The sequence below is a fragment of the Sesamum indicum genome, linkage group LG6 (assembly GCF_000512975.1).
Source record: "Sesamum indicum cultivar Zhongzhi No. 13 linkage group LG6, S_indicum_v1.0, whole genome shotgun sequence".
NCBI classification, from domain to species: Eukaryota; Viridiplantae; Streptophyta; class Magnoliopsida; order Lamiales; family Pedaliaceae; genus Sesamum; species Sesamum indicum.
In genome coordinates, this window is record NC_026150.1 from 11684960 (window position 1) to 11757048 (window position 72089).

Below are 72089 nucleotides of genomic sequence, written 5' to 3' on the forward strand. Positions count from 1 at the left end.
ATTTAAAAAAGTCCCCATCTAAGAATCCTTGAGAGAAGACACTAGCCTTAACTTCTTAGATGGTAGAGAGCACCCCAAGGCGGTTGTGTTAGATTTATGAAAATAGTCTTCAGGGACTTTGCGCCATTCTGGCGGATTGAGCAGAAATTGAGCTCCGCTATCAGCCAAAGTGGCATTGGGTTTCCTAGGCCTCTCAAAGACCAGGTTTTCCCTATGCTCTCACTCTCTTGAACCATAACTCGGGGAAAAGTCATGAAACTTCCCTAGGTTTCTTCACTCTGTTGGCCCGCCACCCCAGGGCTTATTACTGGATTATCAAATGCGCCTTACCTTGGTCCATTTATGTATGAACATATCATAAACATATTTGAAGTAAATAATAATTAAATTTAGTTGATAATATATGATTGTTAAAGTTTATATTTTATTTAAATTTATATAACTATTTAAATTTGAAAAGTGAATTTTAGTATGTTATGTTTTGTATTGTGATTTTCCAATTTAAAATTTTAACTTCTAAAAATTTTACATACTTCTTAGGTATTTCGATATTTAATTAATATATTCCATAAAATAGTATAATTTATTAAAATATATTTAAACTAAATAATAATTTAAATCAATCAAATAATTTATTAAAATATATTTAAGATGAATAATTACATTAATCAATAATATAATAATTTATAAAAACCATATTTAAATGCAAAGAAAGGGACAAAATGAATATTTACACACTTAAAGTAACTAAAAAAAAAAAGCCATTTCGCACAATATGCTTGTGCAGAACAGTCTCAATTACTTTCTAATGAATAAAACTGAAATTTTTGCTGCATTTTAAATAACGCACAAGTTTTTTGCATATTTTCTTTCTTTCTAATAATTTTTTTTTCCTTTTTCTTTCTTTTTTTTCACCCACTAATTTCCATATTTTCTCCATTATCTACAAGTAGTAAGACCTATTTTTTCAAAGTTATTTATTTTTACTTAATATTTTATTTTCTCTTTCTCCTACTTCAAATATTCTCTTACAAAATTATTTATTTTTTATCATAATTAGTTTCATAGTATCATTTTTTCTACAATAAAAAAAAATAAATAATATTTAATTATTTTAATTTTTTTGTGCACATGTATCGAATCTACACTACATATTAGGGGAGATGACATTTTTGGTGTCTCTCTTATTTTTCGTCTATTATATTTTTTTTTCTTTAACTAACTTCCATATTTGTCCCACTAAATACAAGTAGTAAAACCTATTTTTTTCAAATTAGTTAATTTCTTTGTTAATATTATTTTCTCTTTCTCTTACTTTAAATATTATCTTTTAAAATTATCTATTTTTATCATAATTATTCTCATATTTTCATTTTTCTATAATAAATTTTTTAATTAAATGATACTTAAGTATTGCAAATTTTTTTGTGCACATACATCAAATGTGCCACATCTGACTAGTATATATTAAGTAACAACACCTCTTCGATGTCTCCCTTATTTTTAGTATTTTTTTTTTTTACTTACTAACTTTCACATATCCTCCGCTATTTATAAACAGTAAAAACCATTCTTTTAAATAGTTATTTATTTTTCTTAAATATTCTCTTTCTGAATTATATATTTCATAATTTAATTCTTATATTAGAATATTTTTCTACAACAAAAAATAATATTTAATATTTTTGGTGCACATGCATTAACTATACTATATCGTATTAACTTCAATATGATATTTTGGTGGGAGGACGGTGCTCTCATCTAGTCTACGATCACTGCAGAGTCTCGGCAGAAATGAAACAGAAAGAAACACGCAGCACATGTGTTTTAGTCTTGTAGTGAATTCTCTATATGAACATGCATCGCCTTGGGGGACAAGTGGGGCAAAGGCAATTGTGTGTAGTCAACCCTCGTTCCGGTTTCTCTGCGTGTATGGAGATTGTCAATGCAATTATAAACAACATGACATATATTCATTAGGGGAATAGTAATTTACTTCCTCTTAAAAAAAATATAGCAATTTATTTCTCTATATTTTTTAAAATGAAATAATTTACCTCTTTATATAGGGAGGTAAATTGCTTCGTTTCAAAAATCATGGGGGGATGAATTGTTTTATTTTAAAAAATATAGGGAGGTAAATCAGTTATTTATTTTTTCATAAAGGGGTAATTTGCTCATTTGCGCTATCACGAAGGGATTGCTTGTATTTTTTCCTGTTAATTAGGGATTATTACATTTGCACCCCTTGTCTGTTGTTCTTTTATACGAATTATTCTTGCCTTTTCAGAAATTACAGAAACCAGCTTTGGAAGTCTTTAAAACTCAAATCTAATACAAGTGTGATAATTTTTTAATTTGAATTTATAAGATGGTAACTTTTATATTTTTTTGTTAATATATTAATTAAATAATTTAGTATTTTAATTATTAAGAGATGTAATTTTATATACAAATTTAATAAAAAAAGTTAATAAAGTAATTTAAATTTAATTTAAAAATCAGTATAAATAATAAAAAAATATATATAAGTCATATTATTCATTTCCATAAACATTACTTTGATACTCCCTCTACCTTTTGATAATTACAGAACACACCCCGGACATTTCTGTCATTAAAAAATTAAATTAAAATTTAATCGAGTCAACAAGGGTATTTCTGGATTTTCAAGGGCTGTCGGGGATGGTTTTCTGTAATTTTTAAAATGACGGAAATGATTCATGTAAAAAAACAATAGATGAGAGGTATAAACGTAATTATCCGGATTAATTAATAAGCCCACCGACCTGAATTCAGCCCCAACGAGTAGACGCTCTCGTATTCTTGTTACCTTAAAAATTTCGAAATAGTTCATCATCCGCAGGAGTTTTAAAATAGAAGTTGTTGAAATCACATGTATCAGTAGAGACTGGACATGTGATAACCCTTCTTTAATTGTCTTAGAACGTGAAGACTGCAGGTGCAGGTGGTTGCATGCAATTTCTAGGAAATGAGGCATGGACGTGTCACGTGAACGTGTGTGTTACGTGTGGATTATGAAGACGAATGTAGGAAAGGACAACAAGATTTTAACCGGTTTATGTCACTCATTAAATTACATCAATAACGTCATCCACGATTAATTAAGACCATGATTTTCCATGCATTGATTTTAAGGTTAATTACACTTAAAACCCCTCTTAAAATGCTAATTTTTTATATTTTCTTCCAAAAAAATTCTAAAATTACATTTACACACCTTCTCCGAAAATTTTAGATTTATACCTAACCTCCTTTTGTTAGCATTTAGAAGGAAAATGCTAACGTTAGCAAAATATATATATGTTTTTAATTTTATCACTCATTTAATATTCTCATGTATATTTTTATGATTATAAAGGAATAAATGTAATATATATGGGTGAAGTTAACATCATTACATTTTTTCATTTATAAGTATAAAATTATTACATAAAAATATTAAATGAGGGGGTAAAATTGAAAATTTATGCATTTTTTTTTACTAACGCCGGTATTTTTTATTCAAATCCTAATAAAAGATTGTTTGTTATAAACAGAGAATTTTCAGATGAAATGTTTAAGTGTAATTTATAAACTTTTTTGGGGGGAAAGTGCAATTTCACTTGTTTAGAGAGGATTTAAGTGTAATTAACCCTTGATTTTAATGCAAAGTGACGCTCAAGGAAATCATTAAGAACATGGTTACGAGAAGAAATTACTGCGTACACCACCCTTCGTTACTCCACCCAAAGAAAATTTGGGCAAACTGGTCAATGAGGACAATTTTCTTGATCAACATAGGAAACTACGTTCTTATTTCATCAATTATTGTTGCCACGGACATAGAGAACACAAAACGCAAAAACATCATAGGAGATTCATCACCATTCCACAATGAACAATAGATCTTTTTCTGAAAATCATCGACCTCCATACGTCTCCTAACTACGTCTGAAACAACATTTTTTTACAACAAAAAAGGGCCCCATGGCTGTGTCAGCTATGATCAATTCATAGTCGTTCTATGCACAAGGCTATTATGAAATCTCAAGACAAAAGACCACTTAATGCACTATTATAATCAAGGAGATTCAGATCATACCAATCATGATTTGATAGGCTTCCATATGACATTTTGTATGGGTCATTTGTAAGTTTCGAATAGGCTCCAAGGATGCTAAACGTCATGGGCTTGTGGGTTCAAGTCTCTTAAGGGCCAAAATGAGATCTCCCATAAATTTCAGGCCTATGTTTAATTGATCACCGTCAATTTATTCTAAACCCAAATTAATCAATTAAATCTTGATTCATTTAATTTTAATTAATTTTATTAATTAAATCGAAGCTTAAAACTAATTGATCCCATCAATCAGATCCCTCCGGCTTCATATCAAATTGGGCATAATCAAATATTCCCATTATTTACTTTTCCTCATCCAATTTTATTTTACTCCATTCAAATAAATTGGTTCCGGGATTTAATTTAAATACTTAAATTAATGTTCTTCTTTCGAAATTAATTTTCTCAATTCAATGGAGGAATTTTGTGTGGTCCTTTAGGTACATTTTTAGTTAAACTTGAATTTGTATTACATGTACATTTAATTAGCATCGTGCACAACAAAATAATAATAATAATGATAATAATAATTTACTGGGACGAGCTTCTTTGGGATGGGTGACAAAAATTGCGACAGATTTTGGAACGGGTATGGACTTATTTTTATTGAGGGTGTTTCCACAAAATTTGGGACGAGCGGAACAAAATCCATCCCGAACGTGGGAAGAAAATGATGTCATATTGTGTAACCCATTTAAAAAACACACAACTCATCCCAAAACTAATTTGCAATAATTGGAGAAAAAAGAAAACCACGCCGTATTGCCCATTCCAAAAACTATAGTGAAAACATAAAATCCATTGCAAAATTAATTTATTATTATTGCATTGTTTTCAAAAAATAATTGTAATTAAATAAGATTTGTTCTAGAAATGTAAATGGGTTTAGAAAGTAATAAAAATCGTATTGAATTACATACAAAAAAGTATTGTCATGTTCGTATGCTTACAATATCTCACAATTGTATTTTCATAGTTGTAACTAATGTAATCGTATTACTAGAATTTTTTTATGGATGTAGCGAATCTTACAATCGAACCATCTATTTTTAAATTACACCGTTTGACATTGATGCGTTCAAAAAATGTAAGGGTACAATTGATATGGATATGCTCAAAACTTGGACCGGAGCGAATGCAAATTCTGAAGGAGGGGCCTACAAAGAAAGCATTAACACCCAAACGCCCAAGTTAGTATTGAATTTGAGATAGAATAAAGTAAAAAAAGTAAATAAATATAATAAATTGAGATATGGTAAATAAAGTAAATAAAAAGTGCAGGAACACATGATAATCTGCTTGTATGGTGCTTTTAAAGAATATTTAAAGAGTGAGAGAAATCATTTAGCGAGTAAGAGAAGTATAATGAACGTGAGGGGACGTCTAGAGAATGAGAAAGGTGTACGGAAGAGTAAACCTATATTTATAGGTGGGTGCCTCCTTCTGATAAGGCTATGCACATTTCCTCCATTTGCGGAAAAATGGATGAAAGCCATGTGGATAGGCCATAAGTTATTCTTAACTTCTGTTAATATTGTTGTTGAATGTTTATCTCTGAGTTGGGAGGGCTCTTCATCAGCAAGGACTCCTAACTGCTAGGGAGTCCAAGCTGCAAAAGAATCCAGAACTTTGAAGGGACCTCCCTCGTCTGCAAGGAGTCCTAGCCGCCAGGGGGTGTCCACCTTGGTAGGGAGTTCTTCCTTACTTAGTCTTGGGAAACCCCTCACCTGTGAGGAATCCTAACCACCAGAGGAGGTCCTCCTTGGGCTTATGTGATCCAATGTGGATGCTGACTCGAGGTTAATGAGATGTCACGTGAAGGGCCATGTGGATGGGCCTTTTGGGGCGAATATTTTGTTGGGCTCCAAGCCACAATCTTCATATCCATATTGACTGCCATGGTTCCTCAAATTCGAGGACTAATTTGTATTATCGGAATCGGGAATTCAAGTCATACCGATTAAGCCCTTAAGGCTTTCGTACGACGATCCCCGCAAATTAGTTCAGTTAGTCGAATATCTTGCTAACTAAGGCACTAAAATTGATAGATGACCTACATCTCCTGCCTGCAAAACATAAATGCAATACTTAGTGCAAGTCTCTATAGCATCTTCGATGCCCTGTCTCAAGGTACTCAACTTTGAACGTTTTAAACCGACCCTAAAAAGTTGGTTTCATGGCTACCACCCTATGTGCAACCTCCAACTCCACGGGTTTAACTCGTTTGTGGGCTTTTGTTGTGATATTGAAACGTCGTTTAATATAAGTAGTATGCACAACAAAACACAAATGTCTTTTTGATGAAGCTTACTATATTCATCTAAACAATATTATGTTGATAAAGATTTATGAATAGAGAACATCCAATTCAGTTCGGTTCTGGTCACTTATTCCTACATTTCTATGGCCTCTACCATTGGATAGTAATTTGTTATACCACGGTTGGTGGGATGACCACAGAACCAAATTAGTATCCAACAATTCAAAGACTTCCTAATACTCAAGTGCGAATAATTGTCTTAATCCTGTTGTGAAGAATGAGAGATGTGTAGGAGTTTTGTATTATGAAGTCTAGGTAAGTTAAACTCTTTATCTTTAAGATAATTATTACCCTGCTCAAGAACAACAATGGTAATTTGTCTCTGAAGATACAACGACTTACAATCTCAAAGTAGCATCACTACAAACTTTGAGAAACGATGAACCAAATAATATTTTGTAACTCTTTTAACGAAAGACAATATATTTTTATTGCTAATACTTTGAAATGATCTAAAATGCTTTTCAAGTTGAATAATGAATTAATGTGGGAGGACCTATTTATAAAAGTTGAAAATGTATTACTGAATGGACATATCTAATAAAAAGATGCCTTTGAAAAGTTATAAAAAAGATGACCATCAACCATCATTCACGTGTCACGAGCTTGATATGCATCTTTCATCATAATCAATCACTTATTACAATTCAATCTGATCGGCATAAGTTTATTAAATAAATTTATTTTTTAATCTGTCATTCACTAGTTTTCAACACTAGTCATACCGATTATGCCTCATAGGCTTCCATACGACGACTCCTCGTAAGCTAGTTTAGTCGGCTTGACAACCTTTGTCAGCCACCCACTAAAGTTGCATAGATGACCCACGTGTGTAGCCGATGAAATGCGTCATTCATCTAATGAATGTAACACTTAATGAAAGTTTCAATAGAACTCTCGATGCCGAGTCTCGATGCTCTCGACTTGAAACATTTCAGATTCAACCTTCAAAAGTTAGTTTCACGTTGTCATCCAATGCACAACCTAACACTTCCGTTGCTAAAGGTTAACTCGATCCATGATTATTTGTCCATGTGATTAATTAATCTGTATGCACATAAGTAGTTATTTATTTATTTGAGATTGTTTATTTGGTCATTACCATTGTTTTCCAACCGCCACCTTGTGCAACAAATCAGGTATGACAATCATGGACCTAACACACATTAGAAGGATCTTCCCATGTCAAAAAAGAAAAAATAAAGAAAAGAAAAACCCTAACACACAATCCTATTGCTTCTCACATCAAATTCAAATTTCAACAATTGCCATCAAGAAAAAAATAAGTCAAGAGTTGCAAAAAATAAGTTACCAGGTCTCAAAAGAACCTGAGCCATTAGCTTAGATTGGGTTGAAGAACTTGAGCTACTACCTCAACATCTCCACTTATTTGCATACTTTGTTTTGAAACTATGTTGTACTAATGTTGGTGTAGTATTTCATTGAAGGTTTGGCTGAAATTTGAGACATAGCATTCTCAATTTGTTAAATTTAGAACAAAACTGAAACAAAACCCCCCAAATTCTGTAATAAGAAAACACAGCTCATGTGACAAAAATCCGTGAGAATTTAGCAATACTTTTGGCCTGCAATGAAGTTTGATAGTATTTGAATTAATTTTGTCAGTTATGCCCGATTAAATATATGGTACAAAAAGAAAATATTTTTTTTTTAAAAAAAAATTCAGGCAACCTCCTTGTAATATTGCAAATGAGCAAATTATCCTATCTATAAAAAAATAGCAATTAACTCCCTATATTTTTAAAAAATACAATAATTTATCTCCCGATATTTTTTAAAACGAAGAATTTACCTTCTTAGACAGAGAGGTAAATTGCTTTATTTTAAAAAATATAAGAGCATAAATTGTTATTATTTTTCATAGGGGTAATTTACTTATTTGCAATATGACAAAGAGGTAAATTGTTAAACCCCTTTTTTATCAAGATAAAAGTGGATAAATTACATATTATATTAATATCTTAATAAATTAAATAACTGAATAATACAAAATTTAAAATAATAAATTTAATATAATTAACAAATATGAAATAATAAATTATAATAAAATTACGTAAAATCAAATAAATGTATATTTATCTCATGGGAATTGAACCCACGACAAAAAATAAATAGATCATAAATGTATATTTATCTCATGGGATTTGAACCCACGATAAAAAGTAAATAGATCATTGTTTCGGCACCGGAAAAGATAATTTTGTCAAATAAAAATTCATTTTATTATGTAATCGACTATCATATAGTGTTTGAATTCAGTTTTAAAGTGTTTAGTGATGTTTTGAAACAACCTGTTGCCTCCACTCTGTCTATTTTGCCTTACGTCTTAATCCACATATCCAGCTTTACATTCTGTCCATCAGTTTCGGCTGCTCCGCCTATCTCTTCTGAGGTACTATCTCTCTCGCTTCCACTCTTTTGGCTACTCATCCGCTTTATTCTTTTAAAATTTTAAGCTTATACAGTCGTCTTGATTTACATAACGCCATTTAAAGATTTGTTTCTCAACAGGGTTTCCCTCCTTTATCTCTTGTTCTTTCTTTTGCCTATGTTATCTTGATTTATCTGCAGCTTCTTGATTTGATTCCGAAGTTTATCCAAATTAGGGCATATTCCTGTGAGCTTTACAATTTGGTTATTTATTATGATTCATTTTTGGTTGTTGTGCGTTCTAACTCGAATTAATCCGTTTTGCCTCCTTCAGTGAGATTATAATCAAACCAAGTCGGGTTATATAAATACTGTGATTATAGCACCAGGAAGAGGGAGACAGAAAGAAATCATGGACCTCCAAACTCCATGTAATGCCTGCATTTTGGTTAGCCAAAGACTAGCTCTGCCCAGGCAGTCATTGTCCAAAAGCAAGATCAACATTCCTTTTAATCGCCGTAAAGCAAAGTCAGAGCTCCGAACTGCTGTTGCAGTAAACGGTGGAGTCCAGTCCCCCTCGGTTCCCACCCACAAAATCACTGTTCATGACCGTCAACGTGGTGTCATCCATGAATTTTTTGTCCCTGAGGTAATAGACTCTCATACATTTCTTGTTTTATGGATTAGTCTTTTGCTTAGCTGTTTGTTTTAAAGCTAATCAAGTAATAACAAATGTAGGACCAATATATACTGCACACCGCCGAGGATCAGAACATAACTCTACCCTTTGCTTGCAGGCACGGTACTGTTCTTTCCTCTACTAATTTTGGCAAAGTGTGTTCCAAAGTATGCATGTTTGTGGTGTGTTACGAAATCTAGTGTCTACAAAAATGTTCCGAAAGTTGAACCAAGAAACTTCTTGGAATTTCTTAACAGTTCAGAGAAAGGTGGTTAATTAGAATTTTTAAATATGTGTTTAAAGTGATAATAAAATTTGTTGGAGCAAGCCATTGTTCTTACACTTATTTAGTCTGGCATAATCTCAGTTTCAGAGAAATGAGACATTGGTGATGTCATCTCCTATTGGCGTTAGAACCACGATAATTGAATCTTATTGCTGTTTATGTAATATTAAGATCACATATATGCTGTCTACGTTTTTGTTTGGTTCCCAATTAAGATGCTTTCAATACCTCGTAAATTGGTGTTGGCTAGTTTTTATCATAGCTTTTGGTATACAATGTTGTAAAATTGTTCCTTAAATTGGTCTCTTTGTTGACAATTTTATAATGATGATTCATTTCCCAACTGGTTTTCAGTTTGCAATGCCTAAAAGTTTCTACCTTATATGGAATGTTCAAGGGATATTTCACTTTAACTTGTCAGAATTTTGATCCTGGAAAATTTCTACAGGTGAGTGTATGCAAGTAGATAAATTGAAGAAATTATTAGTATCTAAAAGTCTATTTGATTACAAAAGTCAAAATATTTTATTTCCTGGGATATCTTCCAGTGGTTTCATTGAGTAGTGATCAATATTGAGAACAAACATCCCCTATCCAGAAGTAGAAGAAGACAGATATCACTTGACATTGAAACTAAAGCAGAAATTAATTATAAAAGAAAAATAGAATAAAAAACACAAATTGTATTAACGCCACTTGAGTTAGTAAGTTGTACAAGCAATTTTACACCCGATCAAAATCACTAATATTGGATATTATTGTAAATTTATAGACAAAACAATTCTAGTTCTTTATAGTGATGTTCAAACTAAACATATTATTGAAAAGCGGAAAGCAACTGGAACCATACATTTTCCCGAAATGTAGCATTTTGCGAATATCTTGTTTAATTTTTTATTTTGTGTGTTGTGTGTGTGTTTAGGGGAAAGGCTATCATGAATGCAATAGGTCACTATACTCAATTTGAATGGTTAATCCAAAAGCTTGTCAATGTTGGTACATTAGCTTAGAACGGAAAGAACTCCCGACAATTTTTGAGCCAAAAATGGAGCACCACGTTTGCTCTGGTTAACTCTCTTCTCTTGCAGGCTGTTGCACCAGCTGTGCCGTCCGTGTAAAGTCTGGGCAACTCAGACAGCCTGAAGCATTAGGGATATCTGCTGAACTGAAATCTAAGGTATGTTCCGTGTTTTCTTAAGTGACAAATGCCACAATTATGTTAATCAAATCGCAACCATTATTTTAGCAAATAACTACTTTGTAGGTCATAACGAAGTAACTGCTATGTAATATTATCCAATAACTTGATGCGTATTTACAAAGTGGGTTTTATGAAAGACAATTGGGAAATTTTGGAAGAAGATCAATGTTTGTAATTATTCGCTTCTCTTGGTTTAAAGATCATCAGAGCATACACTTTGGGTAGTCTAAAATCAGTGACAAGTTATGTCAGTCTTTGTTACATTCTCGTGGACCTGGGGCGTGGCAGTTTGTGTTAGCGCACTCTTTAGGTGTATAGTTCACTGTTGTAGTAGAGCGTACAGAGTGAGCACACTACTCTAGTAGTTGTAACCTGCAGAAGAAATCACTGACTTGCATGTTATTCCAATAATGGCGATTATATCGTCCGATTATATCATCTCGATTCCTTAGGCAACTGCGAAAGTTTGGGCATATACAAGTCCCAGGCTACTTGCCCAGATGTAACTCGGTAATGAAGCCTAAACAGTTATTTGCTGGCATATAGGATCCTGCTTGCTGAACTATGCATAGTTTGGGACTGACTTCTAGGTTTATCTAACTTTCTGATTATACCTTTGATTTTGGTTAAAAGTCCAAATATGTGTTATTGTATTTGCAAAGTAAATGACAAATCTTGCCTAAGAATTGATAGTTGTAGCATCATCATTTTAAATTACCCCTTACATGCTTTCTACTATGTAGGCACATGGCTTAGAAGGAGTGTATTGTTTCGGGGTTCATCAGATAAGTGCTAGATAAAAAGTAAAAGCACATTTTTCCCCATTCAAATAGATAAAGAGAAACGAAATTTAAACCAAACACTCCATCAATTTCCCCTATTAATTGAAGTTTTTGTATTGGCATTTTTATGAGCCATTTGGTTTCTGTAGATTAATTCATCTCACCTCACCTTAGTGTAACCGAGTATTCTAGTTGCCCTCAGTTCAGTCCAGTACCAAGGTTATTTGTTCCCAAGCTTCTGCCAACATGCACTTTCATATGAGCCGCCCACACCGCGTGAAAAATTGTTTCAGAATCAAAATGGTCATTCAGAGTAGTCCCAGAAATTGTACAAAGAGTATTACTTCGAAGTAAACCACAAAACTGTGATAGGGCACAAACAGAAATTGCAAAGTCCATAATATTTTTTGAGAAAGCTCTAACCCGTTAATGGATCTAATGATGAACTCAAAATTATTAGTTGATTCAGGTATTGCAGTCATCTAAAGAGTCAACTCAAAAAGAATGTAAGACAAACTTTTTAGCCAAAAAAGAAAGAATTATGTGTCGAGCTTTTATGTCCTTATGGTGGCGTGTCTTATACTGCTGGTGACTACATTGATTTGGGAGTGAACTTCATATCTTATCAGGATTGGATGCTGTAAAGTAAATGTAGTCCGGAAAACATCCAAGTTGGTGAAATGGAACAACATTGTCACTCTTATTGGAAATATCTGAGCCATATGTTAAACAGAGATAAGGAAGCTCTTCATCGTTATTTAAAAAATTACAATTACCACCTGATTCCCTCGGTGCCTATTTTCGTTGATTGTTATTAGTTTGATAATTGAATTTTCTTCATAGTTACAGCTCAGGAAAATAAATCCTCAGTGAGGTGGTAAGACAGATCCATGGATAAAGATAAATGTGTTTTCAATACTATGTTGTCTATAATTGCTTATGCCATAAAAAATTTGAGGTCGAAGTCCTTATAAAAGAGAATGATGCTAGAGCACCAGTAATCACTCTAAACAGATTATGGGGAGTCGTGAGGCAGGCGATTGCAATAGTTCACTAGAAGAGGGTGTTTAGCTAAGCTTATTCGGAATATCTCATAAGCTTTACATTTCATAAAATATTTTAAGAGTTTAAAGATGTTGAATTTTATTTTAAAAAGAAACACTTAAAGTATTTGGATAAATAAGAAATTAGAGCTTATAAAATGTTCGAGTGTTTGGCATAATATGCTCTGCATAATGATAAAAAAGCCATAAAACTATTAGAGTTTAATTTTGCTTTGGGGAAAAACATCAGGTAAAAATGAAATACTAACAAAATAATGGGTGTGCTTTTGTTTATTGGATGTTAAGATTAAAGTGCTTATAATATGTTTTTAGAAAAAGTTGGATGGAGTTAACATTTTTCTAAAGAGCTTTTAAAATCCAAAACATGTTATTTTTAGAATCTCATAAGCTTTCGAAAAAGAAAATCCAAATGATTTTCAAGAGCTTATAAGTTGTCGAACATGTTATGAGATGTTTTGGGAGCTTATAAGCTTAGCCACACACCCGCAAACATATGCTGGACAATGTAACGTCTATAATCTCATTATAGTTTTCTTTTATGCAGTTATTTGTTGGTTTCTTCACAAACAAGCTTCATTTACTATGATTTGTATAATCAAACAAAATTTGCTGGAGGGAGAGTTCCATTAGGTTGCACAATCATACATTTGACTTGCCATGGTAGATTAAGAAGTGCTGCACATAAACACTTTCTGTTAGTGTGGTAGCATCACTTGGACAGTTGAGTTTCTTGTATGTGCAGAATAATTTATAGGAGGAAATTGCCGTCCCATGGGTTTCTTCAACTTGTACTGCTGTAGATTTGTTATGTACTGGGTTTTTCTGTCGGAGACTGAGTGACCATGCACAAAAAGTTCCTTCTTGACCTTTAAACCACATACCATTCTCAGTAACCAACATGGTTAGTTACCCATTTCTAGTCAAATGCCAAAACTGCTTGGTTTGATGATATCATGATAATTCAAGTAATAATGAGTTACAATATTTGCGCGATTCAATTGAGGTTAATTGTTGTTGGAGAAACAAGAAATAAGACCCCAAAGAAAATTTTCAGTAGAGCTGTAAATATAAACATTGAACTCTGGAGCTCAAATTGATGATAACCTTTTTATTTTATGCCTGGTCAGGGAGAGAATTTTAACTCTGAATCCACATCTTTAAGAAAGGAGGATCGTATTTTAAATGAATTTCCATCATGATATTTCTGGTTTCTGAAGTAATAAGTCCACTACTATGATGACTTCGTGCTACTTTATACCTACTGGAATTATTTGACAAATGCTGTCAAGAGAAAATTATAAAAACTAGCAAGCAGGCATTGGATTAGCACTGAAAATAACCATAGGGCAGCAACTTTGTTGTTAGGAAGATTGGTATATGGCAATCCGCTCTTGGCATGTAACTGTAGCTTTTAAGTTAATCACATGGAACTGTACACATTGGAGTGATTAATTAGTTTGGGTTCTGTTGTCTTATTAGTCGGTTCTAATTTTGTTGTGAGTACCTCCCCTTCAGATTCTAGCTGTTCTTTCAGTACAATGTCCTGAATCAAGTTATAGTTGGGTTCTAATGCTTAACCTATAGCCATAATTACCACAGCCAACCCCCTCGGCCATCCTCTTGCAATATGTTCTGTCTGTCTGAGTTCAATTTATGTGATGTGATTCTCGTCCAAAAAAGGAGAATTAACTTTATCGTAAATGTGCTTCAAAAGTGACTCCTAACATAGTTTTCATCAATGGAACCAAAAGCTGAGAGAAGAGAAGGAATATGTGAAACTTGATGAGTAGACTAGTATACTTCTAGAAATAAACTCTGGTACATCTTGATCACATTTGGATATTCTATACTTTATTAACTGAATTTTTTGTGCTTTTAGGAACTGTCGTAACACTTGCTCTTATGTTACTCATCCGTTCTCCACTGCTTTTGTATTTACTAACTATCACATTGCAAATTTTATTCGCTGTGAGATGTAGGGGTATGCACTTCTTTGTGTGGGCTTCCCATCATCTGACCTGGAAGTTGAAACTCAAGATGAGGATGAGGTACATAACACACGCATAACGCATTTTGAATTATTATATATACATTCACATGATATTGACATAATTACTTTCCAATTCAGAAGGTGTTTGGGTAAAATCTGGCATCTTTTGAACTCTAAACACAATTTGAATTTATAAGATCTTTCAATAAGCTCAGCATAAGAATCTCTTTCAAACATTTTTACTTCTCTTTAAACATTTACAGGTCTACTGGCTTCAGTTTGGAAGATATTTTGCTCGAGGACCTATTGTAAGCCCTATTTCTTAATTACTTCAGTTAACCAGTATAATACAACTCTCTTGTTAGAACTGGAAATGGAAATTAGAAAAGGTGGAAGCTAAGTAAGAGAGAGTCAACTAATTGTTGTTTCTGATGGTGATGCTTCTTTTCTTGCTGCAGGAAAGAGATGACTATGCACTGGAATTGGCTATGGGAGACGAGTAAAGCATGTTATGTTGCGTACATAATGAGTGAGAGAATGTACCTGTAAAATTATCTATCCATCTCTCTGTGTCATGTGCTTTCAATAAAGTACACGTTTTTTCTTTAGTTTTGTGTGCCCTCCAGAAATTGCTATATTCTCATATCCATTTTAGGGTTAAATGCCATTTACCTCGTGTAATATATGAAATGAGTAAACAAAATTCATGTGGAAAAAAAATAATAAATTACCACTCTGTATTTTGAAAAATAAAGTAAATTATCACCCTATCAATGAATTAGATGGGGGGATAATTTGCTTCATTTTTCAAAACATGAGGTAATTTTTACTCACATCATATATCACAAAGGGTAAATTGCATTTTCCCCCTATTTTACGGCATAATTCTCTTGGCAAAGAATTAACAATTTACTGAAGTATAAGACCAACTTGATTGGCTTGACATGAATAAGGGCAGGCACCAAAAAGAGAAAACAGCAGTGTGCAGACCTCTGTTAAAGAATCAATATGCTCTTGCACTCTAGTAACTGTTGGTTCGGTTGAATGAACTAATTTTATCATCTTTTTTTATCCTGTATTTGAGAGTCAATTCAAAAATTGAAAATTGTTATTGGCAAATGGACTCTTCTGTCCAATGAAGGCTAGCAGAAGGATATGTGATGGACGTAGTAGTAATGATAAAATATTCGAGGGCATAATAGTCAAGTTCCAATAATAAAAAAATCTACCTTGAGCACATAAACCCTATCCTACATAAATGCCTCAGTCCCGAATAAGTACCTCAAATATTAATTTTTAAAGATAAGTTACTATTCATTTGGAAATATTGCTTTTTCACTCCAAAAATTAGAAAATATTCTCTGTAATATTCAGACACAACAAGCATATCAGCAACTATTTTTTAGTTTCCTTGTGTTAAGAGTTACTATTGCATTATTGGTGCCATCTTTGGAGAATTATTTCGTCGGTATTAAGGATGCATATTAGGTCTTGAGCTCGCGAAGTCGTAGCAGTGGACATGGCCACAGATGAGGCACAAGAACCAGTTATCCTCCAAGCATCATGACAACCTTCCTTCCCCTCTTTCCAAGGGATAGAAAGATGGCTACTGCCTTTCTCACCTTCTATCTTGGTTGAAGAACTTCCAGTAGGCACGAAAGTGTCGTACCTATCAAAATATGATGATACGGGAGACCCACAAGATTACTTTGATAAGTTTTATGTTAAGCTAGATTGGTTTAACCTATGCGGTGCTGCCTACTGCAAGATCTTTTGTACCACGCTGTCGAAGTGTGCCTTGACATGGTCCAACCAAATGCCTATTAGAACTATCTCCAGCCTCAAGCACTTGACTCAACATTTCCAACATCATTTCTCCATAAAAAAATACCTGTCAAGCACTTGACTTAAAATTTCCTACATCATTTCTCCATAAAAAAGAAATACTCGAAAATCACTCGATACCTTTTTACAAGACAATCCGTTGAGAGATTATGTCAAACGATTTGTTCAGGCTGTGCATGAGGTGTCACATGTGAACCATGAGTTGTTAGCAAGCATCTTTTTGAATAGGTGACCAACAAGCCAATGGTTTGCCTCTTTTATCTATTGGTAGAGGACAATCTTATTCAATATAGTGTTAATACAATGAGCCCAGTAAGTTTTCATGTGACAAACTTTTGTTGTTCTTACTACCACATATTTGATATGTCACGACAAAGCCCACAGACCAAGTTACAACCAATGAAGTTGGATTGCGCATTAGATGACTGCCATGAAACCAATCTAAATCCTCTCCGCCGTAAAAATGTGTGTGCGTCTGTGTGTGTGTGTATGAATATGAGTGTGTATACGTGTTAATTTGTGTAAAGTATGTGTGTGTGTTTGTTTTTATTTTAAAATGCAAAGGAGGTGAGGCCGTGGGTAGCATGATGCTGCTCACCCCTCTTTTTCTTTTATTATATTATATATATATATTTTATTTTATTTAATTGTTTTAATAATTATAATTATATCCTACCTAATTTCTTAATTAATATAATTTGCTCTCAAATATTATAACGAACTCCATTTTAATCCGTTCAAGTTATATTCTATTTCATTTTCAAACTATAATTTATTTATAAGTAAATTTAAATTCTTTAATAAATACCAATTAGTCTCATAATTATGTAAAAAATCCTAAGGACGCTACAATTCATCAGGGTATCACCGCTTTAGGCATATCATTAGATTTTCGTTCGTCCACCTCAAGCTCAAGCCAATTATATATGATCTTCAATTCCTTCCCTGCATTCAAATTATCCTACGTCTTTCTTTTTATGTCATTGTCAAACACATTTTTCTCAATGTGCATCACATCAAGGTTGTGTCGAATCAGATGTGCCGCCTAGTATGAAAGATCCTAGAAGATGTTTTTTCTTCGTCCACTTGTAGTCGCTACCATAGCTCGAAGAGAGTGTCAATAATTGTTCAACTGCAGGACCGAAGTTTGCAACCTAATCGTGGACCTGCTCTCCTGCCAGCATCGGACGTGCAACCTTATATTCTACTCAATTTTTTGTGAAGGTTTTCTTGTTCCTTTAATAGGATGGTCCTCAGGGAGAAACTGTTTGTAGCAGTCAAAGCAACACGCCTTCTTACCGTGTTGCATATGGAATACCCGTGTTCATCCATACAAATTGGACACCTATAATACCGACGGTACTCCATTCGGACGCCATCCCATAAGCGAGTAGGTCGTTAACAGTCCAAATCAACGCCACCCAGATAATGAATGCCTGGTTCATGGCATTATCGTGCGTTCAAACACCCACATGCCATAATTGCAACTCCTTGATCAACGGCTCCAAGTATACATCGATTAGATGCTTCGGATTAGAAGCCAGGGAAAACCATCATAAGAAATATATACTCAAAACTCATGCACATAACCAGGGGGAGATTATACGATGTAAGCATAACAGGCTAATATTAATAAGTATGACCGTAGTTCGTGTGGTGCAAACCCGTCTATGCAAAGGTCCAGCTGAACATTACGTATTTTTTCTGCAAAATCGAGATACATCCAGTCAAAATATCTCCAAAACTCTGCATCGGACAGATGACACATGGAGCCTTCCTCCATCTGATGTGTGGCATGCCACATCATGTGCTTAGCAATTACTCTTGAAGCATACAACCTTTATAGAACGGGAGTAATCGGCAACTCCTAAGGACGACATAATGGAACTTCTTGCAGGGAGGGTCTTGCTCCCTAGTCGGCTCTTATCTAGCGTCTTCACAAAACTTGCAGTCTCCCAAATCGACGTCATCCTTCCAGTACAACATGCAGTTATTTTTAGCATCAATCTTTTCAATGGGTAAACCCAAATCCCTTATCAAGTTCTTTGTACTGTGGTAATATCTTAGCAGGGTGTGACCGCTGGGCAATATATTATTAGTCCACTGGGATATTTGACCATATGTTCTCTCAGAAATATTACGCTCGGCCTTGATAGTTACCAAACCAGCAACCAACTCCAATTGAGATTGGATATAATCGCTCCACAATGGCTGGTCAGCAACGTCCACCACATTGTAAAAACGGTCTGATAACCCTGACACATAATCATAGGGTCCCCCATTGTACCACGAACTAGGACCGACATCAGTAGGACAAGACTTCATACCATCATCAGACATACCCTTGTGGTAAGAAGAAAAATAACTAGGCCCAGCTGCATCAGAAACCATCTTCTGCACCCAATCCATCTGTTGTTCATCACCCAAGTGGGAATTACCTTCCTCTTGAGCAACTGGGGTTTCCTCCTTCTGCACTGAAGGGGTAGCCACAACAACAAAGTACTCCTACATCCTCTCATTCGCCATACGAAATTCAATCATAATATTCTGGTATAAACCCTGGCATACATAAGTGACAACTGACATTGTCGGGTGTTTTGAACCTTTTGTTTTTGCACTTCCAACACTTGGCCCATTCTATGAAAGTCTTAACCTCATCCTCAAACTCCAGCGTAAGACCTGCCCACCCCAGGAGGTTTTTATCAACCTCTATCTCCTTAGTTGTCGTAACATGATAATCCGTACATAATGACATCTATATATATAATTATATTTCGACCTATAATTTATAAATATTATTTTACACTTCTAATACATAACATATAAGATCAAAAAATAATAAAACTAAAATAATTAAACTACAATTTAATGAACAAAAAGGATTGAAGTTGTTACCTAGTCAACTAACTCAAGAGATGAACAGTAGTCGGTCCAAATTAAGCAATTTTACCCGATGAAGTGTATATGCATGAAAATAAGAGAGAGATTGAGAGTATCTGTTGTTAATAATTAATTTTAGAATAAATTAAATGAAATAAAAACAACATGCAACACACATATACATAAACTAAAGTGTACCAGCTTTTGGAACAGCCTTTCGAGCGAAAAATACCTGTTGAAATATGGCCATTTAAAAAATAAAGCCGTTATACGAGTCTGCGTTTGGAACGGCCGTTGTAACACATTTGAAACAAATAGCGGTTCATATTGGTACAACTTTGGTGTTTTTTCTATAGATTTTGTTAATATTCTTTTATTCGGTTCTTGAAATGACCTTCCTTTTTTTTTCCTTTGATTGTTACAAAGTTTCATGGCCGTCACAAAAACCATATAAAATTTGTAATGGCCAAAAATTATTAACGGTCTTTGTAAACGGTCATCAACATTTGAACATTTGGATTGGTTATATATACATGTTTTGGAACGATTGATTTAACAAGAAAGGTAGGTCGTCCCTAATTTCAGAAGCAATTTCAAAAGTTGTTACTACTTGTGATGGCCATTAATTTGTGACGGCTTTACAGATACACATATGTAGTATCGGCTTCTGTAACGATTTTAAACGTTACAAACAAATGAAAGTCTTATGGGCTCCAAAATGACGTCATCAAAACATATCCTTTACAAACTTGTTATAATAGGCCATCTAACTGTTCCAAAAAACTCGTTATAAATTTCGTATTGTTTTTTGTAGTGCATGTGTGATTCGGTCTATTGGAGCATGTATAGAAAAGCTATCAAGACCAAGCTAATTAGTATGAGAGGCTGAGGAAGAACTAAGTTGGTGATGCACTTGTGTTCTATTATTTATAGCCAGACGACTGTGTTGGAAAATGTCCGACCAGTCATGAACATAGAGGCATACTTGAGTGAGTTAAGCATGCTCTATTTATTGATGGATCTAGAGATGCTTGATTAAATGTGGCCATTGTTGAGTTGTATGGTTATGTTAGTTCGGTGATCACTTAATGTAACTCTCATCATTGCTCCTTATTGCTTGGGTGCCCGTTTCATTTCTTGTATGAAGGGATGACCATAGATTGAGAAATTGAAATGATGAGTATCATTGGGATTTAGTCAATATGTGCGAGTGGGAGATGTTGAATATTGGGTCGAGTTTGTGGACCCATGACCCACTATACATCCATATTTAATAGAGAGTTTGAGGTCTCCCAACTTAGTATTGGGATAATGACTCCTTTAGCATAAATACTATGTAATAGAGTTTGAGTCTTTCAAATATATGTTGAGATAAAAATTCCTCTAAGAGACCCTATTTGGGATAGAGATTATGGTCTTCCAAATATATGTTGGGATATGAACTCTTATTAGGGATAGTATTGGGTACACCTATAAATAGGGTACATGGTTATGATCAAAATATATAGAAACACAACTATATATAATGATTTGATCACAACACTCTCCCAAAAAATAGTCTCTCCAGTGTCTCTCTCCATATATCTCTCTACATTTTTTCTTGGAGCATCACCATAAAATTTATGGATTTGAGCTGTGTAAATGAGTGGGTTACTCTAGTAGTATTTCACCGGGAAGACCCAACATAAGGGAATGTTGAAGATGCTCGTAGGATGATCTTCAAGACAATGAGAAAGTTGACGTCTTCATGATCTAATCAAGGGCATGGGCATGTGGACGAGTCAGACCCTGCTACTTGGATCGGCATACTTCCACTGCTACAGGTTCAATCAATCCACAATTATATGCTAATGTGATTATATATTTAGTTTGCACATAAATGTAAGATTTATTTATTAGATAATTTTATGAATTATCCATTGTTGTTTTTCAACACTTATAATTTCATGTCATCCTATCTCACATGAATGAGGAAAACAGAAAAGATTGAATGAGTTTTTTTGAAATAAGAATTTTATTTTAAGCATGTGATTGGATGTTCAATAAAAATATAATAATTATTCTTGATGAAATGTAAAAAAGGTTTTAAGTAAGAAAGAGAATATAATAATTATATATGAAAGTTTTTTTTTAGGACAATGAAGTATGTTTCTAATATCTATACTATTACGAAGGAAAATATTTAACAATAGTTGTAACAAAAAACATATCTTCCTCTTGTATGAGAGTCGTGCTCCTTTTGAATGGGAGTCCCTGAAATTTAGGATTTTCAAAATTCAAACTCTTAGAGAGCGGAACCATAGCTCGGGTGCTGATACTATACGAATCAAAAACCCTTCTCATCGACGGCGGCCCCCATTCTGGATCTGATCTTGCCTGCACTTTGCTCCCACTCTTCTTTTTAAGACCACAGTTTTGCATCGTTTCATTTGCCTTTCTCTGTTAGGGTTTTGGTATTTTCTATTTTTTCTTTCTTATCTTTTTTTATTTCGCTGTTACTATATTTTTGTTTTCCTTTACAGATACGTACCCAATTTTTTTATGGTTCATATCCTAGTCTTTGTCTATCAGGCTTCCTCGTTAGGGCTACGGAGTTTGACCTCAATTGCTTATAAATAACTCTTAGATTGACGGAGTAAGAGGGTGAGGTAGTGATCATTCATGATGTTGAGTGGCCGAGGCATGTAGAGTCTCTGGGATGGTTTATCTATGGAAGGGTGCTCATAGTAAAGAAGCAAATTTCAAAGCCTTGAAATCTTATCTCAGCTTTGAATCCAAGTACGGGGATGTAGGCGAGCTGTATCAGTGATTGTTGCTTCCTTGTACACTTCAACCATAGGGTGGATAGGAATAGAACTTTGGAGGGTTCCATGGGCGTTTAACAAAAACTTAATCGTGGTGGTAGCTTGCAATGAGGATATTAACCCTGATCAGTCAACCTCTGATGATCCAAGTTCATGACTTACCCCTTTGCATGATGACGACGTTGATAGCATCGTATCTTGAAAATAGATTGACGTCATTTCAAGGAGCTAGAGCTGAATAAAAATGGTGGCTCTTGGGGAGTTTATTTTGCATTTGCAGGTCTCATTTGATGTGAACAGACTACTAAACCATGTGATGCGGCTAAGTAATGGGCAAGGAATGGAGACTTGGTCTCTTTTAAGTACAATCGATTGCCAAAATTTTGCTATTTGTGCTGCCTTGAGCACATAAGTTGGGCTTGTGATATCTAATATGCGGAAGGAGTTTGTGGATCTAGGAGATGCAGTTCCTTCTGGGCCATGGTTGTATACGCTCTCGACGCATCTCATGTAGACTAGGCATGGATATGACCCTATGGATAACTCTATATGGAAATTTAGACCTACATATGTAGGAGGTCATCTGGTAGATCTAGATACAATGCATCAACCACGTGATTCCCCTTCCCACATAAATAATATGCATATAGATCTTCTTCTCTCTATCCAATTTTCCAAGTCAGCTAGCAACAACCAAACCGACTTCTCCTATTAGAGTAGTCTATCACCTAGTTCCAGTACACACATTCTGAATCTTTTGGGTTCATAGCCAAATTTCCTTTTGGCACCAGCCGTGCAACCCACTTCCCATCCAAAGTCTTCCCATGCAACACCTTAGTAAGCATCAACCTTTTCATCACACCGATATGGTTGTGAATCCCCCTTTAGCATTTACAAACTATTCGACTAGTTTGTCTATCCCAAGCAAGCCTAACAATAACCCCTTAGGTACATCCAAGATATTTCAACTAGCTATAAAAGTCTCTCGTCAGCATGGTCATCCAAGGAAAAAATCGCAGATATCTTCCAAAAGTAAGGTGGGTTTACAGATTGCCAGTACTAAGGTTTTGATTATTCTACTTTAACAGAGGCTCCGAAGCAATCCCAACTGACCTAATGAGTACTTTGTTAGAATTGTCGAGTTTCAGGGGGCCTTAGACAATTCATCATCTCAAAGGGCTTATTCGGATAATTCTCTCTTCTTGTTCTTTCTGAGCAAAACTAAGTGCAAGACACATGTAATAGAAAGGATCAAGCTGAAGTTCTATTTTCGGGATTGTAGTAGATTGTGTGGGTCATAGTGGAGGTTTGGCGTTACAGTGGGACAAGAGGGTGTTAGTTACTATTAAGAACTTCTCTAAATATCACAATGATTGCACGGTGTAGCTGATTGTGAACAAACCTTTCTACCGATTTATTGGGATTTATGGGGAACTGGATTCGAGTAAGAGACATCAATTTTGGTCAATGCTACACAAATTAGGTGCTCAATTTTCACGCCCATGATTTTGTGGGAGAGATTTTAATGAGATCAGTAGATAGTTTGAAAAAAAAACGAGGCTCTCAAATTTCTTAATAAATGACCAGAAAGTTAATTAGATTGATTGTTGTGGGAGCTATTCATTAATCTTTATTTAAAATAATAAATAAAGTAAGTATTCTTCAATAGCTTAAACTTTTTGTTGTGCTTACTATAAACATTGAACGGTGTTCCAATTAAATAAAAAATGCCCAAAGATCAAATGGCTAAACCCATAATGTTGGGTTGTGCATAGGTTAGCAGATGTGAGACCAACTTCTGAGAGTCTATTTGAAATATTCCAAATCGAGAACCTCGAAACAGTGCATCAAGAGTGCTCTGAACTTGAACTAAATATTGAAGTGTCGTATTTCATCGATGGGAGAGATAGGTCGTTTATGAAATTTTAATAGGTTAGTTGGCAAAATAGTTGGCTGACTGGACTGACTCATAAGAATCGTCATACGGAATCCTTGAGGGCTCAATCAGTATAACTGAAATTTTCAGTTCCAATAGTATAGGATTAGTCCTTAGACTCGAGGAATCATGGCAGTTACGTGCATAGGAAGACTATATTTTGGTTCTAGTGAGAGTGACAACATCGTCCTATATGATCATAATAATTTTTGTCCAGTGTAGTCGGAGTATGTGGAAAGGATGATCCACTTCAAGAAAGAATCTATCCCTAACAGTATGTGACAGCGAGATCTCCTATGAACTCTGGCATGATTTAGACTTTGAAAGTCTATGGCCATAGCGATCATTTCCTACATCAATCAATGGAGTAACCACATTATAAGTATGAAGTATAGATGCCTAGTCAAGGATGACAACTGTCACCTAATTTCATACCCTAGACTAGGTCCAAAAGACGCTTGATAGAATGATAGTACCCGTATGGAACTTGAAACCTAAATGTTCACGTCATTTTTTACCTAGTCTCTAATGTCATGGATTATTGCTAAACAGCTACCCATGGTAAGGGACATTTCTGGTTACGGGGTAATAAAAAATAATTAATTAAATTAAATTTGATTAATTAAGTAGGTCACACGCCCAAGTCTAGCTGAAAGTGAACCTAAAAAGTCACACACGAATCACGAAAAGTAAAGGATTAATTTAAAATTAATTTTAGAAGAGATGAATTAATTTAATTGAATTACATTAATTTTTGGAGAGCATAAATGATTGAATTATTTGTAAGAGATAATCCATTGGATGGATAGTTCAAATTTTAATTAATTAGATTAATTTGATTTTGCACTTAGCCTTTTAAATTGACTAGGTTTATATAAATGAGGTTTGGATTAATTAATTAGTTGGAATAATTATGGTTTTGGGCTTGAATGATAAATAAAATTTATTAATTAAGTATACATGTAATTAGATTAAATATTCACATGAACTTTATGTTGGGTATTTTATTTAGGATTAAATGCAATTTTCTTTCTGTAACTATAGTCCAATTCCATTTTAGTCCTTTATCTTTCTATGGTTTGGATTTGATCCTCTATGTAATTGAACTGCTCAATTTTAGTACTATTTTGGCCGGAAAAATACCCAGCCCGCCGAAAATTACCTATGTTGTCCATTTAAATTAGGGCTGAAATCTCATTGGTTTACATTTTTATGACTTGACAAATTTTAAAAATTAAAAAAAAAATTACACAGTGACGTGGAAAAAGAAGCAAAACACTCTCAACAAACACAACACTTCATACACTTTTTATAAGAGAAAGCAGCAGCCCCATTTTCCAAATGAAGAACCCTAATCTCGATTTCACTCTTCTCGCTACTTCTCTCTCTAAAATTCCTTCAATGTCTGCTGTTACAAGTTCAAACGAGTGTCATTGTGGAAGACCCACAGTGATGCAAACGGCATGGACGAACGAGAACCCGGGGAGAAGGTTTCACTCATGCCGGCAGTACAAGGTAAGAAAACCCACCTTGGTTTGGAATTTCTCTAAAAAAAATTTTTTTACTGTGTTTAAAGGGTTCTTTTTGTGGTCTTTGGCAGAGAGGAGGGTGTAGGTTTTTTGCATGGGAGGATCCCCCAATGTGCCAAAGGGCTAGGGCCATTATTCCAGGTTTGTTGAAGAGAATAAATGGCCTGGAAACAGAGGTTGACGTGCTGAGGAAGAGAAACAAGAAAAATAAAAAAAATCTTTGTTGGTTTAACTTTGTTTTTGATGATTTTGTGTTGGTTGTTGAAATAGATAGGTAAATTTTGTGTTGTTGTTGCTGTTGTAGTAGAAGAAAAATATTCCTTTGCAATTCTCGAATGTACAAGTGTATTTGATTTTGATTCGAAATAATATTTTGTAATGTACAATTATAAATTTTGTGTTGTTGTTGCTCTTTTTGGATTTTTGGTTTTATGGAACCTGAAATGTAGAATCTGAAACAATTGAAAAACTGAAATGAAACATCTAAAAAATGAAAAACTGGAATTAAACATCTGCAACAATGGAATTGAATATCTGTAGTAAAAGAGCAAATTTTCATTGACTTGAGAACGACACAAGTTTCACAATGATGGGAATTGAGCAACTGTTCATTGTTTCTACAAACATATGTGCAGAAATAAGAGCAAAAACAAAATCAGCTCTGAACTTTTTGCAATCAACTTTACTTACATCAAAAAAGAGCAAAAACTACAAAATACAATTGTCAACCTAATGAACTAATCATCTAATGGACTAATCTGGCTTAAATCTAAGAACTTTTCTCCTCCATCTCTGATTATTGTAGCACGGTTTCCTTGTGGTGCTCTTGATGTGTTGGAAAAAACTGGTAATCCTTGGCTGCCCATCATAGGTGGAAGTGCTCGAATTTGGACTATAGGTTGTAAGGTTAAGTGCTGGTTTGATTGTTGCACTTGTTGATACACTGATGGACCTTTCTTGTATACTGGAGCTGCTGCAACTTGAGACTCTTGTTGTGTGATACATGGATCAACAGTTGGTTCATCCATGGGATCTTCTTCAAGAGGCAAAGGTGGAAGAATGGTAGCATCTTGTGTTTCCTGTATCCAATTGCATGTTAAAAAAAACTTACAGTTCATATTGAGTTTGCCATCTTAAGTTCAAACAAACTTCAAAAAAAACTGTAGAAACTTAAACTTACAATTGAGTTTGCCATCTGTTTGCCAACTTAAGTTTCTTGTGCTGCTTTCTTCTTTCTCTTGGCATCCTATTACATTAACTCAAAAGGTATTAAAATAGACATTCAATCCATGTTGTAAGTACATTTTCAGATATTGTTTCTTACTCTAACACATGGGCCATCTGTATTAACTGCTACTTTAGGAGCTTTCTTCTTTCTCTTGGACGCCTATTAAACTAGAAAAGCATTCCAAATTGCAGAAATCATTCCAAATGCTTTCTTACTCTAGTATTAGTACTTGTGTCTTCTGTATTAGTACTTGGGCCTTGTGTGTTGATTCTTGCTTTAGGCATCTGCAAAAGTGAAGGTTAAAACTGAATTAGAAGATAATTATTACATTTGCAAAAAAAAAAAAAACTGCAAGTTTTTTTAACCTCTTGTGTTGGAAATGGTACTCTTTCTGGACACTTGGTTGTATTATACCTAGGTTCCCCACATGTTCTGCAGTGAATTATGGTCTGATGCCTTCTCAGCTTTTGCAGTTGTTTCTTCTTGCTTTTCTTTTTGTTCTTCAATGTAGGCTCATCACTTTCTCTTCTTCTTGCATTTGGAGGCCTCTCTGCACCCCTTACAAAGTTGGGTGGTAGAGGAGGAATTATGCAAGACTCAGACCACAAGGCTACATGACTCATTGGTAGTATGGCAGGGTTATACACTCTCCTATAATCTCAATTGTGTAACAATCTGCCACATAATCTGAAGGCTCCTTTTTTTGATGATAAATGGCACAACAAGCATGCTTACAGGGTATACCTGACAGTTGCCACTTCCTACAACTACAACTCTTCGACCCAAGACCCACACAATGTTGACTACCATCAAAACAAGATACTTGGTAATGGAGATCATTAGCTTTGATGGGCATACAATCAGACACCTTATTTGCATGTTTCTGTAAGATTTGTTCAATTTTAGGACACAATCTGTTCTTCCACTTTGTTGCACTCCTATCTATATTTTCTTGCAGCCTTCTCATAAGATATTCTCTAATCCATTAAAGCATCGTAAGTATTAGTTTGTCTCTTGCATCCAAAATGCAAGCATTGCAAGTCTCACACACATTATTCAACAACATATCACATGTAGATGACTCACTGAAGTGAGACCTAGTCCACTGAACAACAGGTTTATCATTAAACCAGTCAAAAGCTTGCTGTGACAAAATTTTCATTTCTTGCATCCTCATTTTCCACTCACCAACAGTACATGCCTTGACAGCATTCCACAGTGCATTCTTGAATGCTAAACCCCTAAATCCAGCTTGTTTAAAGTTATTGTGCAAATGCCTCACACAAAATCTGTGATCACACCTCGGGAAAACTTCTTCAAATGCTTGCATTAAGCCTTTTTGTTTATCAGACATGAATGTATATTCATATTCCCTAGTTATATTAAGATCATTCTTCAAAACAATTAGAAACCACTCCCATGTCTCTCTGCATTCTTTATTCACAACCGCATATGCAATAGGGTATAAACAATTGTTTGGATCAACACCTATTGTAGTGAGAAGAATACCCCCATTAGGCCCCTTCAAGTGACATCCATCAACCCGAATTATAGGCCTACATCCAGCTTTAAACCTAGTCTTCAATGCCCCAAAACACACATAAAATCTACTAAATCTTTCCTCCCCATCTATCTGTTCAATTCCCACAATCATAGTAGACATAGGATTAGTCTTTCTTATCTCATCTAAATAGTCCCAAAGTTTGCTATACTGCCATTGAGGACTGCCTTCAAGTTCCTTTAATGCTACTTTTTTGGTTCTATAAGCCTGATGCCTAGACACATTCATCCTCAACTCATTTATTATGTCCACTCTAAATCCTTTCACACATCTCTTCAGATCAGACTTAAACTTTTGCAAGTACTTATCTTTTATCCAATTTGTCTTCACATTTTTTACTTCAAAAATTTTAGGACATGAATGATGGTCCCTCAAGAGGTTTATCTGGAAAGTTTCTTCACCCTTTACCTTACTTGCATGCATTGTCCATTCACAGTCAGGATTTCCACAGTTTGCATATACCCTCACTTTGTCATTTTTAATGAATTTTAGTGTTCTCTTGGTCTTAATTGCATAAGACTGCAGTGCCTTCTTAAATTCAGCTTTATTGCTGAACATCATCCCCAATTCAAAAGTTGGGTCATAGGTTTCTTCAAGGTTAAATACATGGTAAGAAGGTACAGTTCCCTCCCTATCTGAGTCCTTATGTTCATCTAGGTCCCCATCATTGTCAATAACATCTGTTTCTTCATTTTCAGATTCAGAAGATTCACTGCATTCCCCCCAACTGGTGCCTGTAGCCTACAAACTTCATCCTCTTCATTCACTTTTTCCATCTCAAAGTCACTATCAACTAAGTCCTCATCCCTCTCACCCTCACCAACATCAGCCTCCTCACCACCCTCACCATCATCAACTTCAACCCCTTCACCAACCTCACCCCCTTCAGCACACTTAACCCCCTTACCCAAAAATTGATAACCCTCACCTAATTCAGCACCATCACCACCCTCACCATCACCAACTTCAGCACCCTCAGTCCCCTCACCCACGCCCATATCCACATCCACATATATTGACAACTCTATAGCTTTTTTAAACCTCTTATATTGCCTTTGGAAATCATTGTTATCAATCAACAATTTAAACCCTTTGTTAAGAAGTATACAGAACCTTCTACCCCTTATTATCCCAACACTATCACATACAATATTCAATGTCTCCATACAACACTCTTTAGGCAAAACATAGTCAAATTTACTGACACTACCCCCTATGTACTTTCCTTCGGGAACATGTGTGGCTACACCATCAGAGTGCATAGAAAGTGTAATAGAATCACTTTTAGGGTCTGTACAATATTAAAAAAAAAAAAGTTATTCAACAGTAACATTAACAGTAACAGTACGTACAGAGCATTATTTTAAACATATAAATCATAAAAAATATGGGACCACAAGCACTAAATAATATCTGGAAAGAGACAACACATGCCAACCATACACTAAACAAAAAACATTATGGGACCACACGCAATAAACAACAAAAAGGCAGAGGGAAAACAACAAATAACTTATAAAACAACAAAAAAAAAATCCAACTTTAAAACATAGAAAACTTACAGTACATAGGTGGAGGCAAGCCCAAGTGATGCTCAGGCCGTTTCATCACCATCGTGGACCAGATTTTTGTCTGATATTTGAAACTTGCGTGAACGCGATTTGGGGGAGACGGGCTTTGCTGAGTTCTTCGATTTGGGGGAGACGAGTTTTAGGGATTTGGGGATTTCTCTCTATTCAATCATGTGTTTGCTGAGTGTTTGGTGTGTTTAGTGTGTTTGCTAAGTGTTTGGCTTCTTTTCCCACGTAACACAGTGACGTGGAAAAAGAAGCCATGTAATTTTTTTTTATTCGAAAATTTGCCAAGTCATAAAAATGTAAACCAATGAGGTTTCAACCCTAATTTAAATGGTCCACATAGGCAATTTCCGACGGGCTGGGTATTTTTTTGGCCAAAATAGTACTAAAATTGAGCAATTCAATTACATAGAAGACTAAATCCAAACCCTAAAAAGATAAAGGACTAAAATGGGATTGGGCTATAGTTACAGGACAAAAATTGCATTTAATCCTTTTATTTAGTGGATTAAATAATAAACTCAAGAGATTAAGTGTAGACTTGATTTAATTTTTTGAACACATTAAAATTAGTCTGGTCCAAATACTCAAACCATAATCAATTTTGGAGAAAGCCCAGTCAAAGGTTCATCTTCTGGAAGGAGATGTCACCAAGTATACTCTTTAGAAGAGTCTCGCATGGCTGATAGTGAACATGTTATGCATGTTTTGTGGAGGTTAGTTGAGTAGAAGTTTAAATGACTAGGTCTTTTGAACAGTACATAACACTAGCACATAAAAAACTCTCTCTTAACCTGGGGTTGGGTGTCTCTACTCCTTGCAGCTTGGTAAGCACTCCAAGTTTGAGTCAGGGTGGATGAACCAACCGAATTGTGAGACGGTCATCCCGAATGTGTGATTAGGGAGTTAGGGGAGTTACGGGGTGTTACAAAAGCTGTAGGAATACTGGGAGCAACTAGGTCAATGGAAGTGCCAATCGAATGGGCCTCCTCGGCAGAGGATGAAGAAGTTAGAGGAGCAGATAGAGCGACTCTAGAAGGGTCGGTTGGATGAGATGATTAATTAAGTAGAAGAGTTGGAGGTTTTGGTGGTATAAGAAGAGTTGTATTTAAAGCAGCGCAATAAGTTGCAATGGTTGATCGAAGGGGACTATAACACCCTTTTGTTCCATGCTTGGGTTTCTACGAGGCGGAAGACAAATACTATATCTCAATTGAGGGATGATTCCAGGGAGGTGTACGAGTGCAAGGAGAGGGTTTAGTAGATTGTCGTCGACTACTTCGTCGTGGTCTATTGATCCTGCGATCCCGCAAAGGAAAACATATGCGTTATGTTGGACACGATTCCTTGCGTAGTTGACTAGGATATTAACCACGAGCTGCTAAAGTTGGATACTGGTGAGGAAGTCAGGCAAGCACTAGCACATATGGGCCCCCTTATGTCCTTAGGGCCAGATAATATGCTTTCAATCTTTTACCAAAATAACTGGCACATTGTAGGACCGAAGGTTATTAACTATGTGCTTGCTTTTTTAAATCGTGGCGTCCGGCCAATAGGTTTGAAATCATACTAATGTTGTTCTCATCCCCAAGTATCTCACCCCGAGATCGTTGCCTAGTTCTGATCTATCTCATTGTGTAATATATAAGCTTGCTTCCAAGTTAATAGCCAATAGATTGAAATTGATTCTTGATCGTATCATTTCACCTTCCCCCTACTATTATTCCTGATTGTATGATTTCTGATAATATTTTGATTGCTTCCGTGATTAACCATTTTATCAGGAACAAGCGACAGGGGCCTAAGGGCTTCATGACACTTAAGCCAGATATGAGTAAGGCCTATGACAAGGTAGAGTAGATGTTCTTGGATCAAGAGTTATGTTGCATAGGTTTATGTCCCAACTTTGTCTCTCTTATGATGCACTACTCTCTTTTGTCTCTTTTTATTTTATTCTTAATATATTGAAGTTTACGGTATATGTTTCACATAGGGGTATCGCCAAGGGACCCTCTATCACCCTATTTGTTTTGTTCTATGCAGAAGTGCTGAGTTATTTGTTGGAGAGGGAACAGGCAGCAAGCATGGCGTGTCCTCAGGAAGCCGTAAAGCCTTTTGGGTTAGGTCTGGGGACCAAATACCATCCTAATGGCTCAACCCTGGAAGCACGGTATGGGAGCATTGCATCCGGGGGGGGGGGGGGGCATTATGCCTTGCATCTGCTGTATGCGGGGACTCACTTAGGAATAGGGTCAAGTTTTCGAATTCGGGTGGCAGTGGATTAGTGGATCCCACGAACTTTTTTTTTCCAGCCAATCACGCCCCTTTATACAGCCTCCAAGTTGATTGCCATAGATGCATTCATCGATCCGCATAGACAAGAATGGGGTGAAGGGTGGCTTGGGGAGGTGTTCTTGAAGGAGGACGTAGTTCACATTTTGAGTATCCCTCTCAACGGTCTTGGTGCTCCAGACATGCTCATTTGGCACTTTAATAAATTAGGGAGGTTCACCACAAGGATTGCTTACTTTGTGGCATAGCTCCTTTGAGATCGAGATAAACTGTGTTTGTCTCTGCCCCTAATCCTACGACTTTACAGTGAAGTGTCATATGGAGAGCGCAAGTCCTCCCTAAGGTGAAGATGTTGTGCTGGTTAGTGGGGAAAGAAATTCTCCTTACATCAGTTAACATTTCAATAGATTTTAGGTGGAAAGGGGAGTGTCCTCATTGCTCTTCAGATGAAATAAGGGTGTACGCTCTACTGGATTGTGTACATGCCCAAAAAGCTTGGCTTCTATCTAATCTTCAGTGGCTGCTATTCGGAATGGTGGATGAACGATCTTGGTATGGTGGACAAAGGTTCATGGACACCTAGGCGAAAGATATTTTTCCTAGTACTAAATTGGATGTTGCTGTATGTTTGCAATAAGCGAGTGTATGGGTTCGATTTGTGGATCCACAAGGTACAGTTAAGGTTGCTAGGAGGCTCCCAACCGGGTTCCTTCAGGCAACAAATGGCCTACGAGGGGGTCAAGCAGAGGCAAGGTTGTAGAAATGGAGGCTGCCACGATTTTTCGCAAAAAAAAATTTTCTCTTTATCTAATACCCTAATTCTTTTATTAGGATAAGGAAAAAGTATTATTTTAGTCCGCTAAGTATGCTTAATTTTAATTTTAATCCGATAACTATATCCATTTTTATTTAGATTTAGTAACTTACGAAATTGTTTACTTTTAGTCCTCTGGCAGATTTTCGAACAATTTTACCTCTATGCAACTTCTGAAAGGCAGTTACACTCATAGGGGTAAAATTATCCGAAAATCTCCAAGAGGACTAAAAGTAAGCAATTCTGTAAGTTACTGGACCTAAACAAAAATGGACATAGTTATCGGACTAAAATTAGAATTAGGCATACTTAGCGGACTAAAATAATACCATCTAACAAGAAGTCACTGCGTTACTCAAAATTTACCACATTTGCTGATATAGACAAAAAAACACATAAAAATTCATATTACAACTCTTCACATATTAATGTATATGAGGAGGTATATTAACACCATTACAAAAGCAGTTTAGATAGAAAAAAAATTATTTGACCTACAATGTTAGTAATAAGTCGATCAAGGGATATTTTGAGTATTTCTTTCTTTCTTTTTTTTTGTGTAGATGTGGATGAATTCTTTTTTCGACAATCTTGTTTTCCATGGGTTGATGTTCCTTTTTCAAAAGGTCTTTGGTTTCTTTGAGGATCTTTGTGTTTTCAGTTGTATATCATCTGGGATGATATTTGTCGTGCCATCTCTTTGTTCGAAATGTTAAGAACAATGTGTTATGTTCCCTCCTGTCTAAGCAACTTTTATGAAGCAGGGCTGTGATAATCTAGAGAACTACAGGGGCATGATTCAGTGAAAGCTGGAAGGACGTTTATTGATTGGAACTAAAACACATGCATAACATTCTTACCTGGCGATTTATATTTGCCATTCTCATTTATTAATGAATGTTCCCACCCTCCTGAAAATATATTGCTACACGTTGAACCAAGAAGTGATGGAGAAAACGCAGATTGCTTCATTTGCTATGATCGGTTAAATCTTGCCATCTGATGATTTGGTGAATCATGCCATCTGCTCATTCTTAAGGGAGGATGTTGAACATTCTGAAATATTTCATCCTGGTTTTGACATTCTTTCGAAATTAGTTCTTCTCATTCCAGTGGCCCTCAGGCCTTTCTCGTACCTCTTATTGCTCTTAAATTTGTCTCACTGGTGTTATGTTTCCATAGCTTGTACAGAAAGTTAATTCTTCAATTTGCTACAGAATAGTAAAGGAAGTGAATTTTTGCATGGTCTGGTGTTTTATCATATTTTCTCAGATTCCTAGTTTAATAGGGTGTAAGCTAATCTTTTGTATTTCAGTGTTACGATTTTGTTCAATGAAATTTGAATTTCATACTAGTTTTTCTGTATGTTTGTTGTATTAGTGCGGGAAAATAACATTTTGGTCGCATAAGTTAGGCCACTTCATTTTTGGTCTCATTCATTACGAGATTAGTACTTTTAGTTCCGTAACTTAAAATAATTAGCATTTAGTTTTTTGTCTATAATTTAACGGTGCAGAGCACGTGCCTTGCATGTGATCATTAAGTATTTTTTGCTAGAGAGAAATTTGATTTCTTTTCCAATTTGGGACCATTTTTGGAGAAAAATATAGCTATATTGAGTGAAAAAAATAAAATCTTGAAGGAAATTAGGGCAAAAAAATAGCAATTTCTCTCTTCTCTCACAAAAATTGAATGCTATCCTTCCCATATTTCTATGAGTTGAGGCCATTAAGAAGCAACTCAAAGAATCATGTCTTCCACAAGTGAATCAAGAAGGCTAAATGAAGCACTTATATGCTACTATTGAAAAAAGGACCAATTTTTCCTCCATCCAAAAATACTTAACGGCAAGTATTAGGCACGTGACCTACATCGTTAACTTGTAAATGAAAAAGTGTATAAGGACCAAAAGTATTAATTTTTGTAAGTTATGAAACTAAAAATGCTAATCTCGTAATGAATGGGACCAAAAGCGACACAGACCTAACTTACAGGATTAAAAGTGCTATTTCCCCTATTAGTGTTAATCTTATGATTGTTGTATTAGTTTTGGCCTTTGGGAGTGGATGTTACCCATACATTCCATTAAAAGAATGTCAGACAGGCCAGAGAAAAGTAGAAGAAAGGAACCCAGTGTGGCACCCAGTGCAGTTAAAAGATCAAGCATAGTAAGGTGTAAGGCTTGTAAAGGCATAACAGAAGAACATGCCCAAGCATTTAGGTATTTCAATGCATTTTGTTAATTTCTTCAACTTTAATATTGACTGCATTGTTTTGCTATTTTAGGTTTGGAACAATGGAATGGGCTCAGACCTTCATGTTCCTTTATCACAGCTAACAAGAAAGTGGAGAAAATCGAAAAGTCAAACAGAAGCTCTAGTTGGTAGGAAAAGAAAAGTTGCAGTACCTTTAGCAACTGCTAACACAAAAAAGACTAATGCCACAGTGTCCCAGCCACCAGTATAAGTTTCGTCCTCCCAACCTTTGCCCAAGAGAAAGGAAGCACCATGAATGCATGCTACAAGTTCATCCTCACGACCGCAACCATCCTCATATCTTGGGGCAACATATCAACCACCAAGGTTTTGTAGAGGGATAGGGATCTCCCCACAAAGAGAGACAAGGAGCAAGAATAAGAATGATGGCAAAGAATCCAATAAAGCATGCACACAACAGTGGCTCTTATCTAACCTTTTAAACAAATGATGTGTTTTGGATAGTCTATGAAAAGTTTTGCTGATGCTTTTGAAACTAATGATGTTTGAACCTAGCTTCACATTTTGAAATACTTCATGTTGGGATGATATTAATGGAATGATGTATTCCTTTTATTAAGTCAGCTGTGAATTAATTTTGTTGTGATGTTCAATTGTGAAATATGTTGATGAATTAATTATGTTATGATATTCAATTAAACTATAGGATTTTGTACATTTACAATCATCATTTATTTCATTTTAGTAAAAAAAAATTACAATTTTATACAATAGTAAATATCAAAATAACTATTCAGTCTGTTTAATAATTACAATACTTATATTAAGGTCAATAGGGGTATTTTAGTCCAAAAAAATTTAAAAATATTTTAAAAATTAAATGAATAATAGTAATAATAATAATAATTTACATAAGGTCATTTTGATCATTTTAGCCATAAAAAGGGATGGAAATGAATTATTTGTTAGACAATTGTAAACCTTAAAGATATATTTATAATTTTTAGAAAAGCAAGAAGATATCCATAATTATATCAAACCTTTAAAAAGATCATTGTAATTTACCGATTCTTTTTAACCTAACACATGTTCAACATAATCAGATGAGATGAGAAATATTTGATAAGCACTCATCCTAGTTTTCACCCAAAAATGGAGACCTAGAACAGCAAAAGCGAAATGAATCAACTTTCCTCCCAGAACAAAAAACTCAAAAGGCTGAAGTCGTGTCACCGACATTTTTCCAACAGAGTTTGTATCGCGACTTTTCGAAGTATATTTTGAAATTTTTGGCAGTTGAATCAAAATCGCAAAAAATTGATAGATAACACGTGCAATTAACAGGCTCAATTATTTTAAGGACAAAAACTGAAATGAAACCAATATGCAGGATCAAACATATATTTGTCAAGTTTTCTACTGCAGAAAGCATCAGCGTCCAACAATGGATGGAGATTTCAACCGGTTCACTCCATCAGACTAAATAACCAAGAACTCTCAGACATTACAGAGCCATGCATCTAAAAGTAGTAAATTCTATTCGGAAGAAGACACACTTAATCAGTAATTTTAAATTTTGTCTTGCAGATTGAAGATCACGCTTAGACTACTGACTATCAATACACTTTTCTGTCAAACAGTGCGACCTATAGCAAAACACAGCATGAAAAACATAGGCATGCTATCTTTGTTGAGCAAAAGGGACTAGCCTCCTTGATGAATTGCCGGTGAACACTGAGCTCCAGTTATTTTCGACCAACTTCAAATAGATCCTTTGCCAGTACGGGCCATTCGTCTGACATCAAAATACTCATAGCCACTGATCTGTGGGGACCAAATGTCCTATGTTTCTACATGGTCGATAAGAACTTCAATTCATTTAAATAAGTTGAGCCTTTTTGAGGTCTGACACAACTCCTCTGTCTTCACTGCCCCTCTCGTTGTACAGAACCTTCATATCATAAGGGCAAATGTCAGTAAGGGAAACAAAGTTATTCAGAAAAGAAAAATTCTAAACATTGTACCTTATCAATAATTCCATATTCAACAGCCTCGCTGGGAGTGAAATATTTTGGACGCCTTATGTCTGCTTCAATCTGCTCAGGAGATTTTCCAATATGTTTTGCGTAGAGTTTAACCTTTCAAAATCAAATATGTAAGTTCTTAAGGTTCAACCACATACAAAGAATAAATGACAACTATCTAGATGTGGATAAAAATAAATAAATAAATAAACTATAAATTTCAGATCTTTCTAAATTTTAATAGAACTTTCCAATTTTTCCAGTAGAATCCCTCGGACTGAATGAGTGAAACAATGCTTAAATGATTTGTCAACTTTACCAACTCAGCCTTCACATTTCTAACTTCTTTCCTCATAAGCTCTACATCAGTTGCTTGGCCCTGAAACCTGGCGATTGGCTGCAAAATTACATTGTACTATCAGAATCAAATACCACCAAGTCGTAAAAATGAGAGAACTAATAAAAGTATCATTGTTTTTCTGCTTAGCTATTTCCAGAACAGACACTTATATTTCAAACCCATGGAAGGTATTGTCTGGAAGCAATGCCGGACAAGTTATCTTAAGATGCTTCAATAGTCAACCTGCTTTATCATGATTGTTGACGAGGGTAAGGAAGAACGATTCCCCTTTGCACCAGCAGCCAGAAGGAGTGCTGCTTCTCCCCATGCATTCCCAACACACAGTGTAAAAATTGGTGGTTTAACATACCTGCAAAAATTTAACAATTAGAATTAAAAGAAAAAGAACTGAAGTTGTAAACTTCAGTAAGACGTCAAAACCATCAAGCAGAACCAAGAGAGTGCTTCTCCTTCAAATTCCAGCAGCCTCTATGACCAGAATTTGTGTTAAAACTTAAAAGTTTGATCAATAGTTGAATAAAAATTTAAAAATTGGGTTTATGTCTTGGTTAAAGTACTAGATAAACTTGACGGTTAATCTCAAGCAAATTGCTCAATCTTGCCTCAACTTTCTCTATTCGAGCAGAATTTCATCAAGGCACAAATTTTTCTTCTTTCATGTGCTGCAGCCACAAAGTCGACAAATTAGGGATTGCTTAGGTTTCCCTATCGTGCAATGTACTAGCTTTCCATTGCCTTTCAGACCTCACAAAAATTAGGAAAAACTTAGAAAGCATGGTGAGGTATGGCTACAGATATATAACCTCATAACATCATATATTGCAAAAGCTTCTGTCTCATAGCCCAACTTCTCCCCACCCTACAAAATATACAAATTACAGCAAGAAAACATGAATCAGTAGAATATAAATCTGTTGTCTGTTTCTTTGTCAGATAATTCACATAATAACATAGGAAATACTATTCATGAACTACAGCAGCAAAATAGTCTATTCTCTGAAGTGTTGCAAGAGAAAAGGGAGTGTCAGATACTGAAGCAAACTGAAACAACCTTATAATATTATTATAGTCCGAAAGCTCTATGGCTAGATTATAAATACACAATGCAACCATCGTTATGTATAATGCAGAATAACTGAAAACCATGAAACCGGTAGACTTTGCACTCAGGGTTTGCCGAACAATTTGTTTTGCATGTAGAAAACCGGTCACATTTAAGAGAAGAGGAAACCTATACTGAAAAGCTCATTACAGGCAAGTATTATCAACTAAATTATTAAAATTTCTTTCACTATGTATATTCTAAATAATCTTGCTGTCGCACTGTTGGCCACCAGATGCTTTCTAGTTAAAGGCATACTGAAAATCAAAGGAGCTCCATACACATTTGAGTATATTTGACCATTTTTAATGTATGCTGGATCCAGCCTAGTTCGCATACAAAATATCAAGTCTCCCTCTGACACAAACACAGACAATTGCATAGACAACTGAGCAGGTTAATTCCTCAGACACTATGCATATATCACCACAAAAGGAGGGTAGCAAAAATAGTAGTTGCATGGAGAGCTTCTGAAGGACAATTACATAGAAATGCACAATATAGTACATGATATATAAAACAAAAAGAAAGTTGTTGATAGATCACCAACAACAGAAGTTTAGACTGCCATTAATTTCCATGAATGAGTGAGCTTATTTCCAATTTCATTCTAATAATCCCACGTGGAGCCCAACCAATTGCTTGTTCAGTTCCAGTAGGTTAAAGGAATCTTTTGGTAAACTTTTGGCAATTTCATGCATCTATGGATGTAGGCATTGAGATGTTTGTTGTCATGTGTTCATAAGGGGCGGAGGTGTTACACCACACAAATCATGTTTTCTGTGCCATAAAAAACTAAATGATGCTGATATCTGGAAACAAGGCAAAAAATGCTGAAACATTATCCATACATATTTATACAAAAAATAGCAAATTCTAACCTTGGTCGTCCCTGTGGAATTAACGTAAAGGTAAATTGGTTTTTCCTCATCTTCATACTGAAGGTAAAGAAATTCTGCTAGTATCAGTTCGGTGACGGATGGAACTAGAGACATGCCCAAGTACACAATTCGATTCTTGTACAAGTATGATGCTAAATCTGGTGGAGTTTGCTCCCAGGCGCTTCCCCTTGAGAAAGGAATAACCTATTAAGGGGTATTCAGCAAATTAATACTGAGACAACAGTTACAAGAGAAAAAATAATATAATTCACAAGCAAAGGAATAACACACAGTTTTAAATTAGGGGTGTCAATTGCCATTCCCCTCTGCTCCAACCACTCTGGAATGAAACATTTTATGAATATATAATACACATACTTTAAGATCAAAATTTATTTGTTTAACCATACTAAGAGTTTTTAGCAATCAAACAACAGTAATACTAGAAGTGCAATCATCATTCAAATTCAAAAATATTAGATGCTCTACAATAGTACTGATTGGAACTTTGTAATACCACAACAATACTAGAATCACAATTATGCATTTGTTAAGGATTAGTATAAAAATGAGCACCCCACATACACACACTTTCTTGTGCAAAAGAGAACTGTTATATGTATTACTAGTTAAACAAGTGCTTTATTAAGTGAAAGTAATGGATGATGGGAATATAAGAAAAGGAAAAATTATTAAAACGTAGTAAAATTTGCTACCAAGATTGATTTAATGTGCACCAGTATCTTAACTTCCTTATCAAAGTTCAATTTATTTTTACATTGAAAATCAATTAAATTTATTGCAACCTGTATAAAATAACAAGGTATATCTAGACGTTTGCCTCAAATGCCAATAATCCTGGTCACTAGCAGTCACACAAGTTAGAAAAACAATCAATCTGCAACTGGTAGCTCAGATTAGACATGCAACTCAAATCCCGAAATAAATAGCATATAATCACATTTAGAGACTTAACAAATATCCTGTTATAGGCAACCAAAAGCACCAATCATCTTAGAAGTTGATGGGTGAAATGATTATGGCTACTAATTTTGACAGATGTCTTCTAACAGGCCAGGAAAAGCAGCAGACTCTTGTCAAAGAAGTTGGTGCCAAGAAAAAGGGCTTCCTAGTATGAACCCAGTTTGAATTTAGGGGCAGCCAAAGTATCATGCTCAAGAGGTGGTTCAATCAACTCTTTTTAGTCTCTTTCTTCTTTATTAGGCCAGTTCTCCCTTTCTCTCTAGACAACAGTAACCTATTGCACATCCTATTTCAGTTTGGTTCAACCCAATAACAAAAGCCAATCATTAGAGCGACAGACTCCGATATGCACACTAAGGCATTTACTCAAAATGGTTTTTCTTCTACCCTAAGCAAGTAACATCCAAGCATAGACTTTTCTTGGCCTAGGCTCAATAGAAAGGGCACTAAATGCAATTAGCTAAACAAAATTTCAGTACATACTCATTTCCCCTCGTCAGCTTTAAAGGGTATAATATTGAACTCCGTATGAACTACCTTACACCAATGAAACAGTGAAACCAGGTACAGAGTGTTGTTTGTGAAGAAAGAGTAAATTGCAAGATTCAAGTAAGGCAAATAACTTGTTGCCTCCACATTTATCCAGCGAATGAGTTAACCTGATATCACCATCCATCTTGTTATCCAAGGAAAGACTTCATAAATTCAAAACAAATACCAACACGATACTCTTAGCACATTCTCATGCAAGCAGCAATCTATCTCCACAAGCATCTCACAAGGCCCATTCTAATAACAATTTTCGGAATGTACACTATACAAAATCAAAGTAATGAAAAAAAGGTAACATTAAAGAACTTAATCGTTCATTTTGCAGTATAACAGCCAAATAATGGAAGAAAGGCATAGTAAAGAATACTTCCAGGAGGATTTTCTCATAGCAAGAAGGATTTCACATTGTTCAAACAAAGCATTCACAAAGCATAGTCTTCAAAACTAGCTGGATCAGAAACCTCAGGAACAAGACACCATAGCCATGCCAAATAATCCCTTGGAGAGAACAAAGAAATTTAGTAGGTCATTAGGCCCCAACCAACAACACAAGCTTGGTAAGCCAGATATCTAATCTTACTAAATTGTAGCTCTATTTACTGCTAGCCTTCTCACAAGCTACATCTAGGTTGGCTGTTGAGATACAGCAGACTCTTGGCCATTCAGAATGTAAATACAAAAATTTGAAAAGGAAAACGAAACCAATAACATTGAAGAAAGTTGATAACCTAGATTATAGGATAATATTTGTTTCCTATTGACTACTGTCAATATGCATGGCAGAGTTCTATCAACCATTCTCTTTGTCTTATCTGATCCAAAATTCCAAATAAACAAATTTTGACCTATTAACTTTCTGTACTGCATTGTCCACTGCCACCACCCTTTGGATATTCCATAATCTTGAACATTTAAAATGAAAAACCCTTTCATCTTTTCCAGTACGTTCAATTACACTGCAAGCATAATATAAAGTTCTCTTACACATTGAGAAAATTCATTGATTGAAGACGGAAATAAATTGATTTTTCAATTGTGAATGAGTAACTTTAACAGTGCAGCAGATCAGGTGTAATTGTCATCAACTTTGGAGTCTAGAGCCCTATATCCAGTCCATCAAAGAGAGAGCCTGAGGCAAGCTGTGTAACATGGAGTCCTAAGATCATACTGTATAATTGACGAGAAGTTAAGCACTCTCAGCGCTCTTGAACGCTAGGAAGAACCTACTAAGACTTACTGTTTCATGCATTAAGAAAATACTCTTCTTCTACTCAATGTCATGAGATGGAGCTGGATTTGGTACCTTAGCCAGTATCACAGCAGACAGGAGGCACAAACAGAGATGGAATCTGCAGACTCATAAAGGGATTATGGCCAAATACTAGTAAATAACTCTATATTTAAAATGCCAGATCCCCGATGCAAAAGCTAAGGAATCCAGAATATCTTTTAATTGCTTCAAATACGGTATTACAAAGTAGTGCCTTGATTATTGTCAAACACTCAGGATACAATTTTTCCAACACTTACTTCTGGTGATCCCCATTTAGTTCTATGCCAATATTCAGTATCTCGTTAAGGCGCATCAAGTTCAAGGAAACCTAAAACAGCATCTTTTAGCAACAGGAAGTTGTGATTTCATTTTAAGCACTGATTTCCTTCACCTTCTGTACCATGATCCACATGATTCGCTGATCACATTGTTACACTGCATCAGCATTCCATATCACTCGATGACTAAAAGTTAGTCGAGCATCATAGAGTGCCTCTTCAAGCCAGCACCATTCTGTGAACAAAAACATGGGTGCTTATATCTGGGAAACTGAAGGTCCAGAATTTCTCCATTTCTATCTTTCCTTCTGTCATGAAGTGTGCATTCACATAAGGACTGATGCCATAAGCTTGTGCGATAATAAAACCAATTCAACTAACATTCCATTATTTGATTGCTCCGTCTAATTGAGATGAAAAGAAGAAAGAAAGAGAAAGAAAGTCCACACAATAATAACCAGAGAAGGATGCCTGGAAAACATTGCCACTTTATACATTCCAACAATAAATTCAAATAAGCAGCTTCATGGTTTTAGCCAATACTACGGTCTGGTCACTAATCTGTCCAAAAAAATCCAGAGGTCATCGGACAATAGGCAGAAAGACTTGTAACACAGAATGAGTAAATCGTTACAATATGCCAGATATATACCTACAAAAACACCGTACCAGTCTCACTACCATCATTATTCAAAGGATACAACAACAACAAAAATAATAATAATGATAATGATAATAACAATAATGAAAAGGAATCAGAATACCAGGCAAATTACTTTCTTTCATCAACAATTAGTTTAGATATCGTGGCCCCAAAAATTCATCTCCTTATTAAATCCCAGGACCACATAGTGCATGCCCAATCCCACTAGAACGAACAGAGAAGAATGAAAGGAAGATACAAAACTTGCACAAGTTTACAAAACCTAACTACACGGATACACGCACAACCATATGTATGAAGCAAGAGTGTACCATTGTGACAACGCCTCGTTTGGCGCCGTCGGTTGAGTAGTAGGAGGGGTTAAGTGAGGCTGGTCGGATCTTCAGACCTGTAAAGCCGCCCAGGACGCTGCCGCCAACGGAAGGAGACAGAAAACTCGTCCGTAGAGAAAGTCTACGAGAAGAAGACGAAGACGATGACGAAGAAGAAGAAGAAGAAGAGGCTAGAATTAGATTCGGACTTAGCGTCGTCCGAGGCGTTGGAAACAGATGGGAAGCCATAGCCACAGCTGGAGTGGCAAGAGAGGTTTTGGATTAGAGGAACGGTGGGTTTGAAGGAAAATGAAATGAAAATGGGTCATTTTGCCTCATTAGTATATGCAGCCCGATATTTTGACATATTTTATGATTAAATACTCCTAATTAAATATTATTTTACAGTATTAGGATAATTGAAATAAAAAATAAAAAAAAAATCAAAATAAAAATTCGGACAAGATTCAAACTCGATTTTTAGCAAAAATTTGGAGTTGTTTGGACTACCTTTTGATGAATGAGCAGTGTAACTAAAATTATAATTTTTTTTTCATTAGTCTTTTAGTTTAATTAAGAATCTAACTTTTAATCCTAGTAGAATTAGATATCTAGTTATTATATATAGGTGATGTAATTTACTTTAGGATTCAACTTTTGAACTCTTGAGAATTTCATACCTTGAATTCTCGTCTCTCTATTTTTCTACGTTTTTATGATATTTTCTTACTCATGCATTCTTCCATAAGCATGTGTAGCTAGTTCTCTCATTCTGGTTGAAGACTTGGTGAATGTTTAATTTCAACAAGTTGTGAGATCTAATTTATGCTGTCTACTTTTATTCATATTGGTATTTGTATTATTCTCTATGCTTTTATTACAAATAATCTAATTTATGAATTATAAATGCCGTTATTCATTGGTCAAGAATATTTACTTAGCCAGTTGAACTTGCAAATCCGTAATTGTTTGTTTAGTTCAATAACTAGTGGTAACATAGCATAATTGATTATGTAGTTTGTTTAGTTCAATAACTAGTGGTAACATAGCATAATTGATTATGTAGAAGTTTTCAATTATGTTGTGGAGAATGTACAATCTAACTTAAATAAATTCTTGTAGGAATTTATTAGTTAGATTTGGGCCTTTCTAGTTCTTAATGTTGTCGGTAAATTAAATCTTGAGGACGTTCCCAAGGTTATTCACGAATTAAGGATTTAGTCAACGGATGTTTCTTGACTATCAACAAGGTAAGGAAATGTGAGGTCGTTAGGTCGTACCAATGTCCATAATCAATTTATCTATCATGAATGATTGTTATCTTTGTATCTATGATCGACCGTGGAATTAAGCATGATTTTGTCTTTAATTGGAATACTATTTTCTTATATTTATCTCTTCTAATCTTATTAGCTCTTTAGTTTAATTTAGTTTTTATTTTTATTCTTCTTCACAATCATAAACCTCTTAATTATTCTTATTTTTGAAAGAATTAATTTAAAACCAATCCCTATGGATTCGACCCTACTCACACTTCTACAAAAGTTTTCATAGGAATTATTTTTTGTGGATTTAAGGATTTTTTATTGTGAAGAAGAATAAAAATAAAAACTAAATTAAACTAAAGAACTAATAATATTAGAAGAGATAAATATAAGAAAAAAGTATTCTAGTTAAAGACATGATCATACTTAATTCCACGGTCGATCATAGATGCAAAGATAACAATCATTCAGGATAGATAAATTGGTTACGGCCATTGGTACGACCTAACGACCTCACCTTTCCTTACCTTGTGGATAATCAAGGAACGTCCGTCGACTAAATCCCTAATCAGTAAACAACTTTAGAAACGTTCTCAAGATTTAATTTACCGATAGCATTAAGAATTAGAAAGGCCCAAATCTAACCAATAAATTCCCACAAGAATTTATTTAAGTTAGATTGTGCATTCCCCACAGCATAATCGAAAACTTATACATAATCAATTATGTTATGTTACCACTAGTTATTGAACTAAACAATCAATTATGGATTTCCAAGTTTAATTGGCTAGACAAATATTCTTGACAATGAATAACGGTACCTATCATTCATAAATCAGATTATTTGTAATGAAAGCACAGAGAACAAGACAAATACTAATATGAATAAAAGTAGGAAGCATAAATTAGATCTCACAACTTGTTGGATTTAAGCATTCACCAAGTCTTCAATCGGAATGAGAGAACTAGCTAGACATGCTTATAGAAGAACACATGAAAACCAAATAAAGAAAATATCATACAAACATAGTGAAATAGAGAGACGAGAATTCATGGTCTGAAATTCTCAAGAGTTCAAAAGTTAAATCTTAAAGTAAATTACATCACCTATATATAATAGCCTCACGAAATTAAAATCTCCTCTCTTAAATTTACCACTAAAATAATTTTATCCTTTTGGTTCAAGTTAATTAAAATAATGTCCCTAATAGTTGCAAATTTATCAGATATCATATTATTAATTTTCCATTAGTTTTGGAATACGATCGTGTAGGTAAATGTATTAGGCATTGATAGAAATTACAGTTGTCAGTCTTAGACCTCTGATAGGGGAAATATAAGGATAATCTCAATCGAGATATTTGTCCTTCAAAAATAAAAAAAATTCTAAACACTAAAGGATTCGCGGATTTCACCTTTGGGTCGAGTCACCGTCCTGGAGTATGGATCTTAGATCTTCTGACAACTCCTAGCTGTATATTGAAAGTAAGTGGATCAAATTGAGAACGCAGAGGAAGCGTGAAATAAAAACGACAATTAAACAATTTAACCGGATCAGGATGTGCCTTTGATAATTTTATGGCATTCAGTATAATTTAAAATGCAAAAATAACATAAAACAAACATAATGGGTTTAGAGGCTCTGGATTAAACAAAAGAAAACGAAAATTAACCACGAATTTTACCTTTGATCCGATTTCTGTTCGGCTACTTGCATATTTTCTAAATCTCCATCGGTTCATATACACTAGGATTCAACGTAGTATCACTATAACGTAGTCAACACCACACCATGGATAGCAGATCTATTCTATTGCTAGATACAACTACACCCATGGAAGAAACGAATTCTGAATCACACTATTGATTAGTGTATTCGAATTTCACTTGTTTTCCACTTTGAATCTACTTCAAGTAAAACTTACAAGCATGGAGAAAGAGAGAGAAAGAGGAAAAATTGGGAGGCCTTGAGAGAGGAGGTGGCCAAGAGTATTGAGTAAGATTAAAGAGTTATGGAGTATTATGTGTATTATAAAAGAACTAGTCTTTCGAACATTCTACATAACCAACTCACCAAATTGTGCTCAACTTGTGCACCTATTGAACTTGTTGGCCGAGTAGGGTTCTCCAAGAGAACCCATTCGGTCATGGACTCCTCCTTGACTCATATAGGGTCAAAATTGGTGGCCAGGGTTTCATGGTAGGACCGACTTGATTTAATTAAATCAAGTCCAGGCAACGTCCAATGGATCCAAACGTAATCTAATTAATTTTAATCAATTAGAAGCTCGATTATTTAATCCAATTAAATAATCTTCAAACCCAACTAATTAATTAGTTCAATCAATTAATTTTTCAATTCCATCTTCACTAATTAATAAATTCATTTTATTAATTAGACAAGCACATCTACTATTTAATTAGTCCAATAAATCAATTAGTCTAAGCCTCATTTAAATTAATTCAATTAACTTAAAATACTATATTCAAATTATCCCAAATAAATGATCCTATCATTATCTTCTCCATAAATTAATTTAATCTAATTAGATTAATTCTTTTCTTTTCTTCAAGAATTAATTCAAAATTAATTTAATAACTTCCACGATGATTTGTATGTAACTCTTTAGGTTGACCTTCAGCTAGACTTGGGCTTGTGATTTGTGTGTAACTCTTTAGGTTCACCCTCAGCTAGACTTGGGTTTGTGTGCAACAAAATTAATTAATTACAATTAATTTAATTAATTATTTTTTATTAACCATTGATTGGAAACTCTCGTCACCATGGGTAACCGTCTAGCAATGGTTCATGACATTAGAAACTAGGTGAATATGGTGTGAACATTTAGGTTTTTTGTTCCATATAGGTATGGTCTTTTCATCGACCGTCTCCCAACTTTAATCTATGGTATGAAATTGAATGTCAGTTTTCATCCTGGACTAGGTAACTACGCTTCATGCTTGAGATGCATTTACTCTATTAATCAACATAAGAAACTAGTTCATATTCGATCAACCGCTTTCGCCAAAACTTAAGGAGTCTAAACCATCTCAGAATGCTTAGGAACATCTTTGTCATATATTAACAGGGGATAAATTCTATCATGGAATCTACCATCCTCACTACATACTCTGATTGCAGTGGACAAGGTTTGTAATAATCACATCAAAGACATGATTATCTCTCACCAAATTTATGATACAACCATCATATGCATGCGACCACCTGGATTCCTCAAGTTCGAGGACTAATCACATACTATTACAGCTGTGTAATTCGATTCGTACTAACCAAACTTCAAAGGCTTCCATCTAATGATTTCTCGTAAGTCAATTCAGTCGACAACTTTGTCAACTAACACACTAAAATTGCATAGACAACCTACATCTGACATCGATGAACCATGACACTCATCCAATGAATGTAATACTTAGTGCAAGTTTCTATAAGGTTCTCGATGTGCTATCTCGAGATCCTTGACTGGGAATGTTTAAGACCAACCCTCAAAAGTTGATTTCGTAGCTACCATACAATATATAACCCAACAACATGGGTCATCCAATGGTTTATGGGCATTTGTTGTGACGCTAACACCAGTTAATATAAACAGTAAGCACAACAAACACTTAGTGTCAAAGATAAACACTTATTACATTCATCAAGTTAATATTATTTTAATAAATATTGCTAAATAGTTTCCGAAACTGTCAATCTCATTGGCTTTCTCTCACCAATTCTAACAATGTCCCACTTGACTTAAAGTCAATCACTCATGTCACTTAGACTTATATGAGCATGAACAATCTGCGATACTGGCTTAGTGTTATGGGTTTACTATATTTTATGGAAAAGTGACTCGGGACAATTGCACGTCACTTGCCCCTGCCATTGCTTCAAACAGATGGGGGTATCTATGAATTTTCTTGGATCTTGTGATCAAATCTTGGTCCTTATGCTTATGCCACAACCTAGATGTTATCCTCTAAGATAACTACTCACTAGGTTGTATTAGAATAGTTGACCAAAAAGTCAATTGGATTAGCGGTTTTGGGAACCATTCAGCAATCTTTATAAAGTAATATCGTCTTCATGAATATAGTAAGTAGTCATCCTTCGCATAATGTGTTTTTTGTACATAATGCTTACGTTAAAATTGTGTTTAAACATCACAATAAATACCGACAAATTAATTGGATAACTTATGAGTTTAGGCCAAGCATTGGATGGTAGCTACCAAACCAACTTCTGAGAGTTGATCTGAAACGTTCCAAGTCGATGACCTCAAGATAGGGCATCGAGAGTCCTATAGTGACTTGCACAAAATATTTCATTCATTAGATGAGTGTCAAGTTTGGCTATGGATGTAGGTCATCGATGCAATTTTAGTGGGCTAGTCGACATAGGTTGTTAGCTAACTGAACTGATTCATAAGAATCATCATATGGAAGCTTGGAGCTTGGTTGGTACGATTGGAATTTTCGATTATGATAGTATAAGATTAGTTCTCGGACTTGAAGAGTCATGATAGTCGCATGCATATGAAGGTTGTATCTTGGGTTTGGCGAGAGGTCATCATATCTTTGGTAAGATCATTATAAGCGTTGCCTAGTGCAGTCAGAATATGTATCGAGGATGTGGATTCCAAGAGAAAATATATCCCCTATAATTAGTATTTAACAAAATGTCTCCTATGCGCTTTGAGATGGTTTAAACTCTTTAAAGTCATTGGTGAAATCGATTAGTTGAGTAGGGAAGGTTCCCTAGGTCGATTAATAGAGTAAATGTATCTTGAGTACGAACTGTAGTTGTCTAGTCAAAGATGGGGATTGACTCTCAATTTCATGCCCTAGACTAAGGCCAAAAGATTATCAACGAAATGACCATACGAATATGAAACTTAGAGCCTAAATGTTCACGCCAACATTCATCTTGTCTTCAGTGTCATGGACCTTTGCTAGACGACCACCATGGTGACGACATTTTTAATTAAAAGTTAATAAAAATAATTAATTAATTAGATTCAATTAATTAATTGTGTTGGACACAGTCCCAAGTCTAGCTGAGGTTTAACCTAAAGAGTCATACAAAAATCACTAGCGATGAATTTAATTCCGAAAGAAGTGAATTAATTTAATTTTGGAAGAAATATTGAATTAAATTAATTCTTGGAGAAAATAAATCATTGGAATATTTATATGTGCGATAATCCATCGGATGAATGACCCATTGTTTATTAATTAGATTAACTAAAATTGGGCTTAGCTTTTTAAATTAATTGGATTAATTGGGCTTATATCTTTTAATTGGATTAAAAGACTTTAGGTTTTAATTAAATTAAACTTTAGTTAAAGCCCATTAGAGCTTAGGCTCATTTTCAAACGAGCTCCGTCTACGAAAATAAGGCCCATGATCGAGTTGACCTCCAAATGGCAAGGAGGAGTTGATCCTCCTTGAAAATGAAAGTGAGGTGGCAGAGTGGAGTTTTTGGAAAGTTGCATTCGACTATAATGGTAAGTAGGCAAATCATGAAATGATTGCGTTCGTCCTTTATGGTAAGTTACCAAATTGTTGAGAGAGCTGCCTAAAATAACTTCTTGGGTTTGAATGACTAGGTTATTCATCTCCCAACAACACAAAACTTACACACACATGTCTCACACCTCTCAAGAATCAGTCTCTCTCTCTCTGGAGGCTTTAGCCAAAACACACTCTCTTCCCATTCTTTGTTCTTCTTGATTTTGAATCAAGTCAAGAACAAGAGTGAATCAAAAATTCTAATCAATAGTGTTGTTTGGATACTTATTTCTAGATCAACTTTCTAGCAAGACGACAAAGATCTCTTCTTGGTGTGGTGTGTACCACTTTTTAGAAGGATTCTACTCTTAGATCATCCGTGAACAAGATCCGGAAGAGGAGCAATGCTTGTAGCTGATTGAAAAAAAAACAACAAAGGTAATTCTCAGTGTAAATTATGCATCATGTTTGTTTTTCATCCATAGTCGTATACATGATTTTATTATATGTTATCTCTATGTTTTTCATACACCAAACGCCCGTAAACTTCAAGGGAACACCCCTTGATTCTGATTTAATTGTAATTTTTTATTTTTTCTCTCGCTTCTGCAACGTTCCCGAGCTGTATCGATCCTTTTAGTAGTATCAGAGCCCGATTTGGTATATAGGCTATGGATCTAACATATATTACGTTTCCAAGCATGTTATATGTGTTTTAATCGACTTTTGAAAAGCATGATTTTTGTTTAATTGCATGATTATATGTTTAAAATACACAATTTAATTTTGTGAGTTAATTATGGATATTTTTTATGAATTTCTAAAAATTAAATTTTCTGAAACTTTTATTTTTAGTTTCAGTTTTTAATGTAGAAAAATAATCAATTTTTGGACGTCGGCAACATTGGCAGCAGGTAGCCCCATAGTAGACCTGAGTGGGGCTGGCTGGGACAGCTGGGCTGTTTTCCTATTTTGTTTTTTCTTAGATAATTAATTTTTGCATATTTTTTGAATGGGTGATAATCTATGAATTTAATTTTGGTTGAGATTGGTAACTTTCTAGAATTAAATTTCTAAAATTAATCTGGAATAGGTTTACAAATAAATATCATTTTTGCATGAGTAAAACTAATATTCAATATTTAATTACATTATTTTACATTTAATTTTCCGCACATGATTGTGTTTTATGTGATATTGGTTATCATATGCTTTTAATGCATGGTATGTATTAATTGTTGGAGCATGACTATGTGGGATATACTTTTATGCTACACTTGTTAATGGTCAAGAGATGATCACAAAACCACATTGACCTAGTGCTTAGTCTAAATTCTATTGTTTTGATGCTTGCCTGCCTCTTATTTCTCTTATCTCTCTCATTTATAGTCTTATGAATATTAAGACTTGCTTTTCTCCCTATTTATGTACTCCCCCCAACATTTGTTTTGAGGTTTCTTATTTCAATTGTAATGAGAATTGATAGGTGAAGAGGTTTATTTTATTTTTGGAATAAACTATAAGGAGTAAGTCCAAGAGAATGGCGACCCATGGAAGAGGACATAGATTGGCCCAAGGAGAATTCATGGAGAAGAGGTCCGAAGTACGGAGCCCATGATGGAGAGTTCAAGAAGTAAGAGATGTGTCACAAGACCAATTAGCATGATAATGGGTTAAAAAAATATTGTAATAGCGTAAGCCTTACGCTAGACTAATCATAAATCCACTACGGGCTTAGTGGATCACATAGGACTAGGCTTGTAATCATCCAACAGGAGCGTGCTAGGATTTGTTTTGCATGTGATGCGTTTCGAATGAATGTTTTAGATACCAGATATTTATTTGCATACAAAATATGTAACGTGATGAGGTCTCGGTCAAAATCCATTTAATAAACTCTCACTTGGTTTCACCAGGTAAATATTAGGCCCATAATAAAATTAAAATAAAGATTTGTTTATATTCCAAGCTTTCCATCCATGACAATTGAGTAGCTATTTCATCCAAACGTGCCCTCACGAGTTGTGGCACGTTTGAAGTGGAAGAAAGCTTCATTATTGTGGGGGAGGGGGCAAGGGAGGGAGAAAAAGAGAGAGAAGAGAGAAAAAGAGAGCGACAAAGAGAGAGAGTGGTGGGGATAGTGGGGCTAGTCAAGGGGGGTTAATCGGGCCGTCAGAATTCAAATCAAATCGTTAGATATGATCATACTTATAATTTTATGCATTTGCCAAAGTCTTATCCTTATTTGGTATACGGATATCGAGATATCATACTTAAAATATAAGAGTAATTATTGAAGACGCTATCTCGTTAAATCAAGCCATGTGATTTTAAATCATACCTTCTGATATGATCTGAATGACACATTCTTGTAGTTATTTAAATTTGGTATGAATCAGGTATCCAAATTTTAAGATATCGTAATTGCAAACATGAATTTTTGAAATAGATCAAGGGTTGTAACGGCTTTTTAAACGGTTTAAATATTTTAGAATTGTACTAGCTTTTGGAACAACTTTTGTAATGGCTAATCAAATAAAAAATTCACCCTAAGCCTTTTCATTTTGCCGCCATTAGTATCAGTTGGATCGGTCTTTGTAACGGCCTGTCAAAACATAGTCGTTACAAAAATTCATTTTCCTCCATTTCCCCTATTGGTGCCAAAAGTTTTCCGCCATTATTAGGAACGATTATTATAACTGTTTGTTTAATATTTGGCCGTTCCAAATATTTTTTTTTAATAAATTATTGTAAATTTGAAATATTTCATAACAAAACAGTAGATTATATAAAGGGAGAGGGAGAATGAGTCACTAATAAATAAGTTTTTATTTATAAAATATTACAAATTTGAAATATTCAATTACAAAACACTAGATTATGTAGCCTTATATTCATTAATCTCGTAGTCCTCGAAGTTATCTTCATCATCAGTTTGACTATATTGTGTCAGTGATGTACCTGTAACCTATTGGTGTGCAACCGAAAGATCAGCCACGTTTATATACCAACAGGATCATGGAGATTGTATGTCTGATTTTCAGTAGCTACTTCATGGACTAGTATGACGTCCTCCAGTTGATATGTGATATCAATCCACCGAGACTCATCAACAACTCTCTAGGCTTGGTTTTGCAGACAGTCATTCAATCCGTTTTGTATCACTTCATACTTGGGTACTCAGTGTAGTACACTTGTACTGTTTGTTGTCCCAGTATGAATGGTTTATTCTTTTGGTATACCTTTTTAAAGTTTACATCAACGAGGTGATAACGAGGGTGTACCTTCATGCCTCTTACTGGATCGATCCAACGACACTTGAACAAAACGATGTGCAGGTTCAGAATAAATGGGTATGTCAATTGAATTTTCTTTTATTATTCCATAGAAGTCATTGTCCTCATATGTATACGATGAACTTTTCACACACACCTCACAATTCATAGTTGACTTACTGACATTGTGACGTTCCATGTGGAATTGTAACCATTAACAAAGTAGCAAGGGAACATCGTCACCTTTGCACTAGGACCCCAATAATGATACTTTAGGAGCTCGTTGTCCGTATAGTTCAACTCGAGATAAACCTGTACATTCATATATTATACAATTTTGTATATAGCACAACATATAGTTTTAATTATTAAAAATTGCATAAATTTACACGAGCGTTTGAACCAATCCTTGAAATCAGTCTATACAAGTTGATCAATAATTGGATCGTCCGAATGGTGGTGCTGGTACAGTTCATTCAAGAATGATCTGTGTGGAAATTCAGTTAAATTATATATATATATATAGATATACACTTAACATATATTAAAATTGCAAAGTTTGGAAATAATAATTTATTCATAATATGGCGTGACTACTTCATAGTTGCACAATATAATTTTCAGCAGATGATTATGTTTTATATGATATTAGTTATCACATAATTTTTCATATGTCGTATGTATTAATTGTTGGAGCAACTTGTATTTAATCTAATTAAACACATAAACCCAAATTATTTTTTTAATTAATAAGGTCAAACTTATTAAATAATAAGAACTAGGCCAATGTAAATCAATGCAATTAATTTATTCTTAGATCTTCTCCATCCAATACATCTCTCTTTGTAAGTAATCCAATTACTTGTGGCAGTAATTCCCAATTAATTTTTATTCCTTTCCGGTGATTTCTGTGTGACACTTTAGGTTCACCTTTCAGTTAGACTTGAGTTAGTGTCTAACACTATTATTAAATCTAATTTAATTAATAATTCTTGATTAACCCTTAATTAAGAAAACCCATCACCATGGGTGACCGTCTAGCAACGGTCCATGACACTAGAGACTAGGTGAATTTTCTTGTGAACATTTAGGTTCTCGAGTCCATACGGGTATGGTCCTTCCATCTACCGTCTCGCGACCGTAGTCTAGGGCATGGAATTAGGTGTCAGTTTCCATCCTAGACTAAGCGTCTATGGTTAATACTTGAGATCGCGTTACGCTAAGTTTCTCGACATAGGAACCTCTTTTTTCTATTCGATCAATGACTGTGGCCACAAGTTCATAGAGCGTAAACGCATCTCCAAGTGCATAGGAAATACCTCTGTCACATACTGACAAGGGACAGATCCTCTTCTTGGAACTCACTGTCCTCAAAATATACTCCGACTGCACTGGATAAGACTTATGATTATCATGTCTATGACACAATCACCTCTCGCGCAGATCCGAGATATAGTCATCGTATGCACGTGACTGTCATGATTCGTCAAGACTAAGGACTACTCCCGTACTATGAAAGACGGAGATTCGAGTCATACCGATCAAACCTCCAAACTTCCATATGACGATCCCCGAGAGTCAGTTCAATTGGCTAAAAATAGTGAGAAAAGAAAATTAAGAGGCACACAGGCCCGAATCGAACAAAAATTAAAACCATCCATATGGTCTACGAGCTTTGTGATCATCCCACTGCTAATCCAATTAACAATGATAACATGAAAATATATAAAGTAATCATGCATCACACAATATATATGACATTCAATATCATATAATATCACATATCCAAATCCGACATATATATATATACAAAATAATATAATAAAAATAAACAAAACCACAACGCATCCAAAATTAAATTTTGCTTGAAAATTCATTCCAAATTAATTTTTAGTAATTTAGGATATACCAAATCTCAATCAAAATTAAATTCACTAAAATTAATTATTTCAAAAAAAAATACAAAAAAGTATCAAAAATTAAATTTATGAAAAAATCGATCCAACTGGCCGCCCACATTGCCAAGCACGCTCATGCAGACACGCTGTCTAGGTTTCGCTGGTAGGAGTCTCGCTAGCTAGCCAATAGGCAAGCAGGTAACAACGACATTTGTTTTTAGGGTTCTTTTGAAAAATTTTCCTATAAATATTAAAATAAAAAAATAATTGAATTTCAGAAAATATATAATTTTCTAGAAATTCCAAATGCCCAAATTTAAAAGCAAAATATTAAATAAATAAACTCCTAGATCTAGATATGCAATCAAACAGTAAATCTCATGTTTCCAAAGGCGATTAAACATGTTAACATGTTGATTCATGTAAAACATATATGATTCTAGTCCTAGACACCGAACCAGGTTTTGATACCACCTGAAGGAAGTGGATCAGTCTGGGAAGCACGCAAAAAATAAAAAATCATCAAAATAAATCATATTAATACCCGATCAAGGGGTGTACCTTGATCTTTCCTAGGCATTCGATGGACAATAAACATAAAAACAAGCCAAGAATCAAAGTAAGAAAAACCAGAGGCACAAAAACTATAAATAGAACTTTACACTCGTCGTCTTTCTTGAACCGGTTACAAGCGTTTTTCCTTTTCTCCTTGATCTTTCTCCACGAGGTTTCAACCTTGAAACCCTCCAAATCATCCACTATAATTACCGGGAGATCCTCCTTTTCTCGTGCTAGCAAGACCTAAAAAAAAAAAAGGGGAAGAGAGAAATCAATAATAGTTATTAGTTAACAATTTTGATTTCTCGTTGTTCTTTCTTTAACTCAATGAAGCAAAGGAACAAAGATGGAGAGACATGAGAGAGTGAGAGAAATCGAGAGAGAGGGTTGAAAACGTGAGATAGTGAGTTGTGTGTGATGAGATTGTTTATTAGTGTTTTTGAGTCAAAACCACTAAGATAATACCTAGCATATCCAAACTCTCCCCTCACAAACCTTTTTTTTTTTTTTTTTCACTTTTTCAAGCTAAAAAATTCGGTCATGCCTCTACAAAAATCAACCAACATCACTTTTGACCTAGACAAGATCAAATCGAGTCATGTGCTTGATCTAATGTAATCTAGGCTCTCATAGATCAAGCCCATGCCCAATGGACCTAAATTAAATCCAATTTAATTTTAAATTCATCACTTTATGTCCTTTAATCAAATTAAAAGGTCCAAGCCCACTCTCATTTAATTTATGGATTCAATTCATAAATTAAATCAAGCCCAACTAAATTAATCTAATTAATGTAAAAGGCTTAAAACACAAACTAATTAATCCAATTAATTAATTTTTGAAAAAATTCGACCCATGAATTTATATATAAATGATCCAATAATTTATTCTCTCCAAGAAATTGATTTAATCCAATTAAATTAATCTTCCACCTTTTGAATTTAATTCTAAATTAATTCCATCGCAATCCGATGATTATAGCGTGACTATTTAGGTTCATCTTCAACTAGGTGCTGGCGTGTTTTCAACAAAATTAATTAAATCTACTTTAATTTATTAATTTCAATTATCCCATAACCAGAAATAGTCCATTACCATAGGTGGTCATCTAGCAACAGTTCATGGCACTAGACACTAGGTGATTAATGATGAATATTTAGGCACCCAAATTCATATGAGTAAGGTCTTTTCATCTACTATCTCCCGATCTTAGTTTGTGGCATGGAACTGGACGTCGGTTCTCATCCTGGAATAGACATCTGTACGTAATACATCGAGACCTCTCATTTACCATACTACATTATCACAGGAAAACCTATCACATTGATTTAGTCAATGTGGCCCCAGATTTTAAGGAAAAACAGGTCATAGAGCGTATTGGAGATGTTACTCTCATAATATTGACAGGGTACAGATTCTTTTTTGGAACATACAGTTCTCATTACACATTCTGACTGCACTAGATAAGGTTGATAATGACTGTATCTTTTGTCATAGTCGTTGCTCGTCAGGTCTAAGCTACAATCATCATGTGCATGTGATTGTTATGGTTCATCAAGTCTGAGGACTAATCTAGTACTATCGGGGTCGGGAATTCAAATACCGATCAAGTCTTAGGAGGTTTTCATATGACGATTTCCACGAGTCAATTTAGTCAGTCGACTACCTTGCGAACCAACTCACTAAGTATTGCATAGAAGACCTATGTTTCCTACCAATGAAACACGATTGCAACACTTAATACTAATCTCTTTAGGACAGTCGATGTCCTGTCTCGAAGTTCTTGACTTGGAATATTTCAGACCGATCGATGCCCTATCTTGAGGTCCTCGTGGAGAGATCAACAACTCGCTCGTCGCTTTTGCTAGAGTCTCGATGGTAAGAGTGTTCATCCCTTGGTCGCATCATTGATTCTTGTCTACATAATCCTTAAGATAGCCAGCCTGTTTGAGCCGTTCTATCTCCTGTCTTAGTTGGCGACATTTGTTGGTATCGTGTCCATATTCCCTATGTTACCTGTAGAAATATTTAAATTTAGGAAGTTGAGGTACTTCATCTGCACCTCTAGGTCACTGTAGAGCAGGGAGCCGATCTAGAGCCATGAGCACTCGTGTTGGGTTGGTGATGAGCGTGGTGTAGTACTCAAGCTTTAGATTTAGAGGATTGATCCATCCTTTGGGATCCCTCGTAGTTATGCTGGAAGAGACACTTTCATTATCCCTCTTTCTTTAGCAGCTAAGCATATTCTAAATTCATCTAACTTTTCCTTGAGCTAGTAAGTCAATGATTTAAATAGAGATCCCTCACAAAGCCCCTGTGTGATAGCACTTATCAGTACCCCTTGGTGAGTAGTTGGGGCCTCCAAGATAGCATTGTTGAAACATTGAACATACACCCCAACGTCTCATTTTCTTCCTACTTTACTACAAAAAGACTAACTGCCAATTTTCGACTCTTTTTGCTGATGGCAAACTGGTATAGGAAAAGGGAACTAAGTTCTCTGAAAGAATGTACTAATCAAGCTGGAAGTTGGTTGAACCATTGTTGGAGAATTAGTTAATGTAATATGAAATATGCAATATTTAGCACTACCAATATACCTGTGTAGCATGGCTTCGTTTCCAAACTTATAGATGTGCTCAATAGTGTCAGTGATGCCATTGTAGATGAGCAGATGTAAAGGCGCCCTAAAGTGTGTAGGGAGCTCTTCTGTCATGATGTCAGTGCTGAAGCGAATACCGAGCTATGAGGGTGGGGCTTCCTTTTTTACCTCTTGGCAAGGTTCCATCATTCTTTTGGTGAGAGAGTTCCAGCTCTCGGGGGCTTCATGGGCGGCTACCTATTTGCTAGTGGGTGCAATACGTATAGGACCATGTTGCTAGAAAACAACAGGAATTTGTTAGTTGGTTCCTTGATCACTTGGTGCTCCATTCTTTTACCGGCTAGGAACATTATCCTGCTCCACTTGGAGGGAAGAGTTGATGGTCTCCATAATAAACTATCAGAGTTGCTCATAGAAAAGCGGATTGGCAACAACAGGCAGGGTTGCCTAGTTGAAAGTTGAAGCGGGGGCATTAAGTCCCCCTATAGCCTGTGGTGGAGAATGATAGAGTCTACTGCAACGAGGAGGGAAGTGTTTCTCTCAAATGATCCATTATCACCTCGAGTATCAAAGCATGTCATTTCTCATGTCTAAACTCAAGTGTTCCAACAGACGGTGCCACTGATGCGTACTTGGGTCTCGCAGCAGCACAATAGTTGAAAGACTTTCACAAAAATCCTAAGATTAGACTAACCTGCAAAATAGAGGTTAGCACTCTCATACTTTAGGCTGTGACATGTTTATTGAAGAAATAAAAAGAAAACTTGAATCAAAGTGAGAATAATGGTTGATAATTATGTTAAAGTGATTAAAATCGTATGGAGTGCAAAATTTGAGCTAAAAGTAGCTTGAAAACTGAGAGCAAATAAGAGAGAGAGAATCAGAGAATGCGTTACTAAAATGACTGCATAAAGTCTCAATTTATAGATTTCCATGCAGGAAGATCTGGAGAGTAGTTAGAGAAACTGATATGTCGTTGGACAAGTACGTTTGTAGCTAAATAATAAAAAAAACAGTTTAAGATTTATACTTATCTAGAAAGAGTTATAACCATATGAAGAGGTTTTGCCCAGTCAACTGGAGAATTCAAGAATATTTTACTAGCTGATTTAAGAGTTAATTCCAACCAGATTACTAGGAGTTAGTTGGAGATCTTTTAAGATGAAGTGTTCTAAGGTGTCAGCGACCTGTTTGACGTATCGTCTTTGCTTTACGATGACTCAGCCTACTGGACTAGGCTCATTTCTTGGGCCTGGTACACTAGTAAAGATAATACAAGTTCATGAACTTGCTACTTGCTCATGGGCTAGTACGGCCTGACCTCTTGAGCTACTTGGTGGGGTCACATTTTCTTATTTATGGGCTTTGACCAAAAATATTTAACGTGGCTTTATCTCCATACTAAAGACTACGAGACCCGCCCCAACCAATCCTAGGCCCAATTAGATTGCAAAGTGCAATTTTTATGATTGTCAGATTGAGCTTGGGGTAAGTATTTTACAACAACAAATATTGGGCTGGGCCAAAAGATTAGCTGAATGGCGCAATCCCCATCATATACACTCCTAGTACAATATTTAGCCCATTTTGAAACCTATTAGTTTAGGTCATTACTCTTTCTTTTAAATATCTGAAATTCTATTGTAGAAATTTACTATGACTGAGTTATTTAATCCTATGTTGAAAACTTGAATAGTTTCAAAAAATTGTCACCTGAGTTGGTGGTGGTGATGGCTCTAAACACTATATCAATTTACAAGTACCCATGTTCCGTTTTGATGTTTCCCAAATCACACTTAGACCGGCTGCTTAATTAACTTATAAACAATCACCCAATACGATGTCTGAGAACAAGTCTCAATAATTATTAACTAATAATCAGTCAAATTAAACATGTGGTAATATATATAAACGAAAAACAGCTCAGCTTGGAACTTGATGGCTCAAGGCAAGTTGGAGCATCTCCCTCGTAGATTAATGTCCAAACACGACAGCCCATGTAATAATTATTAGCTAATCAAGAAAGTGATTAATTTGCAATTTGCATTCTACGTGCCAATCACATCGGCTAATGTGCATTGACGTAATCGTGGTCAGACTTGATGACGTAATTAAGAGGATTATGACCGTTGACTAATTGTGTTAATTTATTATTTAGTACGTTTGTAATTAATTAATTGTATAAATGTGGATTTATATGCTCTATTTTGTGATGAAATGTATTAATTAAGTTGGATTTGAGTGGATTGGTTTGTGTCTAGTACTGTTTGTGTCTCGGAGCGTTACATACGGGCTTGATGTCGTGGCTGGCAAAGTATTTCAAGAGGGCTAGTGGTCATGTTGCTATATAATATTAAACTAGCTATTATGACACAGTGTTTTTGAGTGTATATAATAAATAATTATTTATATTTTAAAATATATTATAAATAAAAATAAAATATATAAACGAACACATTTTATTTATAAATAAATAAATAAAAATAAATTAATTTAGCGATATTATCGACACAAAAGAAATTTGAAACCGCTGTAATTTTGCAAAATACCGTTTGTGAGTGAAATTTTCATATTAGTATACATAGGTAGTATAAATATATAGATTAAAAGAAGAATTTGAGTAGGGTGGTTGAAATTACATAAGGATATTTTTTATAATTTAAAAAATTAATATCGCATGGTAAATAACCATATTTATGAGTAAAAATAAGGGTTTTTTCTATACTATGGTCGAATAAATAAACACGATAATGAGAACATAATTTAATCAGGTGAAGTTGAAGGTTCATGAATGTAGAATTATTCATTCGAATTGTAATATGTTTATTAAGTAAAATGAATAATTAACACAACCAGGGTGCTATTGATTATCTAGTTAAGTTTAAGTTAGAAATAATCCTTCTCTAGTTGGCACCTAATTAATTGAAACCCTAGTCAATTGAAACAATAATTCCATCTTCTAGCACTTGACCAACTTGTGATTTTCAAGCTCAACCATGCTCTATATATACATCTACAAGTATTTCAATATAGATTGATGCAATGTGTTAAATATTTTTAAACAATTAGTATATTATTATTTTTCTATATAGAAATGGTTGTACTTAAAAATTCCAAGATTTTATTGGAAAATGAATTTTAGTATATTCATATTTCAACTCATAGTTCTAATTCTCAACTAAATTTCTTTAATAATTAGTAGTTAGTCCCATAATTATGTATTATAATATTTTTTAGGCATCACACTTCTTCTTTTTAGAACCTATAAATCATTGTAGATATGAGTTCCACAGCCGGTACCCAATATGCAAGTAGTAGCTAGTAATCAAATTAATCTCACAACAAATGTACCTTGATTCGAGAGGAGTTTGGAACACTCCCTCTTCCAATGCCCTTTCTCACAGCAATGGCCGTAGACATTGTTTGCCCTTGACTACTGCTACAAACCAACCTTCCTTTTTCCCTTGCCCATCTCCTCTATTGAAACAAGAGAGCTCTTAGCCTTGCAACTGCAAAGATGGCCTTCGTCTTCCCTTTCCGTTCTTCCACTTCCAGTGTCCAGCCCTTTTGCCTTTCGCTTTAGAAATCAAAGCCTTCTCTGCCAACACCAACGACACAAACCTTTTAGTCATTGCATCATACTGAACCAGCATATTAATCAACTCATGAATAAACTCTCAAGCCTGCTCATGTTAAAGTTAATAATAAACGGGTTGTGGATGGAGGAAGCGATTGAAGGGTCACATCTATGTACTTGTCATTTTCAAGCCAAGATTTAAGGTTTTTCGAGCTTCTTCACTAGGAATAATATTTTAACCCCATGTTATTCGAGCTCTGATACCACTTTAAGATAGTAGATCGACCGGCTAACGTGGTGGAAGCGTGAAAATTTCAGAATTGAATAAATAAAATCAAATCAAGGGGTATACCTTTGATAATCCCAGGTGTTCAGTGCATAAAGTTGCATAAATAGACCATAAGTATAAAAGCAATGTTTCGGCCCATGGATTAAAGACAACAAATGTGCAATATCTCAATAGAAATATCACCTTTGTGGAATACTCTCAACTGGCTACTCATGTTGTTCCTTTTCTTCGAGGACATCCACGCAAGGTTACAAACTAGAAACCCTTTGAAGCAACGTCCACACCACATTGGAAAGCCTAGATCCAATCTTGTGCTAGTAAGATGGAATTGGAAGAATAGATCAAATGGACGCTATGAATTCGTGTCTTTCATCACTAATGTTATTAACTTGATTCCGAATCAAGAAGAACAATAGATAAAGGAGAGAAGAGGATTTTTAGAGAGAGAAATCGAGAAGGAGGGGTGCAAAAACTGGCCAAACTTATCTGAGCATTGAGAGAATTGTGTGTTTTGAGTAGAAGGGATGACCTAATCATTCAAAACCCTAGGAGAGTCCTAGGTAACTTCTAACTACATGCACATTCACAACTCCAATGGAGGCCCCACTCAGCGACCTCCCTATTCCCAACAAGGAGGAGCCTTCCTCCTTTGACCTACAACAAGTCAACACGTTTTAGGGGCTAGGTTTTAATGGATTGGGCTTATTTTAATTAAAATTAAAACAAGCCCAAGGTCCAATAATCTTCTCAATTAAATCTAATTTAATTACAAGCTCGTTAAAAAAACCTCCGTGTCTTTTAATTTAATTAAAAGACTCAAACCCACTTTCTTTTAATTTATAAATTCAATTTATAAATCAAATCTAGCCCAACTAATTTAAAAGGTCAAACTCAAAATTTAATTAATCAAATTAATTAAATCTTGCGCCATGCATTTAATGAACTAATCCACATAATGATCCAATCACTTATGCTTCCAAGAACTAATTTAGTCCAATTAAATAAATTCATTTCTTCAATAATTAATTATTTTTCATAATTTGTGGGTGACTTTTTAGATTCACCATCAGCTAGACTTGGATTTTTGACTGACACAATTAATTAATTGGGTAAAAAAAAACTTTTATCTGGTAACTTTGACCCAAACTTCATTTGGTCATTTAAGTTTGGCAATATTAGATTTAGTCTTTTATCTATCAATTTTGCGTAGATCCGATCCTTTAACCTAATTTATGACCTTTTTGCCATTTTAATGATAAAGCTTAATAGTCTATCCTAATGCTCTTGAAAAGGACCGACATGCTTTCAAAATAAAACTAAGCCTCCACAAATTCATACCTTATTTTAACCGCCTTGTCTTGGGTATTCCAAGCCCTCGATTTTATAGAGTTTACTCCAACCACACAACCGCAGCTAATGATTCGCAGGTACTTGGCTCATTCAATAATAGATAGCACAATCCTATTTCATTTCCTGCCTTAGGGTATAGAAAGCACTTCGATATAGAGACTTACTAAAAATTTTGGATAAATAAGTGGAGCAGAAGCCTTTAATTTATTAAAGAAGTAGTTGAAATATTACATAGAAACTTTTTCCTCTATAGGAGGTGTTAACTAATTAGCCTCTCATAAAGATAACTCTTTTTATTAGGGAAAATCCCTATAACCTGGAAATTCAAAGCACAAGAATTTGAAAAGACTCACAATATTGTGAATTGAAGAGTTGGAGAAGTTTTCTTATATCTCCCATCTATTTCCTGTCCTTCTTATTTATAATAGCCCGCGGACTTCAGTCCCGAACTTCAGACTTTTTTTAGATGACGTCGATGCTTTCGTCATCTTCTTTGTCCTTCATTTTTCCAGTTGTTGGTCATGATAGCTTGCCAGCCACGTGCCAGTTGGTTACCACTTCTTTCTAACTGTTGGCTCATTTGTCGTTCGCTGCCGAGAATCTTACTTTGGTCTTTTACATTTTGAGAATTTAACATCATCTTGAGCATTCGTTTTTTCTTGAAACAAGCTCTTTAAAATTCGTGTTTTTTTCCTGTCATGGCATTCCACAGGAATGATCTATTTAATTTATTTGAAAAGATCTGAAATAGATATTTGAGTTTGTCCATCTCCATGCGATAGACAATAATCCATAGGCTCTTCTAGTAGAGATGCCATCTTCACTTATAAATGATATCAGCTGAGCTTCTCATGAGGCAGCTTTGATTTTGTTGAAAGCAACCATATCTGGTCTCTGCAGCTTGATGAAATGAAATGTTGGATGAGACCTTTTCCCTGCATTCTCTCGAATTGCTGAGATGAATCTTAGCTCTAAGATATCTCCTTGTTTTAAGTGAGGCTTATTCTGCCATGCATCATATACTATCCTACTGATCCACTCCGAAAGTTTTGAGATTTATGAAAAACCTGGTGACATAGTATGAATAGAAACCAAGGCTCTGAAATCATACCGTTCTCTAACCTCTTTGGGTTCAGACCCCTCGAGAATGCAGACTTGGTTATATTTTCTAGATGATATGATTATGGTCTTGCTTGGGTTTACTCCTTTGCGGGAAAAAATCTTTCCCAACATTTGCGGATATACCTACCAAGCAGACATAAAAGATATCAAATCATTAGTATTAACGTCAAAAGTGTCGGTCATTAGCCTAAGGCTAATCTCTCCCTCTTTAACCCCATATATACTAGGTTGACTTGCATCATCAAGATTTTGGTCTTTTTTTAACTCAATTGTTGACTTTTCGCTAGAGTTTGGTGATAGCCTCATGCAAGTAGTACTTGAATCTGCCGCTACAGGTGTAGAGTCTTATACTCTAAATGAAGATTTAGAGCCCTGATCTCTCAAACTCACGAGTCATCACTGAGGGTGATGCCTTCCGAATTGATTCCATGAGGTCGTGCCATAGCGAGCTTCACACCAACTTGGTACTCCTGATTGCGATCTGGATAGTGTCAAGATCAGCCTCTTGGACTTGGCCAACTATCTGAGCTTTCACTATTAGCTATCCAAACTTTTTGTCTTGCTTCTCAAGACTCTTCCTAAGATGCCTAAGACTTATAATGACGGAGTCTACTTCAGATGCCTACATCTCTCATCAGGAAATCTGCAAGAATATTTTTATAAGATTTTATACGACAATATTATAATAATGATATTGGCATTCTGCTTGCCATTTGATAATACGTTCCTTATCAACTTTTTATTCTAATTTAATTTTTTAAGAAAGTTTTTACATATGTATTATCAATTTTTAATGTAACTCTTTAGCAAGTAAAAATAAAGGCCATTTCTTGAATTCTTCCAAACTGCAAACAATTCTTTCTCTCTAATTTGCCAAACTTGGGCCTGCTGTTCTGAACAATCCTCTTATGTATCTACATGACTCTTCACTGGTAGACGTCTTCTTCATGAGCACGGTTGCCCATCGATAGTCATTGGCGTCTGAATAGATTACCAATTCATCGTCATCCTGTAGGATAGCAAGTTTAGGCAGGTTATTACAAACCTGTTTCAACTCACGAACCCTTTGCATATGAATTTTCTTCCATTTCCACTTTGAGCTCATGTTCTCTTTGAAGAGTGGTCGGAAATCCTTCTTATACTTCACAAGATCCATGATAAAGATTTCTGCAAAATTAACAACTCCTAAGAAGTTTTAAAGTTGCTTCTTATCTTTCAAGATATCAGAAAATTTGAGAATCTTTTCCACAATATATGCCTGTAACTCAATCCCGGTTTCATCAATAGGATTTTTTAGAAATTCAAATTTTTTCATGGCTATATTAGCTCTCTTTTCAGAAAGTACTAAATCTTCCTTATGACATGCATTAGAAATTATTTCAGTGTGTTTAATATGCTCTATCATATTTTTAGATGCAATCAAAATATCGTCTATATAGACAAACATAAATTCAAGATAGTTTTTGAATAATTTATCCATTTTTTTTTAAATATCTAGGGTGCATTTGCTAGTACCATTGGAAGCACATTTCAAATATATTATCCCTGTGGTCTGAGAATGCAGTAAATTTCTTTGACTCACCCTCCATCTTAATCTGATCAAAACCAGATCTAAAATGGAATTTAAAAAACACCTTTGCACCTTTAATGCAATCAATTAAGTGTTCCCCACTCGGAATGCAATAACTATCAAATTCTAATATTTTATTTATACCTTAATAGTTAATTACTAACTTGGGCTTACCTCTCTTTATTTAACCATGGGTTTTTACTAGAAAAAATGGGGCTACTATAAACAGAGACTCCAAGCTCGATAAGTTTAAGATTGATATGCTCCTTGTTGATTTTCTGCATATCTTTCTTATACTCCATGTTCATCTAGATAGGCTTGCATCTAACATGATCGTACTTGCATTCTTCTTTGAATTTTAAAGTAGCTTCAATTTTATTTCTATCTCACTATGCTAGAAGGTCCTCGCTGAAATTCCCCTAGTAAGTCTTGACGTTCTCAAGAAGGATCTTGTATTTTTGCTTATTGTCTAGTGACCTTAACTCCTATATTGCTCACTTAAGGGCCCTAATTTCTTCTTTAGAAGCCTCGTAGAAACTATCACTATCTTTGAGTCCTTGTTGCATGAAAGACAGAGCTTTACCAAATTTTCTCTTATCTTGCATTTTTGGATGAGTTAATTTGGCATCGTCATAATCACCACGTTTTGCTACAAAAATGTATGGAAATTATTCTGTTGAATGCCTTCTCTCTTCGCTACTAGCTCACTACCATAGTTAATAGTAAAAATCAACATATTTCTGTTGTTATCCTGCACGTATTTTGCAAAGGTTTAGATAAAAATATTTTCAAACAAGAAATCTGCACCTATATCATGAAAGTAGATAAGAGGTTTTTCTACCCTAAACCAGGGTGTTCCGAATGCTCCTCCAATAATGATTCTTTCTTCTCGTATTCCCTTATTAAGTATTAGGATTTTCTGCAGAAAATCCCTTCCCATATTCCGAATGCTCCTCCAATCACAATTTTGCCTTCTCATATTCCCATATTGATTATTAAGTTTTTTTACGAAAAATCCCTTCTTGCAATAACGGGTGAGGTTTTCATAGTTTCTCTAGAGAAAACTCCAGGTTTTGTTGTACAAATACTTTATCCTAAATCAATATAAGCTGCAAAATATTCCGACTTATATTGCTCATATAATATACCTAGAGATATGTATATAGAAAAGGGATTGGTCATTCAATCCTTATGGTAACATCATCAAGACTAATTCCACACCGTTACCTTTTCTTCCCCATGATTTATGATTTTCGAGAAAACTTAACCCCAAAATCATACTTCCATTTTCTCGTCCTACAACACCTATAACATGGATCTCATAGCCTGTTATTTCTAGCAAACCTTCATATTTACTAACAACAGGTTGCTGCAAATGATGTAAGTGATTACAAGAAATTTAATTTTCTTTCTCAGTGATGTCAAATATAACTTGAATTTGTTTCCAGCCTTCAGGACATATAAGTTTTACATTATCAACCCTAATTGACTAAAGAGTTAAAACTTTTAACAACTCTTTCTCCTTCCTTTTGTAGCCTGTAATCCTATCTTCTGAAAAAGAAATCCTGCTACTAAACTTAGTTCTAGAGCTAAGTGTTTGGTCTAAAATTGGATGACTCTTTATTACGATATCAATGCCACCTACTCTAGATATCCTAATTGGATCTCGTGTCATTACCTTAACAAATTCATTGAAAATTCTAGGAATCTCACTATACTCTTTCCTAATAAACAAGTCACAATAATGCATATTTGAAAGGGCATAAGCTATTCTATATGTTATAGAATATGGTATATTTCCTTGTTTCATAAGATCTTTTCTCTTAAAATCTGATAAAGGGTTAAGACACGACATAAATCTTGATTAGTTAGGTTGTATGCAATTCTAAGGTGAACATCAAACATTAGTTTTCCTGCATACAAAATTTCATATCATTGCCCCAAGACATCCATCTCTTAAGTTATTGATTCTTCTATCCGTTATTAATAAATGTATTTCTGAATCAATTCCTTCATTAAAAGTTACTTTTATTACTACTTCAATAATTCCTATGTGGATCAATTTCATAGTAACACCTACTTCTTCTCTAAGTTTAATTAATTCTTCAAGAATTTCTTATTTAGAAATAAGTTGCATTTCGATCATCTTATCCGTAACTTCAATAAGCATAGCAAACTCACCCGAATTTATTTTGTGAATTATGTAACAAAATATAGAAAACCTAGAGAAGGAGTTAAGTCGAGATCCCCAAAGTACCGAAGGAGCTCCTGAAAGTATGTGAAAGAATTAGGGGTGAATTGACTAACACGCAGATTGGTACAAGCAATCATTCCTAAACGGAAAAGCATGAAGAGGAAGTGTGAAACGCAAAAACAAAGAAAGTCAAATGAACTATAAAGAACCCCATAGGAGGATGCTTGAGCCTATCAAATATGTTAGAAAAGACGAAGGAAAACTTAGAAGAAGGATTAATCATACTTCTATTGAAATTCTCAACCTCTATGGCACGACAGCAAGGTCTAAACTGGGAGGCTACTAAGGACTTAGTCCCATCCATGCTAGACTTGTTTAAACCATCATCGATGAGAGTAATAGAAATTATTTTTCAAGATAGTCAGAGAACAACAAACCATTGTAATTGAAAAGAGACTAGGGCGAGAAGCCCCGATCAAACTAAGACCGAGGATGGGAGCCTCGATCAAAATTTGGTTGAGGCATGCCGCCCCGAACATAATGGGATTTACATTCCTTTTTCTGGTACATGCATATAATTAACAAAAAAGAAAAAAAAAAGAAAGAAAGAAAGAAAGAAACAAGAAGAGAAAGTAAGAATCACATTTGATAAGTGAATGTATAATATTGAGATATTGAATGCCATAGCATGCAAATGCACACATAAACCTATTCACTAATTAGTGGATATAAATTTTTTATGTTCAACTATTAAACCAAATTGGAGATTTAGTTTAATTGATCTTTCATTTAAAATCATTTATATTTCGTCATTAATGATAATTCTGTTGAAGAGTATGAACAACAATTGCCACAGAATATTCGGCCAAAGAAAATGGAAGCATTTTAGACGATGACAAGTCAATGATGGAGTCTACCCATATACTTCAAAACAAAGACAAAATAGTTGGGACTAAAAGGGCCAATCCTACACTTAATGGGGCAAATAAATCTAAGTTAACTCCTAAAACTTTCCTTAGTATTTAGGAATTGGGGGCTGTCGATTGAGACAAGAAAATCAATTAAAAGGTAATTGAAAAAGGAAAGTCAGATCCTTTTCGTAACAAGCAACGAGAGATCAAGACTGTACGATTTAAATTATCTTGTAATTACTAAATTACCCCTACATTACAAATTATACCCACAAATTAGTGGTTGGTGAGGGGGTAAAATTGATTTGACACCCCCTCACATTTATTGCTAGTATAATATAAATACCTCCTAATTTTATTGTGAAAAGGGGGGCCTTTCAGAAGACCAATTAATAAAAAAAAAATAGTTCATGAGGTGCCAAATGTATTTAACTTCAGATTTCCAATTTATTCCCCATCAACATCAAAATTTACAATAAAAAATAGAAAAAACTTTGTACTTCTCTAACAACTTTCCCTCATGACCTAAAGCTAAAAAGGATAATATTTTTTCAAAGTCTTATCCTAAATACCACTCCAATAAAAAAAATAAATTGTATAATTTAAGTGAAGGGGGAGGATATTCCTGCATGTGAATCATGTAGAAAGTATCCCTATCTGCACAACCTGGGTAGGTATACCCCATCATTTTTAATATAAATGGCTGACATATATATAATAATGAGGGGTGAGGGGTGAGGGGTGAGGGTAGCTGCACACATATACATACACTCCGCCGGCCTCTTCTGCTGTCTCCATTCGCCACTACCCTTCAAATCATAAGATGCTCCCATCTCCAGGTTGTCAAATGCATCACCAGCATCCATATTTCCTCACAAAACATGACTATCATCATTGCCTTTTCTTTCTTTTTTTCTCCTTTATTTATTTATTTCTAGTCTCTTTGCTACCCCATTTTTTCACTTTTTAATCATTAGCACTACATATAAAAAAAAAAATAGAAATTAACTTTTTCACATGTATTATTATTATATAAATATGAGAAAAAGAAAATTTTTAGCCTATAAATTTGGTTTGAATTCATTTTCATTCTTTTTTTTTTTACAATATTAAATTTAGCCTTATCTATCAATTTTGCGTAGATTCGGTCCTTTAACATAATTTATGACTCTCTTGCGCTTCTGATAATAAAGGTTAATAGTCCGTCGTAATGATCTAAGTATTAATAAATAGATATCTTTTTCAATAAGTCTAAACTCTTATACCATTTTAGGTGAGTATTAGCTATAAAATTCAAAATGAATGAATATATGTGGACTAAAATTTCTCTTGAAAAGCTGTGTAGAGATAAAATTGTTCGAAATTGGGTCAAATCACTAAAATTAAGCGATTAAGTTATCGGACTAAAACTAAAATAGATAAATTTAAAGGATTAAAATTAACAGACAAACTTAAAAAGCTAAACAAATAATTTTCCCAGTATGACTATGAAAAGGAGGGCACATAGTAGTATTGACAATCTTATACCATATGAAATTTACTGTGTTCAATAATAAATATATCAGACACTGGAATAATCAGCATAGATGTTGGTCGTGTTGGCCTAACGACATCTAAGAGAAAGTATTATCCACAAAATGGGTAGGAATTCTTTGATGAAGAGTATACGACTGACAAATATTTCTGATAAAATATGCTGAAAATTTTGTATGTACGACATAGGATGTTAGAACTGATATTTTTGATCAACCCCTGCCCCCTAGGGGTTATTATTACATAAAACTGATAATTGAGACGATTGATTGGAGTACGAATAATCTTACTCGAATTTTTGCCAGATCAATTATCAATATATATATATATATATATATGTGAATACTATAAGTGGGAGTGGCTTAGTTCTTAGAAAAACTAACTTGGTACCAATAAGTAGATGTACAAATTTACCCTTATTCATCGCTTAGGCCTATAAATGGCATTTCACTTAGAAGATAACAACTACCACCATGAACTTG

At 34.8% G+C, this 72089-nt stretch overlaps 3 protein-coding genes across 4 annotated transcripts; 1 reads left to right on the forward strand and 2 right to left on the reverse strand.

The window, feature by feature from the left end:
• Nucleotides 8697-15444, forward strand: LOC105164387 (ferredoxin-2). 2 transcript variants are annotated; one of them, XM_011083031.2, is made up of 7 exons: nucleotides 8697-8856; nucleotides 9169-9483; nucleotides 9573-9636; nucleotides 10888-10976; nucleotides 14826-14894; nucleotides 15100-15144; nucleotides 15295-15444. In XM_011083031.2, the coding sequence occupies exons 2-7, from the start codon at nucleotides 9247-9249 to the stop codon at nucleotides 15337-15339; spliced, it is 549 nt and encodes a 182-aa protein (XP_011081333.1). In that variant the 5' UTR covers nucleotides 8697-8856; nucleotides 9169-9246; the 3' UTR covers nucleotides 15340-15444. The 2 variants fall into 2 exon arrangements, with proteins under 2 accessions (XP_011081333.1, XP_011081334.1); XM_011083032.2 differs by lacking the exon at nucleotides 8697-8856 and adding an exon at nucleotides 8908-9081.
• LOC105164455 lies at nucleotides 26568-29180 on the reverse strand. The gene is made up of 3 exons (XM_011083105.1): nucleotides 28145-29180; nucleotides 27803-27861; nucleotides 26568-26909 (listed from the first exon to the last, which is right to left on the reverse strand). Exons 1-3 carry the CDS (start codon nucleotides 29178-29180, stop codon nucleotides 26568-26570), a joined length of 1437 nt encoding a protein of 478 aa, XP_011081407.1.
• Nucleotides 36893-44264, reverse strand: LOC105164389 (ATP-dependent Clp protease proteolytic subunit-related protein 4, chloroplastic). Its single transcript, XM_011083033.2, has 7 exons — nucleotides 43949-44264; nucleotides 39887-40090; nucleotides 38707-38762; nucleotides 38126-38252; nucleotides 37862-37939; nucleotides 37543-37656; nucleotides 36893-37469 (listed from the first exon to the last, which is right to left on the reverse strand). The coding sequence occupies exons 1-7, from the start codon at nucleotides 44195-44197 to the stop codon at nucleotides 37398-37400; spliced, it is 900 nt and encodes a 299-aa protein (XP_011081335.1). The 5' UTR covers nucleotides 44198-44264; the 3' UTR covers nucleotides 36893-37397.

Coding starts and splice junctions, on each gene's coding strand:
- LOC105164389 (XM_011083033.2), bottom strand. CDS start 44,197: ATGGCTTCCCATCTGTTTCCAACGCCTCGGACGACGCTAAGTCCGAAT. Junction 38,763..39,886: donor ATTCCACAGGGACGACCAAG/GTTAGAATTTGC, acceptor TATATTTTGTAG/GGTGGGGAGAAGTTGGGCTA. Junction 38,253..38,706: donor GCAATATATGATGTTATGAG/GTTATATATCTG, acceptor AAATTTTTGCAG/GTATGTTAAACCACCAATTT.
- LOC105164387 (XM_011083031.2), top strand. CDS start 9,247: ATGGACCTCCAAACTCCATGTAATGCCTGCATTTTGGTTAGCCAAAGA. Junction 9,484..9,572: donor ATGAATTTTTTGTCCCTGAG/GTAATAGACTCT, acceptor TAACAAATGTAG/GACCAATATATACTGCACAC. Junction 9,637..10,887: donor ACCCTTTGCTTGCAGGCACG/GTACTGTTCTTT, acceptor CTTCTCTTGCAG/GCTGTTGCACCAGCTGTGCC.
- LOC105164455 (XM_011083105.1), bottom strand. CDS start 29,180: ATGATGTTCAGCAATAAAGCTGAATTTAAGAAGGCACTGCAGTCTTAT. Junction 27,862..28,144: donor GTGGACTAGGTCTCACTTCA/GTGAGTCATCTA, acceptor TTTTGATGGTAG/TCAACATTGTGTGGGTCTTG. Junction 26,910..27,802: donor TAGGAAGTGGCAACTGTCAG/GTATACCCTGTA, acceptor AATTGGATACAG/GAAACACAAGATGCTACCAT.